This window comes from Triticum aestivum, chromosome 1A (genome assembly GCF_018294505.1).
Source record: "Triticum aestivum cultivar Chinese Spring chromosome 1A, IWGSC CS RefSeq v2.1, whole genome shotgun sequence".
In the NCBI taxonomy this organism is placed as follows: Eukaryota; Viridiplantae; Streptophyta; class Magnoliopsida; order Poales; family Poaceae; genus Triticum; species Triticum aestivum.
This window is the reverse complement of record NC_057794.1, coordinates 199,778,767-199,850,855: the sequence shown is the minus strand read 5'-3', so window position 1 is coordinate 199,850,855 and position 72,089 is coordinate 199,778,767.

Below are 72,089 nucleotides of genomic sequence, written 5' to 3'. Positions count from 1 at the left end.
TTCTTGTGTTTAGCAAATCTATCCAACAACATGTCACCCATGTCCGCACCGTTTTGCAAACTCTTAGGAAAGAGCGTCTCTATGCTAATATCGAGAAATGCCTTTTTGGTGTTGATAAGCTCGTTTTCTTAGGATTTGTTGTCTCTTCTAAGGGTGTTCATATAGATGAGTCCAAGATCAATGCTATTAAGACTTGGCCGCAACCAACCAACTTGTATCAAGTGTGTAGTTTCCTTGGCCTTGCAGGTTTCTATCGTCGCTTTGTAAAGGATTTTAGCACCATTGCTTCGCCTTTGCATGCTTTGAGCAAGAAGAATGCGCCTTTTGTTTGGGGACCATCCCAAGATACCGCATTCAATGACCTTAAGAATTTTCTTACTCATGCTCCCGTGCTTGCTTTACCCAACTTCGACAAACCTTTTGAAATTCATTGCGATGCTAGTGGTAATGGCATAGGAGGTGTGTTAACGCAAGAGAAGCGCCCCATAGCTTACTTTAGTGAGAAACTTTCCAGAGCGCAACTCAACTACCCCATCTATGACAAAGAGCTATATGTTTTAGTCCATGTTTTGCATGAATGGGAACACTACCTTCGTACCCATGAGTTTATTATTCATACAGATCATGAGACTCTCAAGTATCTTAAGTGACAAACTAAGTTGAACAAGCGTCATGCTAAATGGAGTGAATTTATTGAGTCTTTTCCATATGTCATCAAGTACATCAAAGGTAAAGAAAACATAGTAGCGGATGCTCTTTCCCGCATTTGCATGCTTGTCACGCAACTTGAGTTAGATGTCATTGGCTTCGAGCATATCAAAGACTTATATGAGCATGATACAACTTTTGCCATTCCTTATGCCAAGTGTTTGTCGAATACATCTTGGGAACGCTATTACATCAAAGACGGCTACCTTATGAGAGCTAACAAACTTTGCATTCCCGAGTCCTTGCTTCGTTTGTTGCTTTTGCAGGAATCTCATGGAGGAGGCTTAATGGGAAACTTCGGACGCGACAAGACGTTCGCCACGCTCTCGAAGAGCTACTTTTGGCCAAAGATGTTTCGGGACGTCAATCGCTTCACCAACCGGTGTTCTACATGTCGCAAAGCTAAGTCCAAAGCTCAATCTCATGGTCTCTATATGCCTTTACCGATTCCATACCAACCTTTGGAAGACATTAGCATGGACTGTGTACTTGGTTTGCCTAGGACTCGCAATGGGAAAGATTCCATATTTGTCATTGTGGACCGTTTCTCAAAAATGGCACACTTTATTCCTTGTAACAAGATAGACGATGCTTCACATGTGGCTAATCTCTTTTGTAGGGAAATATTGCGTCTACATGGTGTGCCAAAGACTATCGTCTCGGACCGCGACGTCAAGTTCCTTAGCTACTTTTGGAAGACCCTATGCGCCAAGCTCGGAATCAAGCTACTCTTCTCCACGGCGTACCATCCTCAAACCGACGGCCAAACGGAGGTGACAAACCGCACACTCTCCGCTCTACTTCGAGTACTCATCAAGAAGAACATCAAGGAGTGGGAGGAGTGTCTACCCATCGCCGAGTTCGCCTACAACCGAGCAAGACACTCAACAACCGGCAAGTCCCCTTTCGAGGTCGTCTACGGATTCAACCCTTTGTCACCATTGGATATTCTACCTCTACCACTCCAAGAGCGAATCAATTTGGACGCAAGTGCACGAGCGACCCATATCAAGAAGGTGCATGAAGATACAAGAAACACCATCGAGCGCCAAGTACAACGCCTTGCGACCAAGCTCAACGTCAACAAGCAACCTATGGTCTTCAACATTGGTGATCTCGTGTGGCTACACCTTCGCAAGGAGCGCTTTCCACAAGAACGCAAGTCTAAGATTCGACCTCGAGCCGATGGACCCTTCAAGGTGCTCGCACGCTACAATGACAACGCTTACAAGATCGACCTCCCACGGGACAAATACAACATGAGCGACATCTTCAACATCAAAGATCTCTCTCCCTTCCATGGTGATGAAGAACTCGATCCGAGGATGGATCTTCCCCAAGGGAGGGGAGATGATGCGGAGCATCCCACGACCATCCACATGGACGCCACCTCAACTATCGAAGCTCCAAGTGGACCAATGACAAGGGCTAGGGCACGTGCTATTCAATCCGAGGTGACATCACTCCTACTTGAGTTTCCCCCTCTTCAAGTGAGACATGGCTACTGCCTAAGTCCGAGATACTATGTGTCATCAGGTACAACGCTCAAGACTCGGAGCTGAGGACTGTAGAAGAAGAGACAGGCGTCAACACTCTGGACAGCCCGGAACTTCCGGCCCCCGGACCTTCCGGCCGAGCCGGACCTTCCGGCCACCGATGACTTCGACCAGCCCAGGCGTGCCAACTCTCGGGTTAGCCCGGACCCCATCTCGGACCTTCTGGCGCCCGGAACCTCCGGCCTGCCCGGACCTTCCGGCCCCCGGATGCCAGCACATCTCCACCGTGCCAACTCTCTGGTTAGGCCGGACCCTCCCCGGAACCTCCGGCGCCCGGAACTTCCGGCCCTGCCTGCGCGCAGCCACTTGGGCCGAGGCCCGTGTACCCTTTCGTCACCTAGACTATATATACTCTATCCCATACAACTTTCTAGTGTTAGCATTGGTTTAGCTCATTGAGAGATAGAGCATTGCTCATCCATATCGGATCTACTCCATGAGAGAGACCGCGGCCCCTCTACGGAGAAGATCCACCTTGGATTCAAGACCCCTTTACGGGAAGATCCCCTTGTGGATTCAAGACCTCCTCACGGAGAAGAACCGGCTACCCTTTTTGTATCGTCCTTAGTTGTCCGTGGATTCGTGTATCGTTCTATGTACCCGAGGATCTAGCACATGTGTGACTTGTTCTTGTTAGTTTGAGTGTTCTGCTTGTGTTTCCCCTTGTGTTTTCCCCCGTTTTTCCTTGTTCCCCACTTCGTGTTCATCGTGTTCTTTGCGGGATCCGCTCCTTCCGTGAAAGATCGGGCCACTAGGGTTCTAACCTACATCATGAAAGTACCTGATAATTCAATTGGCATGCGCGAGCTCTAGTAATTGGTCCAGGATGTACAGCAGCAGGTGCTGTGGGTCTAACAATGGTATTGATGTCCTCATCATCCTCCCGTTCTTGAAATGAAGTCGTCCTCGACCAAAGTTCATCGTCCTCACCCAAATAAGGCTTCAAATCGGCAATGTTAAAAGTGGGACTAACCCCAAAATCTGCAGGCATCTCAAGTTTATATGCATTATCATTTATTTTCTCTAACACCTTAAAAGGACCATCAGCACGTGGCATTAGCTTTGATTTGCGCAAATTAGGAAATCTATCCTTACGCAAATGTAACCAAACAACATCTCCAGGTGCAAACACAACATGTTTTCTACCCTTATCTCCAGCAAGTTTATATTTAGCATCCATATGCTCAATGTTTTCCTTAGTTAACTCATGCATTTTTAAAATCAATTCAGCACGTTCTATAGCATCAAAATTAACCTTCTCCGAAGATGGAAGAGGCAACAAATCAATAGGTGCACGAGGTAGGAAACCATACACAATTTCAAAAGGGCACATCTTAGTAGTAGAATGCAATGAACGATTATAAGAAAATTCAATATGAGGCAAGTATTCTTCCCACATTTTCTTGTTATTCTTCAAAACAGCGCTAAGCATAGTAGACAATGTTCTATTGACTACTTCAGTTTGTCCATCAGTTTGGGGGTGACAAGTAGTACTAAAAAGCACTTTAGTCCCCAACTTAGGCCATAAACATCTCCAAAAGTGGCTAATAAATTTAGTATCACGATCTGAAACGATAGTATTTGGCACAGCATGGTATAAAGTGTGCCATTTTCGAGAACCTATCCACGACAACAAATATGCTATCCCTCCCCTTCTTTGTTCGAGGTAAACCTAAAACAAAGTCCATAGATATATCCTCCCAAGGAACACTAGGTACAGGCAAAGGCATATATAAACAATGAGGATTGAGTAGTGACTTAGCTTTTTGACATGTAGTGCAGCGAGCAACAAAACGCTCAACATCCCGTCTCATCTTTGGCCAAAAGAAATGTGTAGCAAGTATATCCTTCATCTTCTTGACGCCAAAGTGTCCCATTAATCCTCCTCCATGCGCCTCCTGCAACAACAAAAGACGAACAGAGCTAGCTGGTATGCATAGCTTGTTAGCATGAAACACAAATCCATCGTTAAGAACGAACTTGTTCCAGGTTCTCCCTTCCTTACAATTTTGCAATACGTCTTTAAATTCAGCATCATGCACATATTGATCTTTGATGGTTTCCAAACCAAATATTTTAAAGTCAAGTTGTGAAAGCATAGTATAACGACGAGACAATGCATCAGCAATAACATTTTCTTTACCCTTCTTGTGTTTAATGATATAAGGGAAAGTCTCAATGAATTCAACCCATTTAGCATGTCTATGGTTCAGTTTTTCTTGACTTTTAATATGTTTCAAAGATTCATGATTAGAATGTATAACAAATTCCTTGGGCCATAAATAATGTTGCCATGTTTCTAAGGTTCGAACAAGAGCAGATAATTCTTTGTCATAAGTAGAATAGTTCAGACTGGGCCCACTCAATTTTTCAGAAAAGTATGCAACGGTTTTTCCATCTTGTAATAACACACCTCCTAATCCAATTCCACTAGCATCACATTCAAGCTCAAAAGTCTTATTAAAATCAGGATGTTGGAGTAAAGGAGCATGTGTCAACTTATCTTTCAATACCATGAAGGCTTCTTCCTGTGCGGTACCCCAAACAAAAGGCACATCCTTCTTTGTAAGCTCGTTGAGAGGTGCAGCAATGATGCTGAAATCTCTCACAAAACGCCTATAGAAACCAGCGAGGCCAAGGAAACTCGTCACTTGTGTGACCGTTTTGGGCTGCGGCCAACTCTCAATAGCTTCAATCTTGGCTTTGTCAACTTCAATTCCCTGTGAAGTAACAACATAGCCAAGAAAAGATACTCGACCGGTGCAAAAGGTGCACTTTCCAAGGTTACCAAACAAACGTGCATCACGTAGAGCAATAAAAACAACACGTAAACGTTTCAAATGTTCCTCCAAAGATTTTCTATAAATCAATATGTCCCGAAAGTAAACTACCACAAATCGTCCGATGAAAACATGTAAAACTTCGATCATTAACCTCATGAAAGTACTAGGTGCATTAGTTAACCCAAAACACATGACTAACCACTCATATAATCCAAACTTAGTTTTAAATGTTGTTTTCCATTCATCTCACAATTTCATGCGAAATTTGATGGTATCCACTACGCAAATCAACTTTGGAGAATATTATAGAGCCACTCAATTCATGAAGCATATCATCTAGCCTAGGAATAGGATGACGATAACGAATAGTAATATTATTAATGTCTCTACAATCAACGCACACACATAACATACCATCCTTTTTCGGCACTAAAATGATAGGAACAACACAAGGACTAAGGGATTCGCGTATATAACCTTTGTCGAGCAGTTCTTGTACTTGACGCATAATCTCCTTCATCTCCTCTGGATTGGTACGGTATGGTGCACGGTTGGGTAATGATGCACCGGGAATTAAGTCAATTTGATGCTCAATCCCACGAATAGGTGGTAATCCCGGTGGCACGTCTTCGGGAAAGACGTCAGCGAACTCCTGCAAAATGTTAGTGACAGCAGGAGGCAAAGAGGAAGGCACGTCCTCGAATGAAAATAATGCCTCTTTGCACACAAAAGCATAGCAAATAGATTTGCTGAAATCTAGATCATCAATATCAGATTTTGTGGCAAGTAAACATGCACTTCTTAATTTAATTTCAGAAGCAACACTAGATGGTTTATTATTAGGTTTCATTTGTTGCTCAAATTCTTTTGCCACAATCTGATTTTCACTCTTTATTTTTCTCCTGTTTTGCTTTATTAGCTCTATTAATATCATCTTTCAAAATGGATTCAGGAGTCATAGGAAGCAAAGTAATATTTTTATCCTTATGAACAAGACTATACTTGATAGAGGCAAAGGTTTCCCGATGTTTCAATGAGATGGTGGCTATCGTTTTTTGTGGTAGTCGACCTTGATGATCCGACTACGAACGTGCGAGACGTCGCGCCTTAGCAATCGCTAAACCAACTTCCGAGGGTTATTGACCATGCCGGAGCACGATCAACCTGACCACGAGGGTCTGTTTCCTGCGAGCAAACAAAGAACAAGCAAAGAAACTGAGATTAGAATCTGGATATTGCGAATATAAGATGAAAACTTTATTGATCAAGGTGGGGTTCTGTGACGTCTTGGTCTGGTCGTTGGACACAAACGAAGTACGCGAAGTTGCAGCTATGGCGAACTTTTAATCTAAACAAAACCCAAAGCCTAAACGATGCCCTAAGGGCTGTATATATGGAGGAGAGAGGGGGAATTTCGTGGCCCTTGGTGGAGGGGTCCGAAACCAACCCTAACTCTTCTTTCCCCACACATACGGACTCTAAAAACAGCCTATACTTAAGTACTTCGAAAATTCATGGACCTGGCCCAATAATAAGGTGACGCAGCACCTAAGATAGCCTCTGGACGAAATTTATGAAGTGGCATCTTGTATATCTCGTCCCATGCTTCATGCACTCATTATGGTGGCTTCAGGGTCCTGGAATCATCACTTGTAACTCCGTTCTTGTTCCCCTTGCGCATGCCATCATCTCCATGCTTGAACTTGCTCCAAGGTTCATCTTTCTTGTCCAACTAGGCCCTTCATTTGTAAGCAAAACAAATGTATCCAATTTAGGCAGCATCATATTCTCATGAACATTAGAATCATTACCAAGAAACAAAGTACCTGATAATTCAATTGGCGTGCGCGAGCTCTAGTAATTGGTCCAGTATGTATAGCAGCAGGGGCTGTGGGTGTAACAATGGTATTGATGTCCTCATCATCCTCCCCTTCTTGAAATGAAGTCGTCCTCGACGAAAGTTCATCGTCCTCACCCAAATAAGGCTTCAAATCTGCAATGTTAAAAGTGGGACTAACCCCAAAATCTGCAGGCAGCTCAAGTTTATATGCATTATCATTTATTTTCTCTAACACCTTAAAAGGACCATCAGCACGTGGCATTAGCTTTGATTTGCGCAAATTAGGAAATCTATCCTTACGCAAATGTAACCAAACAAGATCTCCAGGTGCAAACACAACATGTTTTCTACCCTTATCTCCAGCAAGTTTATATTTAGCATTCATACGCTCAATGTTTTCCTTAGTTAACTCATGCATTTTTAAAATCAATTCAGCACGTTCTTTAGCATCAAAATTAACCTTCTCCGAAGATGGAAGAGGCAACAAATCAATAGGTGCACGAGGTAGGAAACCATACACAATTTCAAAAGGGCACATCTTAGTAGTAGAATGCAATGAACGATTATAAGCAAATTCAATATGAGGCAAGCATTCTTCCCACATTTTCTTGTTATTCTTCAAAACAGCCCTAAGCATAGTAGACAATGTTCTATTGACTACTTCAGTTTGTCCATCAGTTTGGGGTGACAAGTAGTACTAAAAAGCAGCTTAGTCCCCAACTTAGCCCATAAACATCTCCAAAAGTGGCTAAGAAATTTAGTATCACGATCTGAAACAATAGTATTTGGCACACCATGCAAGCGAATAATTTCACGAAAGAACAAATCAGCAACATTAACAGCATCATCGCTTTTATGACATGGTATAAAGTGTGCCATTTTCGAGAACCTATCCACGACAACAAATATGCTATCCCTCCCCTTCTTTGTTCGAGGTAAACCTAAAACAAAGTCCATAGATATATCCTCCCAAGGAACACTAGGTACAGGCAAAGGCATATATAAACCATGAGGATTGAGTCGTGACTTAGCTCTTTGACATGTAGTGCAGCGAGCAACAAAACGCTCAACATCCCGTCTCATCTTTGGCCAAAAGAAATGTGTAGCAAGTATATCCTCCGTCTTCTTGACGCCAAAGTGTCCCATTAATCCTCCTCCATGCGCCTCCTGCAACAACAAAAGACGAACGGAGCTAGCTGGAATGCATAGCTTGTTAGCACGAAACACAAATCCATCGTTAAGAACGAACTTGTTCCAAGTTCTCCCTTCCTTACAATTCTGCAATACATCTTTAAATTCAGCATCATGAACATATTGATCTTTGATGGTCTCCAAACCAAATATTTTAAAGTCAAGTTGTGAAAGCATAGTATAACGACGAGACAATGCATCAGCAATAACATTTTCTTTACCCTTCTTGTGTTTAATGACATAAGGGAAAGTCTCAATGAATTCAACCCATTTAGCATGTCTACGGTTCAGTTTTGCTTGACTTTTAATGTGTTTCAAAGATTCATGATCAGAATGTATAACAAATTCCTTGGGCCATAAATAATGTTGCCATGTTTCTAAGGTCCGAACAAGAGCATATAATTCTTTATCATAAGTAGAATAGTTCAGACTAGGCCCACTCAATTTTTCAGAAAAGTATGCAACAGGTTTGCCATCTTGTAATAACACACCTCCTAATCCAATTCCACTAGCATCACATTCAAGCTCAAAAGTCTTATTGAAATTAGGAAGTTGGAGTAAAGGAGCATGTGTCAACTTATCTTTCAATACCGTGAAGGCTTCTTCCTGTGCGGTACCCCAAACAAAAGGCACATCCTTCTTTGTAAGCTCGTTGAGAGGTGCAGCAATGGTGCTGAAATCTCTCACAAAACGCCTATAGAAACCAGCGAGGCCAAGGAAACTCCTCACTTGTGTGACCGTTTTGGGCTGCGGCCAACTCTCAATAGCTTCAATCTTGGCTTTATCAACTTCAATTCCCTGTGGAGTAACAACATAGCCAAGAAAAGATACTCGGTCGGTGCAAAAGGTGCACTTTCCAAGGTTACCAAACAAACGTGCATCACGTAGAGCAATAAAAACAGCACGTAAATGTTCCAAATGTTCCTCCAAAGATTTGCTATAAATCAATATGTCATCAAAGTAAACTACCACAAATCGTCCAATGAAAGCACGTAAAACTTCGTTCATTAACCTCATGAAAGTACTAGGTGCATTAGTTAACCCAAAAGGCATGACTAACCACTCATATAATCCAAACATAGTTTTAAATGCTGTTTTCCATTCATCTCCCAATTTCATACGAATTTGATGGTATCCACTACGCAAATCAACTTTGGCGAAAATTGTAGAGCCACTCAATTCATCAAGCATATCATCTAGCCTAGGAATAGGATGACGATAACGAATAGTAATATTATTAATGCCTCTACAATCAACGCACATACGCGACGTACCATCCTTTTTCGGCACTAAAATGATAGGAACAACACAAGGACTAAGGGATTCGCGTATATAACCTTTGTCGAGCAGTTCTTGTACTTGACGCATAATCTCCTTCGTCTCCTCTGGATTGATACGGTATGGTGCACGGTTGGGTAATGATGCACCGAGAATTAAGTCAATTTGATGCTCAATCCCTCAAATAGGTGGTAATCCCGGTGGCACGTCTTGTGGAAAGACGTCAGCGAACTCCTGCAAAATGTTAGTGATAGCAGGAGGCAAAGAGGGAGGCACGTCCTCGAATGAAAATAATGCCTCTTTGCACACAAAAGCATAGCAAACAGATTTGCTAAAATCTAGATCATCAATATTAGATTTGGTGGCAAGTAAACATGCACTTTTCAATTTAATTTCAGAAGCAACACTAGATTGTTTATTATTATTATTAGGCTGCATTTGTTGCTCAAATTCTTTTGACACAATCTGATTTTCAATCTTATTTTTCTCCTGTTTTGCTTTATTAGCTCTATTAATATCATCTTTCAAAATGGAATCAGGAGTCATAGGAAGCAAAGTAATATTTTTATCCTTATGAAAAAGAGTATACTGATTGTTTCTACCATGGTGTACATAATTTTTATCAAATTGCCATGGTCTACCAAGTAATAAGGAACATGCTTGCATAGGTACCACATCACAATCAACATAATCAGCATATGTAGAGATACTAAAATGCACACGAACACTACGTGTTACCTTAACCTTGCCGCTGTTGTTGAACCATTGGATGTGGTAAGAATGTGGTTGTGGTCTTGTGGTGAGTGATAGCTTCTCCACCATCTCCATGCTAGCCAAGTTATTGCAGCTCCCTCCATCTATGATGACGCGAACATAACGTTCCTTCACAACTCCCTTGGTATGGAACAAATTATGCCTCTGATTTTGCTCAGCTTGTGTGACATGCACACTTAAAACTCGTTGAGAAACTATACATTCATACCTGTCAGCATCTTTAGGAGCCATGTATTGTGTCTCATGATCAAAATCATTTCCACCGTGTTCTTCAAGTGTAATAAGAGCCAAAGTCTCCTCGTCATAGTCACTAGCAGACTCATACCCACCATCCTCAGTAGCAATCATCACAAGCTGAGATTTTCATTCTCTCGCAAAATGTCCTCTTCCCTTACAACGACCACAAATAATATCACTTGTGTGCCCTGTTGATGCCATGGAAGAAGAAGAAGTCTTTGCAGGCCCGGGAGGTGTGCTCTTGGCAGATAGTGGTGGTTGTGCCTGCTTTCTTGTATCACGGCTGGAGGTGGCACCTGATGGAGGTGCTGGTGTAGTGGAAGTAGAGGATGCATGTGGTATCCATGATGAAGATCGACCCGCAGAAAAGTTAGTTCGCACCAATGCCTGTCGATCCTACACTTCACGTTCAGCTTTACAAGCAAGATGGAATAAATGAGTAATATTAGTATACTCCTTATACTCTAGAATGGTCTGAATCTCTCTATTTAATCCACCCATAAAACGTGCAAACATAGCTTCATTCTCCTCAACAATACCACATCTAATCATGCCAATTGGTAATTCCTGAAAATATTCTTCTACAGAATTTTTTCCTTGTCTTAAACGCTGCAATTTTTGAAGTATTTCACGTTGATAATATGGTGGAACCCAACGAGTACGCATAGCAGTTTTCAAAGCAGCCCAAGTAGCTGGAATAGGATATAATCTACAATGTTCAGACCACCAAACACATGCAAAGCTAGTGAAAGCACAAACAACAGCAGGAACACGTCTCTCCTCAGGATATTGTAAACATGTAAATCGTTGTTCAGTTTCTAACTCCCAAGTGAGATATATATCAGGAACATATCTACCCTCAAATGCTGGAATATTCAATTTTAGTTTAGGGAGATGGTCATGATCTCGTACCTGAGGGTGAGCCCTACCATTGCCATTATTTGCATGTGGACGACCTGGTGGTTGCGGTGCTGGTGGTGGCACGTAGTTCTGATTTTGATCAACCTCATCCTCGTAATCTCTCGCAAAATCATCTTCCTCCGCATCAACAGCAGGAGCCATAGAAGTATCAACAACAGCACCAATAGTTTGGCCAGGTGCAAGAGGGAGACGGCTCGCGATGTGGAGGTAGTCGTTATTGTTGTTGTTGTAGAGGTGCGTTAGGTGCAGCTAGTGGTGGTGGTGGAAGACGCACGAGCAAGTCATTAAACCTGTTATCGAGCTTTGTTTCGAACATCTTCTTCATGCCATCTATCTTCTCCATGGCCTCTTCAAATCTGTTTAGCACATCTTGCACCTGTCCACTCATCATTTGCTAAAATTTATCATGCAACTCCTTATTCGTCATGATCTCCCAGTCAGTCTCGTCGGCTTGTGATCCTGCCATGGTTAGGAACAATAGAAACACACAAGAATATGATCCTACACAAGAGGTGGTGGTGGTGTCATAAATCCGTCAAGCAAATCTCAAATTCTTACCAGTTCCTACCCAGTAGCAGGCGGTGATTGGCAACCGTCGTAGTCAAAACTGTCAAAGCTTGGATAGAGAGATTACCAGGGAGTGTCAAACGCACGACGTAGATGTATGTGGAGCTGGGAAGGCTTATAATATGGTAGCAAAAAGGGTCAGCAATGATCAATTCAGAGATGCAAAGTTGAATAAACGCTCAACGACGATACTGTGCTGGTCCTAGGCTAGACCGTGCTAGAGACGCGAGCCTAGAACACTAACAAAATCATGGCGCTGCACGTAAACAAGGGAGGAGCACGCTCTAATTTTTTTTCTTTTTTTCACTTTTTTTGCACTTTTTTCCTCTTTTTTTTGCTCCGCAACAAATTTTTTTGAAAAAGTGTACAAATGGTCTAAAAACTGCCTAGCCAGAATTTTCCAGACTTTTCTTTTTTTTGCTCAATGACTTTTTTTTGAGTTTGGAACTATTTTTCTTCTACGGATGGCTCGAAAGTTGGGGAGTCCTAGTCTGTCATGACTGGGAGTATCGCGTGATCTGGAACTCGAAAACAAAGCAACAAATATTGACTGGACTCGGACTGGTGGCGGAGATGAATCTGGTGGAATCTCGGATTGGTAGCGGCGATGAATCTGGTGGAAATCGGACTGGCGTGATGGCGGCGGATATGTGGTGGCGTATATGGACTCGGATTGGTGGTGAATATGGCAGCGACGATGAAGTTGGTGTGGTGGTGGTATATGGCAGCAGCGATGATGATGATGATGCGGTGGTGATATATGGCAGCGACGACGTGACAACCTGTGAACAGAACTCAAAACTCTAAAGGACTAGACGCTAAGAACAGCAACTTGACACGACGATGCAACCACGAATTCAATAAAGCAAATACGGAAAGATTATGCAAAGGCTCAGATTGGCTCGGATAGGATGAACTAACCCTAATTTTTTTTGGGCTTTTCGTGGACTATAGGTACGAAGAATAGACACGATCTAAACTACGAAAAACTGTAAAATCTCAAAGAGCAACCTGGAAATCTGATACCACTTGATAGAGGCAAAGGTGTCCCGATGTTTCGATGAGATGGTGGCTATCTTTTCTGTGGGAGTCGACCTTGACGATCCGACTACGAACGTGCGAGACGTCGCGCCTTAGCAATCGCTAAACCAACTTCCGAGGGGTTATTGACCACGCCGGAGCACGATCAACCTGACCACGAGGGTCTGTTTCCTGCGAGCAAACAAAGAACAAGCAAGAAACTGAGATTACAATCTGGATATTGCGAATATAAGATGAAAGCTTTATTGATCAAGGTGGGGTTCTGTGACGTCTTGGTCTGGTCGTTGGACACAAACGAAGTACGCGAAGTTGCAGCTATGGCGAACTTTTAATCTAAACAAAACCCAAAGTCTAAACGACGCCCTAAGGGCTGTATATATGGAGGAAGAGTGGGGAATTTCGTGGCCCTTGGAGGAGGGGTCCGAAACCAACCCTAACTCTTGTTTCCCCACACATACAGACTCTGAAATAGCCTATACTTAAGTATTTCGAAAATACATGGGCCTGGCCCAATAATAAGGTAACGCAGCACCTAGAATAGCCTCTGGACGAAATTTATGAAGTGGCATCTTGTATATTTCGTCCCATGCTTCATGCACTCATTATGGTGGCTTCAGAGTCCTGGAATCATCACTTGTAACTCCGTTCTTGTTCCCCTTGCGCATGCCATCATCTCCATGCTTGAACTTGCTCCAAGGTTCATCTTTCTTGTCCAAGCTAGGCCCTTCATTTGTAAGCAAAACAAATGTATCCAACTTAGGAAGCATCATATTCACATGAACATTAGAATCGTTACCAAGAAACGAAAGTACCTGATAATTCAATTGGCATGCGTGAGCTCTAGTAATTGGTCCAGTATGTACAGCAGCAGGAGCTGTGGGTGTTACAATGGTATTGATGTCCTCATCATCTTGGGTACCATGCATTGCAACTTTCTCGCCTAGAGATGTGGTGCATCCACACCCCGTGATATGATACTCTCTATCACACATAAGCCTCCTTATATATTTCTCAAAACAGCTAGCATACCAACCTATTATGGCATTTCCATAGCCATTTTGATATATATTTCCATGCAACTTCCACCGTTCCGTTTTTATGACACACATCATCATTGCCATATTGCTTTGCATTGATCATATAGCCATAGTATTGTTGCTCAGCCACCATTCATCATTCTTATGCATGTTATGTTGGATCATTGGACATACTAGTACACTGCGAGAGCCATTCCTATAGAGTCATATTTTTTTCTAGTATCAAAATTGTAATTTTTTGAGTTGTAAGTAAATAGAAGTGTGATGATCATCATTATTCATTTTAAGAGCATGTCCCAAGTGAGGAAAGCATGATGGAGACTATGATTGCCCACAACTCAGGATGAGAACACCGGATGAAAAAAGAAATAAAGATGCCAAAAACAGCCCCAAGAAAAAAGAGAAAAAAGAGAAAAGGAAAAAAGGAAAAAAGAGTAACAAAAGAAGAAAAAAGAAAATGAGAGAAAAAGAGAGAAGGGGCAATGTTACTATCCTTTCCACACTTGTGCTGCAAGTAGCACCATGTTTTCATATAGATAGTCTCCTATGCTTTCATTTTCATATAACTAGTGGGATTTTTCATTATAGAACTTGACTTGTATATCCGGATGATGGCCTTCCTCAAATACCGAGGTCTACACGAGCAAGCAAGTTGGAAGCACACCCACTTAGTTTTCTTTTGCTACCATATTATAAGCCTTCCTAGCTCCACATATAACGAAGCTATTGAGAGTTGGCCGCAGCCCAAAACGGTCACACAAGTGAGGAGTTTCCTTGGCCTCGCTGGTTTCTATAGGCATTTTGTGAAAGATTTCAGCACCATTGCTACACCTCTCAACGAGCTTACAAAAGAAGGATGTGCCTTTTGTTTGGGGTACCGCACAGGAAGAAGCCTACACGGTATTGAAAGATAAGTTGACACATGCTCCTTTACTCCAACTTCTTGATTTTAATAAGACTTTTGAACTTGAATGTGATGCTAGTGGAATTGGATTAGGAGGTGTGTTATTACAAGATGGCAAACCTGTTGCATACTTTTCTGAAAAATTGTGTGGGCCTAGTCCGAACTATTCTACTTATGATAAAGAATTATATGCTCTTGTTCGGACCTTAGAAACATGGCAACATTATTTATGGCCCAAGGAATTTATTATACATTCCGATCATGAATCTTTGAAACACATTAGAAGTCAAGCAAAACTAAACCGTTGACATGCTAAATGGTTTGAATTCATTGAGACTTTCCCTTATGTCATTAAACACAAGAAGGGTAAAGAAAATGTTATTGCTGATGCATTGTCTCGTCGTTATACTATGCTTTCACAAGTTGACTTTAAAATATTTGGTTCGGAGACCATCAAAGATCAATATGTTCATGGTGCTGAATTTAAATATGTATTGCAGAATTGTAAGGAAGGGAGAACTTGGAACAAGTTCGTTCTTAACGATGGATTTGTGTTTCGTGCTAACAAGCTATCCATTCCAGCTAGCTTTCGTCTTTTCTTGTGAGGACGCATGAAGGAGGATTAATGGGACACTTTAGCGTCAAGAAGACGGAGGATATACTTGCAATACATTTCTTTTGGCCAAAGATGAGACGGGATGTTGAGCATTTTGTTGCTTGCTGCACTACATGTCGAAATGCTAAGTCACGACTCAATCCGGTTTATATATGCCTTTCCAACAGAGAGCCACCCATACAAAGGGAGTTGTGAAGGAACGTTCTATTCGCGTCATCATAGATGGAGGGAGCTGCAATAACTTGGCTAGCATGGAGATGGTGGAGAAGCTATCTCTCACCACAAGACCACATCCACATCCTTACTACATCCAATGGTTCAACAACAGTGGCAAGGTTAAGGTAACACGTACAGTTCGTGTGCATTTTAGTATCTCTACATATGCTGATTATGTTGATTGTGATGTGGTACCTATGCAAGCATGTTCCTTATTAGTTGGTAGACCATGGCAATTTGATAAAAATTCTGTACACCATGGTAGAAACAATCAGTATACTCTTGTTCATAAGGATAAAAATATTACTTTGCTTCCTATGATTCCTGAATCCATTTTGAAAGATGATATTAATAGAGCTAATGATGGGGAGCATCCCAAGGTCATCCCCATGGACCTACCATCGTCTCATCAAGTGCCTACTGGACCCATGACTCGATCACGTGCAAGAGCCCTTGAAACCGAGGTGACATCTCTCGTCTCACAATTCCACTTTGATGCGCATGAAGCATGGCTACTACCTCATATGGATACTTTGTGCATACTCAGGTACAATGGAGAAGCTAAGGAGCAAGGACAAGAAGAAGAGGAAGATGGACGAGAAGACAGAGAAGAAGAAGGGATGCATGAAAAGTCCCAGCCATGGACGACCGGCCGGGACCGGACGTCCGGCGCCTGAAGCCTCAGCCGAACCCCAGCGAGCGGATGTCCGGCCCAGACCGGACGACCGGTGCCCCTGCACCCGAAGTGAACGAGCAGACGTCCGGTCCAGACCGGACAACCGGCGCACCAGCACCCGAGCCAACATCAGCGGAAGTCCGGAGCCTCCGGACGTCCGACACCCCCATCACAAAGCAGAACCAGCGGACGACCAGAGGACACCGGACGTCCGGCAGCGCCTGTGACACCGGACGACCGGTCCCCAGCGGATGTCTGGTACCTGGCTGCATCCAGATTCGGGCCCGAGGCCCATGTACCCTTTCACTTCGCCCCCCCTTTTGCACTTAGACTATAAATAGACCCCCCATTCATCCTAGCTAGGGTTAGCGTTGGTTTAGCTCATATTTCGAGATAGAGTATCGCTCATCCATACCGATCTCCTCCTCGAGAGAGACTGCGGCCCCTCTTCGGAGAAGATCAACTTGGATTCAAGACCCCCTCTTGGGTGGCCCCATCAAGACCTCCTTCTAGGAGAAGAACCGATTACTTGTATCGTCCTTTGTTGACATTGGATCATCATGTACCTCTTTGTGTTTCGAGGATCTAGAACATGTGTAATCGAATCTTGTTGGTTTGAGTGATTCTCTCGTGTTTTCCCATGTGAATCCCCTCGTGTTCTTCGTGTTTCTCTTTGGGATCCGCTCCTTTCGTGAAAGATCGGCCATCTAGGGTTTCACCCTACATCATCTTGGATCAGAGCCAGCTTGTCTCTTGATACCATCATCTTGGAATCAGGAGCAAGGTTGATCCCGATTTCGGAGCCCCCCTCTTCGTTTTCTAGCTTGATTTTGTTGTTTTTCGTCCTAATCCGAAAATCCCCACCAAAAATAGCCCCAGAAGTTTTTCTTGTGTTTTGTGAGTTTTGATGATGTTTTGTTGCTTTTGATCCGTGAATTTGTTGCGTTGCAAGTAGATCTAGCCTTCCCCCACCATCTCCACCTCGAAATCCTTCCCAAATTCCCCATATTCCCCCCAAAATCACCTCCCAGATCTAAAATCTCGCATTGACCCCGACCACCGGACGACCGTCACATCACCGGACGTCCGGCGACCCAGGAAGCACCGGACGTCTGATGTTATCGGACGACCGGCGACCAGACATCCGTCCATGCCCGGACGACCGCTACTTCCACAACATCATCCTCTACACCACCTCCAACTTCCGCAAAACCATTCCAATATCCCTACCCACACCACCACCTAACCGCCACCTACTCCGACGATTTTGGTCGCCTTTTGTTTTGAGAATTTGAGTTGCGGTACCGTATCCTTTTGTGTTTCGGCTATCTAGGTACGGTTCGACATCTGACATCACCGCCGCTCATTTTCGCCACGGACGCGTCATCAACACCGGTCATCAACAACGACCACCTCGACTACGACTTGGTATTCGTGCCACCATTTTGACACCATACTGGAAGTAAGACCGGTAACCTCATCTTGGTATTGGACATATCACTCTTGCCATTACATTGATAGCCATCATCGCCTTACTCCTTTGCGTTGCTTACCCATCGAGACTAGCCATTGAGTATTGTCGGCAACGAGACTTGTGCACATTAGTGATCATACTTCCCATAGCATACATACATACATCATTGTTGCCTATATTGGTATCATCTCTTGTGTCACAAAGTTGTCATCGCATACTCACTTGCTATCTTGCTTCATCACGCATCGCATAAGAAAAGAGCTCAAACATCAAAGAGCCAACCAAGCTTTTAAGCAAAGAGGAAAGATAAGCAAAGAGCTTTTAAGCAAGAACCATAGCATCATACAACATTAAGATTGTCATACTCGATCATCTTGGATCATATCATAGCAACACCTTGCATAAAACATATTTGGGATAGAAGTCGTTGCATTTTTGCTAAGTAGGTTGTGCACAAGTTCTTGTATCCGCCTATCGTGCAATCGTGCTAGCGTCTCTCTAGTGTTGTGCAACAAGAGCATTTTTGTGGATTCCACATTTTGGCTCACCCTTGGTTGCTCAACCCCACTTATCTTTTTGCGTGTGTTTTCGTGTACCGTATATGCTTGGTCTACTTGTTACATTGCATCTTGCGAATCTTCTCCAACATTATTGAATCTTGCTTACATTCACATTAAAAATTGTGCCACCATCCTAACCAAGCTCCACCATAAGCTTTTACTTGTGTAGGTGTGAGAAACCGACAAGAATCAGTACCAATTGTGCTATTTCTTTGTTACACATTGGAGTCATCTTTGATCCATTATCAACATCGGTCAAGGTACATTTGATATTGGTTCTTCCCTTTCTTCCACTCGCACTTCTCTTGGAATGATGGATAGGCCAAGTACTTCTACCAACCCGCTCTTCATGGAGCAAGACAACGACATGAACTCCTTCGTCACCAAGAGTCACCTCTTTGGTGCACAATGTGCTTTGCATCAAGAGCGACAAGCTATGAGTGAACGCATTGACAACCTTGCCGCCGACTTGCGACTTTCCGAGCAACGACAAGGGACTACTTTGACAACAAGCTCGACAATCACAAGCAAGAGAATGACGCAAGGATGGATGAGATTCGTGCTTTGTTGCTCAACCGCTCTTCTTCCACTTCAAGAAGGAGCTGTTCAAGTCGACACTCCGACGACACCATCTCTGGTTCAAGTACACCGACATCGAACACTCTTCGACGAGTCGCGCGCAACGAGCGTCAAGCAAACCTCAATCCACTTCGAGAGACCGACTCGCAAGAACATCGACGACGTCAAGCCAAACAAGCCTTTGTGCTAGCTCGGGAATGACAACGCCAATGTCAACACGAACAAGAGGAGCGAGCACGACAACATCAAGATGCACAAGACGCCGAGGCAGAACACCAAGAACAACAACTACGTGAAGCTCAAGCACTTGAAGCGCAACGTGCCCTTCATGAATCAAGTTGTGCCGTAGCCGACCGAGGCCGACAAGCTCGACTACATCAAGAAGCACTTCGCAATGAAGCTCAAGAAAGAATTTTCCAAAGACGTGTGGGTCAACAAGCTCCTCGTCAAGATAGACAAGCGCCTCGTCAAGATAGACAAGTTCCCCCTCAAGCGAGACAAGAACATCAAGTTCATCAAGAGAATGATGATAATGGGAATCCTCCACGACAAGAGCGACACGAGGTTGACAACCCTCCGCGTCAAGATAATCACGAGTTGAACAATCATCTACAACACGGGCGTCATTTTCCCCGACCCCAACACAATGAAGAGAAACGCTACGGCAAGCTCAAGTTCACCATGACCAAGTTCAACGGAAGCAACGATCTTGAAGAATACCTTTCATGGGAATTTAAAGTGGACAAGATCTTCCATTTGCACAATTATGAAGAAGAGAAGAAGATCGCGATGGCATCCCTTGAGTTCCAAGACTATGTCCTCATTTGGTGGGAACAAGTCATTGAGCGCCGCGAGGCAAGAGGTGAACCACCCATCACTACTTGGGCACAAATGAAGGATGTCATGAGAGCACGATTCGTGCCAAACTACTACAACCGCGACCTCTTCAAGAAACTTCAACAACACAAGCAATGCACCAAGAGCGTTGAAGAGTACTACAAGGAAATGTAGATTGCCATGATACGAGCCAATGTCAAAGAAGATGATGAGCAAACTATGGCAAGGTTCTTGAATGGACTCAATCATCCTATCAAGAAGATCGCCGACTTCCAACCATACTCGAACCTCATCGAGCTCGTGCACCAAGCTACCAAAGCGGAACGCCAAGTGCAAGATGACTTCAAGTACGCCAAGTTCTTATCCAAGTCCTACGGCTTCTCCAATAACCAAGCTTCAACGACTCCAACACCTTCTACATCAACAAGCCTTCTACAAGCAATGGCGACAAGTCAAGTTACAAGAAAGCTTCGACAAGCTCAAGTCGTCCTCCTACTACAAGCAACTTCAAGAAAGCTCCATCATCATCTACTCCACCCGATGAGACCATCAAGACAAGTTCTATCAAATGCTTCACATGCGGCGGCCAAGGCCACAAGTCCTTCAAGTGCACAAACAAGCGCACCATGATCCTCAACGACGACGGAACCTATGACTCCATGAGTGAAGGAGAAATGGATGCTCTTGAGCAAGTGGCCATGCACCGACAAGTGAACAATGAAGATGAAGATGACCAAGTCTTTTGCGATGAAGATTCAAGCCCGCTCTTGTTCTCCAAGGTCTGACTCTTCAACATCAACAAGACGAAGATCAAAGATGCCATATCTTTCACACCAAGGCCGGCATCAATGGACGATCCATCAAGGTCATCATCGATGGAGGGAGTTGCCACAACTTAGCAAGTGAAGAACTATGCTCCAAGCTCCAATTGGTCAAGATGAAGCACCCTCACCCCTACAAGGTTCAATGGCTAAGCGGCACCGGCACCATACAAGTCGAGCATAGAGTACAAGTCTCTTTCAAGATCGGCGCCTATGAAGACACATTGGAATGTGATGTCCTTCCGATGACCGTTTGCCACCTCCTCCTTGGACGGCCATGGCAATTTGACCAAGGTGTCATTCACAATGGGTGTACAAATCACTATAGCTTCAAGATGAAAGGGAAAGAGTTCGTGCTACGTCCTATGTCTCCAAGCCAAGTGCTCGCCGACAAGCAAGCCACCCATCATGGAGAAAATAGTGAGAGAGCGATCCACCAAAAAGAGAGTGAGCGCCACAAGCCCAAATTGAGTGACTCCACGATGAGCGACAAGAAAAACTTAGTTCTCTTTGGCACAAACGTGAGATGAGAGAAGTGTGTGAGAACCCATCAAGTGTCCTACACTATGTCCTATTGTGCAAGGACGAGGTCACACAAACTAACAACTCTCACGATCTACCTTTGGTGTTATCTTCTCTATTGCAGGAATTCCAAGATGTTTTCCCCGATGAGCTACCTCCGGGTCTACCTCCACTACGAGGCATTGAGCACCGAATTGATCTCATCCCCGGAGCGCCGCTTCCCAACAAAGCTCCATACCGCGTCAACCCCGAAGAAACCAAAGAAATACAAAGGCAAGTAAAGCATCTCATAGAACATGGTCATGTGCGTGAAAGTTTGAGTCCTTGTGTCGTACCGGTCATTCTTGTGCCAAAACGTGACGGTAGCTTTCGCATGTGCTCCGATTGTAGACCTATCAATGCTATCATCGTTAGATATAGGTACCCCATTCCACGCCTTGATGATATGCTTGATGAACTTAGCGGTGCCACTATATTTTCCAAAATTGATCTTAAGAGTGGTTACTATCAAATCCGCATACAAGAGGGTGATGAATGGAAAACCGCCTTCAAAACCATGTTTGTTTTGTATGAGTGGTTAGTCATGCCTATGGGTCTCTCGGAAGCACCAGGCACTTTTATGCGCCTTATGAATCATGTCTTTCGCCCTTACATTGGTATATTTGTTGTGGTTTACTTCGATGACATTCTTGTGTTTAGCAAATCTATCCAAGAACATGTCACCCATGTCCGCGCCGTTTTGCAAACTCTTAGAAAAGAGCGTCTCTTTGCTAATATGGAGAAATGCCTTTTTGGTGTTGATAAGCTCGTTTTCTTAGGATTTGTTGTCTCTTCTAAGGGTGTTCATGTAGATGAGTCCAAGATCAATGCTATTAAAACTTGGCCCCAACCAACCAATTTGCAACAAGTGCGTAGTTTTCTTGGTTTAGCCGGTTTCTACTAGATTTGTGAAGGATTTTAGCACCATTGCTTCACCTTTGCATGCTTTGAGCAAGAAGAACGCGCCTTTTGTTTGGGGACCATCCCAAGATATCACATTCAATGAGCTTAAGAATTTGCTTACTCATGCTCCCATGCTTGCTTTACCCAACTTCGACAAGCCTTTTGAGATTGATTGCGATGCTAGCGGTAATGGCATAGGAGGTGTGTTAACGCAAGAGAAGCGCCCCATAGCTTACTTTAGTGAGAAACTTTCCGGAGTGCAACTCAACTATCCCATCTATGACAAAGAGCTATATGCTTTAGTCCGCGTTTTACATGAATGGCAACATTACCTTCGTCCCCATGAGTTTATCATTCATACCGATCATGAGACCCTCAAGTATCTCAAGGGTCAAACTAAGTTGAACAAGCGTCATGCTAAATGGAGTGAATTCATTGAGTCTTTTCCCTATGTCATCAAGTACATCAAGGGTAAAGAAAACATCGTCGCGGATGCTCTTTCCCGCATATGCATGCTAGTCATGCAACTTGAGTTAGATGTCATTAGCTTCGAGCATATCAAAGAATTGTATGCGCATGATGAAACTTTTGCCACCCCTTATGCCAAGTGTTTGTCGAATACATCGTGGGAGCGCTATTACATCAAAGACGGCTACCTTATGCGAGCTAACAAACTTTGCATCCCCAAGTCGTCCCTTCGTTTATTGCTTTTGCAGGAATCGCGTAGAGGAGGATTAATGGGACACTTTGGACGCGATAAGACGTTCGCCACGCTCTCGAAGAACTACTTTTGGCCAAAGATGTTTTGGGACGTCAATCGCTGCACCAACTGATGTTCGACATGCCACAAAGCTAATTCCAAATCTCAATCTCATGGACTCTTTATGCCTCTACCGATTCCATACCAACCATAGGAAGATATTAGCATGGACTTTGTGCTTGGTTTGCCTAGAACTCGAAATGGCAAGGATTCCGTTTTTGTTGTCGTGGACCGTTCTCCAAAATGGCTCATTTCATTCCTTGCAACAAGATAGACGATGCTTCACATATTGCAAATTTGTTTTGTAGGGAAATCTTGCGCCTTCATGGAGTGCCAAAGACTATCGTCTCGGACCGCGACGTCAAGTTCCTTAGCTACTTTTGGAAGACCCAATGCGCCAAACTCGGAATCAAGCTACTCTTCTCCACGGCATACCATCCTCAAACCGACGGCCAAACGGAGGTGACAAACCGCACACTCTCCGCTCTACTTCGAGTACTCATCAAGAAGAACATCAAGGAGTGGGAGGAGTGTCTACCCATCGTCGAGTTCGCATACAACCGAGCAAGACACTCAACAACCGGCAAGTCCCCTTTCGAGGTCGTCTACGGATTCAACCCTTTGTCACCATTGGATATTCTTCCTCTACCACCCCAAGAGCGCATCAATTTGGACGCAAGTGCGCGTGTGACACATCTCAAGAAGATGCATGAAGATACAAGAAACACCATCGAGCGCCAAGTTCAATGCCTTGCGATCAAGCTCAACTTCAAAAAGCAACCTATGGTCTTCAACATTGGTGATCAAGTGTGGCTACACCTTCGCAAGGACCGCTTCCCACAAGAACGCAAATCCAAACTTCGTCCACGAGCGGATGGACCCTTCAAGGTGCTTGCACGCTACAATGACAACGCTTACAAGATCGACCTTCCAGGCGACAAGTACAACGTGAGCGACATATTCAACGTCAAAGATCTCTCTCCTTTCCATGGTGATGAAGATTTTGATCCGAGGACGGATCTTCCCTAAGGGAGGGGAGATGATGCGAAGCATCCCAAGGTCATTGCCATGGACCTACCATTGTCTCATCAAGTGCCTACCGGACCCATGACTCGATCACGTGCAAGAGCCCTTGAAACCGAGGTGACATCTCTCCTCTCACAATTCCACTTCGATGTGCATGAAGCATGGCTACTACCTCATATGGATACTTTGTGCATACTCAGGTACAATGGAGAAGCTAAGGAGCAATGACAAGAAGAAGAGGAAGATGGACGAGAAGACGGAGAAGAAGAAGGGATGCAGGGAAAGTCCCAGCCACCGGACGACCGGCCGGGACCGGATGTCCGGCGCCTGAAGCGTCAGCCGAGCCCCAGCCAGCGGACGTCCGGCCCAGACCGGAGGACCGGTGCCCCTGCACCCGAAGCGAACGAGCTGACGTCCGGTCCGGACCGGACGACCGGCACGCCAGCACCCGAGCCAACATCAGCGGAAGTCCGGAGCCTTCGGACGTCCGGCACCCCCATCACAGAGTAGAACCAGCGGACGACCGGAGGACACCGGATGACCGGTCCCCAGCGGACGTCCGGTACCTGGCTGCGTCCAGATTCGGGCCCGAGGCCCATGTACCCTTTCACTTCGCCCCCCTTTTGCACTTAGACTATAAATAGACCCCCATTCATCCTAGCTAGGGTTATCGTTGGTTTAGCTCATATTTCGAGATAGAGCTTCGCTCATCCATACCGATATCCTCCTCGAGAGAGACTGCGGCCCCTCTTCAGAGAAGATCAACTTGGATTCAAGACCCCCTCTTGGGCGGCCCCATCAAGACCTCCTTCTAGGAGAAGAACCGGTTACTTGTATCGTCCTTTGTTGACCTTGGATCATCGTGTATCTCTTTGTGTTTTGAGGATCTAGCACATGTGTAATCGAATCTTGTTGGTTTGAGTGATTCTCTCGCATTTTCCCTCGTGAACCCCCTCGTGTTCTTCGTGTTTCTCTTTGGGATCCGCTCCTTTCGTGATAGATCGGCCATCTAGGGTTCCACTCTACATCATACCTCATGCACCTATTGATTTGTTGCCTCTTCCATCTTCGGAGAAGGTTAATTTTGATGCTAAAGAACGTGCTAAATTGATTTAAAAAATGCATGAGTTAACTAAGGAAAACATTGAGCATATGAATGCTAAATATAAAATTGTTGGAGATAAGGGTAGAAAACATGTTGTGTTTGCACCTGGAGATCTTGTTTGGTTACATTTGTGTAAGGATAGATTTCCTAAATTGCAAAAATCAAAGCTAATGCCACGTGTTGATGGTCCTTTTAAGGTGTTAGAGAAAATAAATGATAATGCATATAAACTTGAGCTGCCTGTAGATTTTGGGGTTAGTCCCACTTTTAACATTCCAGATTTGACGCCTTATTTGGGTGAGGACGATGAACTTTCATCGAGGACGACCTCATTTCAAGAAGGGGAGGATGATGAGGACCTCAATACCATTGTTACACCCACAGCCCCTGCTGCTATACATACTGGACCAATTACTAGAGCTCGTGCACGCCAATTGAATTATCAGGTACTTTCGTTTCTTGGTAACTATTCTAATGTTCATGAGAATATGATGCTGCCTAAATTGGATACATTTGTTTTGCTTACAAATGAAGGGCCTAGCGTGGACAAGAAAGATGAACCTTGTAGCAAGTTCAAGCATGGAGATGATGGCATGCGCAAGGGGAAAAGAACGGAGTTACAAGTGATGAATCCAGGACTCTGAAGCCACCATAATGAGTGCATGAAGCATGGGACGAAATATACAAGATGCCACTTCATAAATTTCATCCAGAGGCTATTCTAGGTGCTGCGTCACCTTATTATTGGGCCAGGCCCATGTATTTTCGAAGTACTTAAGTATAGGTTGTTTTTAGAGTCCGTATGTGTGGGGAAACAAGAGTTAGGGCTGGTTTCGAACCCCTCCACCTAGGGCCACGAAATTCCCCCTCTGATGTAGGGTGGAACCCTAGATGGCCGATCTTTCATGAAAGGAGCGGATCCCTACGAGGAACACGAAGAACACGAGGGGAAAACAAGGGGAAACACAAGAGAAACACTCAACCAACAAGAAATAGATCACACATGTGCTAGATCCTCGAAACACAAAGAAAGATACAAGATCCAAAGTCAATAACGGACGATAGACGGTAACCAGTTCTTCTCCGTGAGGAGGTCTTGATGGGGCCACCCAAGAGGGGGTCTTGAATCCAAGGGGATCTTCTCCGTAGAGGGGCCGCGGTCTCTCTCGTGTAGTAGATCCGTAATGGATGAGCGTAGCTCTATCTCTCAAATGAGCTATCACAACGCTACCCTAGAAAGGAGGGAGAGGTCTATTTATAGTCTTAGTGCAAATGGGGGGAAAGTGAAGGGGTACATGGACCTCAGCCCGCAACTGGACACAGCCAGGTACCGGACGTCCGCTGGGGACCGGTCGTCCGGTGGCTCGTGGGCGGCCGGACGTCCGGTAGGGGCCGTTCGTCCGCTCGATCTGGCTCGGATGCTGGTGTAGTGGATTTCCGGCCTGGACAGGCCGTCCGGTCGCCGATCATCCGGTGGCGTCGGACGTCCGCTCGTTTGGCTCGGGTGCAGGGACACCGGTCGTCTGGTGGATCTTCAGGCGCCGGACGTCCAGACCCGACCGGTCGTCCGGTGGCTGGAGCTTCTTTGACAGCTCTTCTTCTTGCGTCTTCTCTTCCAGGCTTCCCTCGCGGATGGTGTAGGTGATCCTTGGCGCTTGCACTCCTCCTCGTCATCCGTGAAGCTCCGAGAATACCTATGCATGCACGATGGAGGGTCAAGTAGTATACCATCCTCGAAGGGGTCAAGTGAGCACGTGTAAATGAGAGGATTCACCTTTATGTATGTGAAGTAGATGTCGCACGTGTCACTTGCCGAATGAACTCTTGACATGGTGATGTCCATAGGATGCTCCGCATCATCCCCTCCCCCTTGGGAAAGATCTGACCTCGGATCGAAATCCAAATCACCATGGGAAAGAGATGGCATCACCGTGTAGTAGTGGTCGATCACCAAGTTCTCGTCATTGTGAAGCTTGAAATGGGCACTCTTCAATGTCGCACCATCTCGTGTGTCCTTCAAAAGGAGCAAGGAGAACAAACACTTGGAAAAACGAATGTGGTTAGCATTAGTGCAAAACCAAGCATTCAAGAGGTGATTCACCCAACAAGTGTTGTCATCAAGCATAGCATATGGTGTGACAAAGGATTGTGACATGGCATGTAAGCACATAAATTGAGCAGAAAGAAGGACATCATGGAAACAAGCATGTGAATGTGAGGTAGTGATGCAAATATGTGTGACAAGATAAGAAGCATCTACCTCAAGTTCATAGCAAGCATTCACAAATTGCTCAATGTAAGGTCGATGGTAGGCACATGAATCATTCACAACACCAAGTAAAATGAAGTGTCTAAACACATGGGTCAAGTGCAAGACAATGGGGTGTAGTGAATATCGTGTGGCACTCAACACAATGGAAAGAGCAATTGTTCATCATGTGTGAGGCAATCAAGGCAAGCATGTAGCAGTCAATGGGACATGGCATATGTGAAGTGATGACATTGTTGCAACCAAACATGTGATATGAGCAAGTAATCCAAGAATTGGATGGAACACACAAGGCATATATATCATGATGCATGGAATTGTGAAAATGACATGTGGAAGCAAGATCTCTAATATGTGCGCATGAAAGGGGTCCAAGATGACAAATAAGTCACATGGTGCATGCAACACAAGTAGTATGATCCACAATATGCATGCTCATGGTTTGGGGGTTCTCAAAAGAGAAGGATATCACCTTGAAAGCATGTTCTTGTGCGTCCTTCACAATGCCGAAGTACAAGCAAGTGCGATGTAGAATCGTCGTGGTAGAAGGTGGTTCGCTCTCAAGAGCTTGGAATGTCAACTCACGTGACGTGGAAGTTGACACGAAGTCCAAGTATCCTACACATGCACACAACAAAATAAAGAATGTATGTGCATGGTAGATAAACACATCATCCATCATGATGGTTCTCTTCTCTTGCACATAACCATTAGAAGCACAAGTGTGTGAAGAATATGATGCAAAAATGGCAATATTCATGGCACTAGGTATATGGTGCAAAGAGGTAAGACAAGCATGCTTCATAAGGAATATGTCAAAATCTCCAAATATATGTGAGAATGCTATGGGGGCAAGCTCATTATCAAGACTAAATGCATAATTGCACTCAATACATGGCAAATCATCTAGCATGAGAGAGGCAACATATGGAGAGATATGACAAGAAGCAATAACAATCATGTGGTGCAAACGAGTGGAGCGAAGGTGCAACACACTAGAGGAAATCATGGCAATGATGTCATGTGAGTAAATAATAGGCATAGGCAATGCACATGACATATCGCAAGCACGAACACAAAGCAAGATCATAGTATAATCATAGGCATGGGGCACAAAGCAAACATGGCAATAATAAGTGATATCTCCACCAAGCTTGCAAATACATATAGAAGTTCTAGAATCAATCATCATGTGTAATGCAAAGCATGGGTCACAAATGCATGGCAAAAGGCATAGGAATGAGCATATCATGCAAAGTGAACATGGCAAGATGGGCATATAATATGTAATGGACAATAACCCATAGCCAAGTGAGGGCCAAGTAGAAGAAATGTGCGAAGTATTTGCGCGAAGAGAGCGGTGGGAAAGGAAATCCATGGGATTCCAAGTCATCATTGCTCTCTAGAGCTCATTTTGTGAACTCGTGGGATTGCGAGGTTGACAAGTATTCAAGGGTACCTACACAAAAGAAACACAAACGAAAGAAATTGTGCATGTGGTAAATGTACACATTATCCATCATGATGTGTATGTGCACATGAGAGTTAGTAAAAGATAAGCATCGCTCAAAGAAATTTGATGCATGGTAAAATAACATGTCATCCATCATGAAAGAATAGTTATTGTGTATAACATGATGGGGATGCAAATTGAGCATACAAGTATATGGCACATCAATAGCATGTTTATTCATGGGAAGCATATTGTGCACATAAGTATTGGGATGATGTAATGGATGTGAGTGATCAAAATCTCCAAACATGTATGAGGAAACTATGGGGGTCTCCTCATGAGCAATGTTGGGAACATCATATGGAGAAAATGGACAACATCCAAAACAATGCATATCCGAAGGTAGGTGGTCATGGCATGGCATATGAGATAAATGATGCAAAGGGAGCATATCAATATCATCACAAGAGAAACAAATGCCAATAACCATGGGCTTGTCATCTATGCCATAAGTGCAAATTGGGTTAATCTTAATGGCATATGCATATTCACTATGAGGAGATTGCAAATATGACATGTGGTCGATCTCATGCATAGCATATGACAAGTCAAGTGGATTGGCAAACATGATGTGACCGAGAGAATTAGCACAAGAAATCCTATGTAACATGGCATCACAACTAATAGACTCCACATGGCAATCATCATACTCATCACAAATGGGTAAATCATCGTATGGGGAAGTCATACTAGCATGAAGCATGGAAATAGGTTGATCAACATCATGCAAGCAATCAATGTCATGATAGTCCACTAGTGGGACAAGAGCATCACCTTCACCTATGTTACCTTTGTCATTCCACTCATGTGGTGTAGGTGAGGTGGGTAAGACCGAATGGTGGTCAAGATCATCATTGTGATGGAACCATGTCGGGGGTGCATCATATTCCACCATGGCCATCGTCTTGTCCAAAGGTAGGACGAAGTCGTCGAGAATCGGCACGTCATCATATAAGGGACCTAGCACCAAATGAGAAGACACAAATGAGAATCCGCTCGATCTGGCTCGGATGCTGGTGTAGCGGATTTCCGGTATGGACCGGTCGTCCGGTCGCCGGTCGTCCGGTGGCGTCGGACGTCCGCTCGTTTGGCTCGGGTGCATGGACACCGGTCGTCCGGTCTGGACCGGTCGTCCGATGGATCTTCAGGCGCCAGACGTCCGGATCCGACCGGTCGTCCGGTGGCTGGAGCTTCTTCGACAGCTCTTCTTCTTGCGTCTTCTCTTCCAGGCTTCCCTCGCGGATGGTGTAGGTGATCCTTGGCACTTGCACTCCTCCTCATCATCTGTGAAGCTCCATACCTATGCATGCACGATGGAGCGTCAAGTAGTATACCATCCTCGAAGGGGTCAAGTGAGCACGTGTAAATGAGAGGATTCACCTTTATGTATGTGAAGTAGATGTCGCACGTGTCACTTGCAGAATGAACTCTTGACATGGTGATGTCCATAGGATGCTCCGCATCACCCTCTCTCCTCCATATATACAGCCCTTAGGACATCGTTTAGAATTTGGGTTTTGTTTAGACTAAAAGTTCGCCATAGCTGCAACTTCGCGTACTTCGTTTGTGTCCAACGACCAGACCAAGACGTCACAGAACCCCACCTTGATCAATAAAGCTTTCATCTTATATTCGCAATATCCAGATTGCAATCTTAGTTTCTTGCTTGTTCTTCGTTTGCTCACAGAAAAAAGACCCTCGTGGTTAGGTTGATCGTGCTCCGGCGTGGCCAATAACTCCTGGAAGTTGGTTTAGCGATTGCTAAGGGGCGACGTCTCGCACGTTCGTAGTCGGATCGTCAAGGTCGACTCCCACAAAAATGATAGCCACCATCTCATCGAAACATCAGGACACCTTTGCCTCTATCACCTCACCTCTATCAATTTTATTCGAGGACGTGCCTTCCTCTTTGCCTACTGTTGTCACTAACATTTTGCAGGAGTTCGCTGACGTCTTTCCACAAGACATGCCACCAGGATTACCATCTATTAGAGGGATTGAGCATCAAATTGACTTAATTCCCGGTGCATCATTACGAAACCGTGCACCATACCGTACCAATCCAGAGGAGACGAAGGAGATTATGCATCAAGTACAAGAACTACTTGACATAGGTTATATACGCGAATCCCTTAGTCCTTGTGCTGTTCCTGTCATTTTAGTGCCGAAAAAGGATGGTACGTCGTGTATATGCTTTGATTGTAGAGGCATTAATAATATTACTATTCGTTATCGTCATCCTATTCCTAGGCTAGATGGTATGCTTGATGAATTTAGTGGCTCTACAATATTCTCAAAAGTTGATTTGCGTAATGGATACCATCTAATTCGTATGAAATTGGGAGATGAATAGAAAACAGCATTTAAATCTAAGTTTGGATTATATGAGTGGTTAGTCATGCCTTCTGGGTTAACTAATGCACCTAGTACTTTCATGAGATTAATGAACAAAGTTTTACGTGCTTTCATTGGACGATTTGTGGTAATTTACTTTGATGACATATTGATTTATAGCAAATCTTTGGAGGAACATTTGGAACATTCACGTGATGTTTTTATTGCTACGTGATGCACGTTTGTTTGGTAACCTTGGAAAGTGCACCTTTTCCACCGACCGAGTATCTTTTCTTGGCTATGTTGTTACTCCACAGGGAATTGAAGTTGATATAGCCAAGATTGAAGCTATTGAGAGTTGGCCGCAGCACAAAACGGTCACACAAGTGAGGAGTTTCCTTGGCCTCTATGGATTCTATAGGCATTTTGGGAGAGATTTCAGCACCATTGCTGCACCTCTCAACGAGCTTATAAAGAAGGATGTGCCTTTTGTTTAGGGTACCGCACAGGAAGAAGCCTTCACGGTATTGAAAGATAAGTTGACACATGCTCCTTTACTCCATCTTCCTGATTTTAATAAGACTTTTGAGCTTGAATGTGATGCTAGTGTAATTGGATTAGGAGGTGTGTTATTACAAGATGGCAAACTTGTTGCATACTTTTTTGAAAAATTGAGTGGGCCTAGTCTGAACTATTCTACTTATGATAAAGAATTATATGCTCTTGTTCGGACCTTAGAAACATGGCAACATTATTTATGGCCCATGTAATTTGTTATACATTCTGATCATGAATCTTCGAAACACATTAGAAGTCAAGTAAAACTGAACCATAGAGATGCTAAATGGGTTGAATTCATTGAGACTTTCCCTTACGTCATTAAACACAAGAAGGGTAAAGAAAATGTTATTGCTAATGCATTGTCTCGTCGTTATACTATTTTTTCACAACTTGACTTTAAAATATTTGGTTTGGAGACCATCAAAGATCAATATGTGCATGATGCTGAATTTAAAGATGTATTGCAGAATTGTAAGGAAGGGAGAACTTGGAACAAGTTCGTTCTTAACGATGGATTTGTGTTTCGTGCTAACAAGCTATGCATTCCAGCTAGCACCGTTCGTCTTTTGTTGTTGCAGGAGGCGCATGGAGGAGGATTAATGGGACACTTTGGCGTCAAGAAGACAGAGGATATACTTGCTACACATTTCTTTTGGCCAAAGATGAGACGGGATGTTGAGCATTTTGTTGCTCGCTACACTACATGTTGAAAAGCTTAGTCACGACTCAATCCTCATGGTTTATATATGCCTTTGCCTGTACCTAGTGTTCCTTGGGAGGATATATCTATGGACTTTGTTTTAGGTTTACCTCGAACAAATAAGGGGTGGGATAGCATATTTGTTGTCGTGGATAGGTTCTCGAAAATGGCACATTTTATACCATGTCATAAAAGCGACGATGCTGTTAATGTTGCTGATTTGTTCTTTCATGAAATTATTCGCTTGCATGGTGTGCCAAATACTATTGTTTCAGATCGTGATACTAAATTTCTTAGCCACTGTTGGAGATGTTTATGGGCTAAGTTGGGGACTAAACTGCTTTTTAGTACTACTTGTCACCCCCAAACTGATGGACAAACTGAAGTAGTCAATAGAACATTGTCTACTATGCTTAGGGCTGTTTTGAAGAATAATAAGAAAATGTGGGAAGAATGCTTGCCTCATATTGAATTTGCTTATAATCGTTCATTGCAGTCTACTATTAAGATGTGCCCTTTTGAAATTGTGTATGGTTTCCTACCTCGTGCACCTATTGATTTGTTGCCTCTTCCATCTTCGGAGAGGTTAATTTTGATGCTAAAGAATGTGTTGAATTGATTTTCAAAATGCATGAGTTAACTAAGGAAAACATTGAGCGTATGAATGCTAAATATAAAATTGCTAGAGATAAGGGTAGAAAATATGTTGTGTTTGCACCTGGAGATCTTGTTTGGTTACATTTGCGTAAGGATAGATGTCCTAATTTGCGCAAATCAAGGCTAATGCCACGTGTTGATGGTCCTTTTAAGGTGTTAGAGAAAATAAATGATAATGCATATAAACTTGAGCTGCCTGCAGATTTTGGGGTTAGTCCCACTTTTAACATTGCAGATTTGAAGCCTTATTTGGGTGAGGACGATGAACTTTCGTCGAGGGCGACTTCATTTCAAGAAGGGGAGGATGATGAGGACATCAATACCATTGTTACACCCACAACCCCTATTGTTATACATACTGGACCAATTACTAGAGCTCACGCACGCCAATTGAATTATCAAGTACTTTCGTTTCTTGGTAACTATTCTAATGTTCATGAGAATATGATGCTGCCTAAATTGGATACATTTGTTTTGCTTACAAATGAAGGGCCTAGTGTGGACAAGAAAGATGAACCTTGGAGCAAGTTCAAGCATGGAGACGATGGCATGCGCAAGGGGAACAAGAACAGAGTTACAAGTGATGATTCCAGGACTCTAAAGCCACAATAATGAGTGCATGAAGCATGGGACGAAATATACAAGATGCCACTTAATAAATTTCGTCCAGAGGCTATTCTAGGTGTTGCGTCACCTTATTATTGGGCCAGGCCCATGTATTTTTGAAGTACTTAAGTATAGGCTATTTTTAGAGTCCGTATGTGTGGGGAAACAAGAGTTAGGGTTGGTTTCGGACCCCTCCACCTAGGGCCATAAAATTCCCGTCCTCTCCTCCATATATATAGCCCTTAGGGCATCGTTTAGACTTTGGGTTTTGTTTATATTAAAAGTTTGCCATAGCTGCAACTTCGCGTACTTCGTTTGTGTCCAACGACCAGACCAAGACGTCACAGAACCCCACCTTGATCAATAAAGCTTTCATCTTATATTCGCAATATCTAGATTGCAATCTCAGTTTCTTGCTTGTTCTTCGTTTGCTCGCAGGAAATAGACCCTCGTGGTCAGGTTGATCGTGCTCCGGTGTGGTCAATAACCCCTCGGAAGTTGGTTTAGCGATTGCTAAGGCACGACGTCTCGCACGTTCGTAGTCGGATCGTCAAGGTCGACTCCCACAGAAACGATAGCCACCATCTCATCGAAACATCGGGACACCTTTGCCTCTATCACCTCGCCTCTATCATTTTCATTCGAGGACGTGCCTTCCTCTTTGCCTCCTATTGTCACTAACATTTTGCAGGAGTTCGCTGACGTCTTTCCACAAGACGTGCCACCGGGATTACCATCTATTAGAGGGATTGAGCATCAAATTTACTTAATTCCCGGTGCATCATTACCCAACCGTGCACCATACTGTACCAATCTAGAGGAGATGAAGAAGATTATGCGTCAAGTACAAGAACTTCTCGACAAAGGTTATATACGCGAATCCCTTAGTCCTTGTGATGTTCCTATCATTTTAGTGCCAAAAAAGGATGGTGCGTCGCGTATGTGCGTTGATTGTAGAGGCATTAATAATATTACTATTTGTTATCATCATCCTATTCCTAGTCTAGATGATGTGCTTGATGAATTGAGTGGCTCTACAATATTCTCCAAAGTTGATTTGCGTAGTGGATACCATCAAATTCGTATGAAATTGGGAGATGAATGGAAAACAGTATTTAAAACTAAGTTTGGATTATATGAGTGGTTAGTCATGCCTTTTGGGTTAACTAATGCACCTAGTACTTTCATGAGGTTAATGAACGAAGTTTTACGTGCTTTCATTGGACGATTTGTGGTAGTTTACTTTGATGACATATCGATTTATAGCAAATCTTTGGAAGAACAATTGGAACATTTACGTGCTGTTTTTATTGCTCTACGTGATGCACGTTTGTTTGGTAACCTTGGAATGATCAATCTTGAAGTGAGAAAAGAAGGATTGACTCTTCCTCAATACATAAACTATCAACCTCCAAAAAACTTTAATTAATTTAATTACTAGAATTAGAATTCTAGTAGTAATATATTTTTTCAGTACCAAAAACAATTAACTATAATAACTAAATAAACTATTCCAATGAAAAGATTGAAAGTTTTTGGTAGTTATAGAATTCTCGTACTTCTTCAACTCGAATACCAAAAGGAAGAAAAAATATGACTAAGTGATTTTATAGTAGGGCATATCCTGAATGTGCTTGATAGATCCCATTTTTCACCTTTTGCACCGACCGAGTATCTTTTCTTGGCTATGTTGTTACTCCACAGGGAATTGTAGTTGATAAAGCCAAGATTGAAGCTATTGAGAGTTGGCCGCAGCCCAAAACGGTCACACAAGTGAGGAGTTTCCTAGGCCTCTCTGGATTCTATAGGCATTTTGTGAGAGATTTCAGCACCATTGCTGCACCTCTCAACGAGCTTATAAAGAAGGATGTGCCTTTTGTTTGGGGTACTGCAGAGGAAGAAGATTTCACGGTATTGAAAGATAAGTTGACACATGCTCCTTTACTCAAACTTCCTGGATGGTACGTCGCGTATATGCGTTGATTGTAGAGGCATTAATAATATTACTATTTGTTATCGTCACCCTTTTGCACCGGCCATGATAGAGGCGAGGGTCTCGATCTTTCGATGACATGATAACTATCGATTTGGTGGAGTTGACTTTGACGATCCGACTACAAACGTGTAAGACGTTGCACCTTAGCAATCGCTAAACCAAGCTCCTGAGGTTACTGACGATGCCGGAAGCACGGTCAGCCTGACCACGAAGGTCTATTCCTGCAAGCAATCGAAGAACAAGCAAGAATATGATAAAGCAATCTGAATATTGTGAACACATATATGAAGTATTGATAATGGTGAGATCCGTAAGCGGTCTTGGTCTGGTCGTTGGACACAAACGAAGTACACGAAGTTACAATGCCTAACTTTTAACTAAACAAATCCCCAGCAAAAAGCTACTAGATGGATCTACTTATATAGGAGCAAGGGGTGGAGGCAAAGGAGGTGGGAGGATGTCCCAAGGCAGCCTAAAACTAACCCTAGGTCATACAAGACTCATGGGCCCAAGTGGAGGTGATCCAACACCTTTGGGCTTGTAGTTTGACTCGGATTTTGCTGTAATGCCAGATTGTTTCGTCCATAACTCAACGCTCCGGACGAATTTGAAGGTGAATCCAATTGGGTTGGAAAGAGCACGAAATCTAGTTTCCAACAAAAAAAAGAATCACCCAATTCGGAGTCGGATTCTGCTGTAACGGCAGATTGTTTCGTCTATAACTCAACGCTCCGGACGAATTTGAAGGTGAATCCAATTGGGTTGGAAAGAGCACGAAATCTAGTTTCCAACAAATAAAGAATCACCCAATTCGGAGTCCATATGAAAAAGTTGTCGGCGTTTTGAGTCAGGTATGTCTGTGCAATCCGAATCTGAATCCAGAACGTGAGAGACTTGGACTCTATCTTCTCTTGGCCCAAAAGTGACGTGAGAGGACTTTTTGAACAGAACCTAAACTTCTCCTTTTCCCTTATCTTCATATGTGGATTGTACAAATGTCCCATACACCTGCAATTACACAAAACACAGAAGTGTGTGAAGTATTTTTGTTCTGGATAACATAAATAGATTATTGAATAGTTTGCATTAGAAATCACCTGACAAATATGCATGTATGCAATATTTTTGGTCGTATCCAAGGTAGTCATGTCCTCATCATCCTCTCCTTTTTGAAAACAAAGCCGTCCTCGGCGTTTTTTAATCTGAAATGTGGCTAACAAAAGAGACAAGGTGTACATGTTGTATATGTATATGTCATCCATTTTAATTTCCCTTGATTTTTGCACATATGACACATGTATACATGAGTAACTTTCATAGTTCATAAAATCTAAAGACAAAAAATTATCACAAGAAGTAGAAAGCTCTTATTCATTTCAAAAGATTGACAATGTTCATCATTAAACCATCCCAACTTTGGTGAATAAACCTTACTTGCATCAAATTTACATGCTACAACATGCTTAAATAAGCAAACATGCAATAACTCATTGGACACAGAATCATCACCAAAATTGGAGGTCATATCAAAATGATTAAACATTGGTTCTTTTGAATCAATAGTTAATTCAATGGGTGCACTCAAAATTATTGATGTTTCAGTTGTTTGATCACATGACACATTCATGACAGTAACAAGATTCTCTAAAATAGGTGATGTTCTCAAATCAACAGGTAACTCAATACATGACGCATTCAAGTTAACTAGGCATGCATCATTCTCATGTGAAGTTATATCATCAATACCTTTACTGTTACCTTGTCGCAAAGATGTAGATGATGTAGGTATGGACGTTGACAATGTACCATACCCTTGAGATGATGCCGCGCTCATAATCCGAGGTGCAACGGTGGAGGAACCAACCGGCGATGGTGAGCATGAACTGGAATAGTAGTTGTTGTAGTCACCTAATGCATCCTCCTGTATCTGTCTCTCAAAGGTACAAGCACGGACATACATACCAGTAATGCAACAAGGAATATACTGAAATCTTGCCTGAATATCATGGTTCAAACCACCAAAGAATCTATTCATTGTATCATTCTCAGATTCTTCTATGTCACAATGATGCATATAAGATTTGAACTCTTGGTAGTAAGCATCAACAATGTTGTTGCCTTGTTTAAATTGTTCAAATTTGCGAAGCAATTCACGTTGATAGTGAGGAGGGAAAAATTGTTGTCTCATTATAGCTTTCAAAACTTTCCAAGTTGTGGGTTGGTTTTCAATGTTTTTCTTACAATGTACACTCAACCAAACAGAAGCAAAACCAGTAAATGCTCTAGTGGCTGCTCGCACTCGCTCAAGTTTAGAAAAGTCATGGCGACTAAAAACTTGTTCTACTTCAAGCTCCCAAGCTAGATAAGTAGTAGGATTAAATCTACCCTCGAATGACGGTAAAAAGATAACCTGACCATGTGCTTGTGTGTGTTGTCCCAACTCTCGTGATGGTGAAGATGTGTTCGTCGTCCAAGAAGTTTTATCTTTGGAACCTGTCATGACTAGTAGAAACAAGAAACAAAATTCAAGAATAATGTTCCCATGAACTACTAGGGTGTGGTGGTAAAGCGCTCATAGTAAAGCAAATATCAATACCTTACAAGTTCTTACCAAGCAGCAGGTGGTGACAGGCAACCAGCGGTGTCAAGTAACTCTAAAGATTGTGTAAAGCGATTGCCAGGGGAACGTACGTATACACGGTGTAGAAATATGTGGAGCTGGGTTGGCTATATATGGTAGCAAAAGATTAGCAATAATCAATTCAAAGATGCAATGTTGAATAAATGTTCAATGACGGTACTGTGCTGGTCATAGGCTAGACCGGACTAGAGACGCGAGCCTAGAACATTAATGAGGTCACGACGTAGCACAAATAGCATCAATGAAGGATACTAAGTAGCTCTGGATAGCAAGATATAAGTGAAGATCACAACGACAGTAAAGATAATGATGAAAAACAACTGCCAAGCAGGATATACAACAACTCTCTCTCTCTCTCCAACTTTCCTCTAGAAAAGTTTTAGCCAATTTTCTGATTACTTTTTTTCAAGAATGGTATTGAATCATGCTTTCAAACACAAAAGGAATCACTCAATTCTGAGTTGATATGAGGAGTCAAAAAATTCTAAAACTGGCGTGAAAAACTGGAATAAGCTGTGTTCGTGAACTTCGGAGGGCAAAAAGACCTATTTAGAAGCTAATTTTCAGGTGCCAAATATTGAACTAGCTTCTGCAACTATTTAGATGTGGCTCGTCGCTAGCTTTTATTTGAGTCGCAGAGCCAAATCGGACTTCGTATGAGGAAGTTATGCATGTTTTACTGAACAGTGCACAAAACAGAATTCAACTACAAGATTGAGTCTAGATAGATCCTAATTTTGTTTTTTTCTTCTCTTTTTTTCCTCATAAATTTTTTTATTTTTCTTTCTCTCTTTTTTTTTGCTGACTTTTTTTTCTTTTTCTCTCTCTCTTTTTTCTCTGTCTTTTTTTTCTCTCCCTCTTTCCAAGAAAAACTAGATAAGATGCAGATTGGATCAAGCGAAGATGTGAATGACCTCAACTATGATTGTGACAATGAACTATGGGTAGCACGTGGTGCAAATTGCTGGATGGTGTGGTGGACAGCGGAAGGGATAACGATGCAGCGGCGGCGTGACTAATGTGAACAGAACTTGAAACTCTAAACGAACTAGACACTAAGACCAGCAACTCGACACGGTGATGCAACCGATGCTTCAATAATGCAAACAATGAAAAGAAAATTGCAAAGGATCATACTTTCTTGGACAAAAGGAAGAATAGTTCTAACTTTCTGTGGCTTTTTCTTGGACAATAGGTAAGAAAATAAATCTAATCTAGGGGAAACTGGAAATTCTCACCGAGCAATCTGAAAACTGATACCACTTGATAGAGGCGAAGGTGTCCTGATCTTTCGATGAGATGATAACTATCGATTTGGTGGAGATGACTTTGACGATCCGACTACAAACGTGCACGATGTTGCGCCTTAGCAATCGCTAAACCAATCTCCCGAGGTTACTGACTATGCTGGAAGTATGATCAGCCTGACCACGAAGGTCTATTCCTACACGCAATCGAAGAACAAGCAAGAATTTGATAATGCAATCTGAATATTGCGAATATAGATGAAGTATTGATAAAGGTGGGGATCCGTAAGCGTCTTGGTCTGGTCGTTGGACACAAACGAAATACACAAAGTTGCAATGACTAACTTTTAACTAAACAAATCCCCAGCAAAAAGCTACTAGATGGACCTACTTATATAGGAGCAAGGGGTGGCGGCCAGGGAGGTGAGACGATGTCCCAAGGCAGCCTAAAACTAACCCTAGGTCGTACAAGACTCATGGGCCCAAGTGGAGGTGATGCAACACCTTTAGGCTTGTAGTTTGACTCGGATTCTGCTGCAACGTCAGATTGTTTCATCTATGACTCAACGCTCCGGAAGAATTTGAAGGTGAACCCAATTGGGTTGGAAAGAGCACGAAATCTAGTTTCCAACAAAAAAAGAATCACCCAATTCGGAGTTCGTATGAAAAAGTTGTTGGCGTTTTAAGTCAGGTATGTCTGTGCAGTCCGAATCTGAATCCAGAACGTGAGAGACTTGGACTCTATCTTCTCTTGGCCCAAAAGTGACGTGAGAGGACTTTTTGAACAGAACCTAAACTTCTCCTTTTCCCTTATCTTCATATGTGGATTGTACAAATGTCCCATACACCTGCAATTACACAAAACACAAAAGTGTGTGAAGTATTTTTGTTCTGGATAACATAAATAGATTATTAAATAGTTTGCATTAGAAATCACCTGACAAATATGCATGTATGCAATATTTTTGGTCGTATCCAAGGTAGTCATGTCCTCATCAAAACATGTAAATCATTGTTTAGTTTCTAACTCCCAAGTAAGATATATATCCGGAACATATCTACCCTCAAATGGTGGAATATTCAATTTTAGTTTAGGAAGATGGTCATGTACCTCAGGTGGTGGTGCAGCCCTACCGTTGCGATGATATGCATGAGGACGACCTGGTGGTGGTGGTGCTGGTGGTTGCACGTAGTTCTGATTTTGATCAACCACATCCTCGTAATGGTCCTTTACCTCTGCAGTAGCAGCAGGAGTGGTAGAAGCATCAACAGCGGCACCAGAATTTTGCCCAGGGTCAATGGGAACGCGCTGTGCTCGTCCCACTTGATTTGCAAAGCAACGTTGTTGTTGTTGTTGTTGTTGTTGTTGTTGTTGTTGTTGTTGTTGTTGTTGTTGTTGTTGTTGTTGTTGTTGTATAGGTGCGTTAGGGGCAGCCGGTGGTGGTGGTGGAAGACGCGCGAGCAATTCATTAAACTTGTTATCGAGCTTTGGTTCGAACGTCTTCTCCATGCCATCTATCTTCTCCATGGCCTCTTCAAATATGTTTAGCACATCTTGCACCTGTCCACTCATCATTTGCTGAAATTTATCATGCAACTCCTTATTCGTCATGTTCTCCCAGTCAGTCTCGTCGGCTTGTGATCCTGCCATGGTTAGCAGAAATAGAAACACACAAGAATACGATCCTACAGACTACTAACTAGAGGTGGTGGTGGATGTCACAAATCCGTCAAGAAAATCTCAAATTCTTACCAGTTCTTACCCAGCAACAGGCGGTGATCGGCAACCGTCGTAGTCAAAACTCTCAAAGCTTGGATAGAGCGATTACCAGGGAGAGTCAAACGCACCACGTAGATACATGTGGAGCTAGGAAGGCATATAATATTGTAGCAAAAAGGGTCAGCAATAATCAATTCCAAGATGCAAAGTTGAATAAACGCTCAACGACGATACTGTGCTTGTCCTAGGCTAGACCATACTAGAGACGCGAGCCTAGAACACGAATGAAATCACGGCACGACACGTAAACAAGGGAGGAGCACTCCCTGAATATATTTTTTTTCCTTTTTTCACTTTTTTTCCTCTTCTTTTTGCTCCACAACAATTTTTTTTCGGAAAAGTCTACAAATGGTCTAAAAACTGCCTAGCCAGAATTTTCTAGACATTGTTTTTTTGAGTTTGGAACTATTTTTCTTCTGCGGGTAGCACGAAAGTTCGGGAGTCCTACTCTGTCACGACTCGGAGTATCGCGTGATCTGGAAATCCAAAACAGAGTAACAAAATACTGGACTCGGGCTAGGACTGGTGGCGGAGATGAATTTGGTGGAACTCGGACTGATGGCGGCGATGAATCTGGTGGAACTCGGACTGGTGGCGTATATATGTTGCAGGTGAACTCGGATTGGCGTGATGGCGGTGGATATGTAGTATATGGCAACGGCGATGATGATGGGTATATAGCAGCAGTGATGATGATGATGCGGCGGTGGCGTGACTACTTGTGAACAGAACTCGAAACTCTAAAGGACTAGACACTAAGACCAGCAACTAGACACGATTATGCAACCGCAAACTCAACAATGCAAAACCCTAAAAAGATTATGCAAAGGCTCAGATTGGTTTGGATATGATGAACTAACCATAATTTTTTTTGGCTTTTTCGTGGACTGTAGGTATGAAGAATAGACTCGATCTAAAATACGAAAAACTGTAAAATCTCATTGAGGAACCTGAAAATCTGTTACCACATGATAGAGGCGAGGGTCCCGATCTTTTGATGAGATGATAACCATCGATTTGGTGGAGTTGACTTTGACGATCCAACTACAAACGTGTAAGACGTTGCACCTTAGCAATCGCTAAACCAATCTCCTGATGTTACTGACAATGCCGGAAGCACAGTCAACCTGACCACAAAGGTCTATCCCTGCAAGCAATCGAAGAACGAGCAAGAATATGATAAAGCAATCTGAATATCGCGAATATATATATGAAGTATTGATAATGGTGGGGATCCGTAAGCGGTCTTGGTCTGGTCGTTGGACACAAACGAAGTACACGAAGGTGCAATGGCCAACTTTTAACTAAACAAATCCCAAAGTCTAAACGACGCCCTAAGGGCTGTATATATGGAGGAAGAGGGGGGGATTTCGTGGCCCTTGGAGGAGGGGTCCGAAACCAACCCTAACTCTTGTTTCCCCACACATACGGACTCTAAAAACAGCCTATACTTAAGTACTTCGAAAATACATGGGCCTGGCCCAATAATAAGGTGACGCAGCACCTAAAATAGTCTCTGGACGAAATTTATGAAGTGTCATCTTGTATTTTTCGTCCAAGGCTTCATGCACTCCTTATGGTGGCTTCAAAGTCCTGAAATCATCACTTGTAACTCCGTTCTGGATCCCCTTGCGCATGCCATCATCTCCGCGCTTGAACTTGTTCCAAGGTTCATCTTTCTTGTCCAAGATAGGCCCTTCATTTATAAGCAAAACAAATGTATCCAATTTAGGCAGCATCATATTCTCATGAACATTAGAATCGTTACCAAGAAACGGAAGTACTTGATAATTCAATTGGCGTGCGCGAGCTCTAGTAATTGGTCCAGTATGTATAGCAGCAGGGGTTGTGGGTGTAACAATGGTATTGGTGTCCTCATTAGACTGAGTATCTTTTCTTGGCTATGTTGTTACTCCATAGGGAATTGAAGTTGATAAAGCCAAGATTGAAGCTATTGAGAGTTGGCCGCAGCCCAAAATGGTCACACAAGTGAGGAGTTTCCTTGGCCTCTCTGGATTCTATAGGCGTTTTGTGAGAGATTTCAGCACCATTGCTGCACCTCTCAACGAGCTTATAAAGAAGGATGTGCCTTTTGTTTGGGGTACCGCACAGGAAGAAGCCTTCACGGTATTGAAAGATAAGTTGACACATGCTCCTTTACTCCATCTTCCTGATTTTAATAAGACTTTTGAGCTTGAATGTGATGCTAGTGGAATTGGATTAGGATGTGTGTTATTACAAGATGGCAAACCTGTTGCATACTTTTCTGAAAATTGAGTGGGCCTAGTCTGAACTATTCTACTTATGATAAAGAATTATATGCTCTTGTTCGGACCTTAGAAACATGGCAACATTATTTATGGGCCAAGTAATTTGTTATACATTCTGATCATGAATCTTTGAAACACATTAAAGGTCAAGTAAAACTGAACCGTAGACATGCTAAATGGGTTGAATTCATCGAGACTTTCCCTTACATCATTAAACACAACAAGGGTAAATAAAATGTTATTGCTGATGCATTGTCTCATCGTTATACTATTTTTTCACAACTTGACTTTAAAATATTTGGTTTGGAGACCATGAAAGATCAATATGTGCATGATGCTGAATTTAAAGATGTATTGCAGAATTGTAAGGAAGTGAGAACATGGAACAAGTTCGTTCTTAACGATGGATTTGTGTTTCGTGCTAACAAGCTATGCATTCCAGCTAGCTCCGTTCATCTTTTGTTGTTGCAGGAGGCGCATGGAGGAGGATTAATGGGACACGTTGGTGTCAAGAAGACGAAGGCTATACTTGCTATACATTTCTTTTGGCCAAAGATGAGACGGGATGTTGAGCGCTTTGTTGCTCGCTGCACTACATGTCAAAAAGCGAAGTCAAGACTCAATCCTCATAGCTTATATATGCCTTTGCCTGTACCTAGTGTTCCTTGGGAGGATATATCTATGGACTTTGTTTTAGGTTTACCTCGAACAAAGAAGGGGTGGGATAGCATATTTGTTGTCATGGATAGGTTCTCGAAAATGGCACACTTTATACCATGTCATAAAAGCGATGATGTTGTTAATGTTGCTGATTTGTTCTTTCCTGAATTTATTCGCTTGCATGGTGTGCCAAATATTATTGTTTCAGATCATGATACTATATATCTTAGCCACTTTTGGAGATGTTTATGGGCTAAGTTGGGGACTAAACTGCTTTTTAGTACTACATGTCACGCCCAAACTAATGGACAAACTGAAGTAGTCAATAGAACATTGTCTACTATGCATAGGGCTGTTTTGAAGAATAACAAGAAAGTGTGGGAAGAATGCTTGCCTCATATTGAATTTGCTTATAATCGTTCATTGCGGTCTACTACTAAGATGTGCCCTTTTGAAATTGTGTATTGTTTCCTACCTCATGCACCTATTGATTTGTTGCCTCTTCCATCTTCGGAGAAGGTTAATTTTGATGCTAAAGAACGTGCTGAATTGATTATAAAAATGCATGAGTTAACTAAGGATAACATTGAGCGTATGAATGCTAAATATAAACTTGCTGGAGATAAGGGTAGAAAACATGTTGTGTTTGCACCTGGAGATCCTGTTTGGTTACATTTGCGTCAGGATAGATTTCCTAATTTGCGCAAATCAAAGCTAATGCCACGTGTTGATGGTCCTTTTAAGGTGTTAGCGAAAATAAATGACAATGCATATAAACTTGAGCTGCCTGCAGATTTTGGGGTTAGTCCCACTTTTAACATTGTAGATTTGAAGCCTTATTTGGGTGAGGACGTTGAACTTTCGTCGAGGATGACTTCATTTCAAGAAGGGGAGGATGATGAGGACATCAATACCATTGTTACACCCATAGCCCCTGCTGCTATACATACTGGACCAATTACTAGAGCTCGCACATGCCAATTGAATTATCAGGTACTTTCGTTCTTTGGTAACGATTCTAATGTTCATGAGAATACGATGCTGCCTAAATTGGATACATTTGTCTTGCTTACAAATGAAGGGACTAGCTTGGACAAGAAAGATGAACCTTGGAACAACTTCAAGAGTGGAGATGATGGCATGCGCAAGGGGATCCAGAACGGAGTTACAAGTGATGATTTCAAGACATTGAAGTCACCATAAGGAGTGCATGAAGCATTGGACGAAATATACAAGATGCCACTTCATAAATTTCATCCAGAGGCTATTTTAGGTGCTGCGTCACCTTATTATTGGGCCATGCCCATGTATTTTCGAAATACTTAAGTATAGGCTGTTTTTAGAGTCCGTATGTGTGAGGAAACAAGAGTTAGGGTTGGTTTCGGACCCCTCCTCCAAGGGCCACGTAATTCCCCCCTCTTCCTACATATATACAGCCCTTAGGGTGTCGTTTAGACTTTGGGTTTTGTTTAGATTAAAAATTCGCCATTGCTGCAACTTCGCGTACTTCGTTTGTGTCCAATGACCAGACCAAGACGTCACGGAACCCCACCTTGATCAATAAAGCTTTCATCTTATATTCGCAATATCCAGATTGCAATCTCAGTTTCTTACTTGTTCTTCGTTTGCTCGCAGGAAACATACCCTCGTGGTCAGGTTGATCGTACTCCGGCGTGGTCAATAACCCTCGGAAGTTGGTTTAGCGATTGCTAAGGCGCGATGTCTCGCACGTTCGTAGTCGGATCGTCAAGGTCGACTCCCACAGAAAACGATAGCCACCATCTCATTGAACCATCGGGACACATTTGCCTCTATCACAATGACTATGCGCATCTCTCTCACTTGGCTCTCACACGGCTATGGGCTATATACCGCTTGTCGCTTCATGCTCATTTTACCGTGTTCACTTTGCATGCTATGCTTGCTTCTATGAATTTGCCATGCAATTGTGACCCTTGCTTGCATCTACCCATGATTCACCATTATGCTACTCCTATGTGTATTTGCATGCTTGGTGGAGATCCTTGTTGCTATTGCCATGTTTATCATGTGCCTCATGCTATTGATCCTATTTTGCTCATATCCTCCTTTCATGCTTGTGCTATGTCATGTGATTTATTCATACACACTATTTGCACACATGACATACTTGACATGATTCCTTCTAGTACGTTGCATCTTTGCACTACTAGCTTGCTTTCCTTGATTCATATGATTGCTTGCTTTGTCGCATCACCCATGTTACACTCTTACTTGCTTTCTTGGGTTGATGACATATATGTTCATACCTCTCACATGATAGATCTTGTTCATTGTCGCTTGCCTCCAATTGTTGCATCTATGCTTATTGATCTCGGAGACATGGACATATTACTTGTGATGCATGATTGTTTACTTGAGCCTATTGTATTTGGTTGTTCTCGTGTCATATGCCGCCATACTATGAAATGCTCCCTTTTCCTTTCTTATGATGAGCATCATGCATACACTTCTTGGGTATTTTACCACACAAATGATAGGTTTTGCATCTCCACTAACCTCATTTGTTTTTCCGAGTGTTTGTCATGTTCTTTCATATTGAAGGATTCACAAGGCGATACCTCCATGACACAATTTGGTCATGTGAAGGCATATAAGATGTGCAACACCAACATTTGCGACAATCTCCTAAAGGTGAACTCTTTCCCTTCGAGCCATCCTAAAATATGCATATTGGATGGGTCACTCTTTCATTGTTGTCTCCTTCTTCTTGTTTACATGATACATCTCGCGAACGGAGGAGCGACATGGGAGATTGGCTCTATGGACCTTCACATTGAGGAGTGCTCGGACTTCTTGGATGCACCTTCGAACCTCCACTCATGCCACGACATCGAGAATTGGTACACCAACACCTCCATATTTGTTGATTGTGCTCTCACATGTCATGCTCGGTGGACATATCATACACATGACAAATTTGCATCTTATGCATGGATTGACTCATATTATGATTGCCTTGTTGCATCTTGTATTCCCATGTCATCCATGATATATGAGCTTGTGCATTTCCTTAGCAAATTTATTGTGATATTTCTTGATAGCATATTCATACATCATGATCTTAGTGCCTACTATCAATTGCATGATCACATCACATTGAGCATCCATTGCCATATTCATGCTATTGATAAACCGTCTCACTATGACATCATTTTTCACCCTGGTTGCATTGATCATATTCTTGCTTTTGCTCCCATGAATATTGTGCATACATTTCCATATCTTTTTGATAAGCTTCATGAAACTTTTCATGATCAATATTGTCACACGGACACATTTTTACTTGATGGACACTTTGTGTGCGCTAACCATTGTATTTCCAAGTGTACTTCGTGTTTGCTCATTTTGCATGTACCACATACCAGAGACACCTTGGAGTACTTGGATTGCACCATGCCTTCAACTCCGTCCAACTACAAGGCCGTCCACGACAGCCGTTTCCATGGTGATGAGGATCACGATCTGAGGTTGGATCTTCCCCAGGGGGGGGGTGGAGATGATGCGGAGCATCCCACGTTCATCCCCATGTACACTCTGACCACTCTCCAAGCCCCAAGAGGACATATGACGAGACCTCGAACATACGCCATTGGACACAAGGTGAACTCGCTCCTCTCCTAACTTTCACTTTCTACATGTGAGACATGGCTACTACCTCCAACGTGTGTGCTACGCATGATCAGGTACTTAGAGGAAAGCCATGGAGCCACCACATCCAACGGACGAGCTAGCGTGGACGCCAAGTACAAGGACCAAGAGAAGAAGCTGCCAGAAATCTACAGCCACCGGACGACCGGCCTAGACCGGACGTCCAACGCCTGGAGTCTTCACCAGCCAGCCCAAGTCCAAGCCAGCGAGACCTACAGCGGTCGGACGACCGACGCTGACCGGATGTCCGACAGCCTCCAGCGCCCGGACGACCAACCCCGTCCGGAAATCCGACGATGGCTTTCCCGAGCCAAAACACCGGATGTCCGACAAGTACTGGACGACCAGACCCTCGCGAGCCACTGGACGTCCGGTACCTGTCGGACGTCCGAGGCCTGTCTGTGCAGAGTGTATCGGGCCGAGCACATGTATCCCTTCGCCCTCACTTACCCTTTCGTGGCCCTATACTATATATACTCCTCCACCTCCACCATTTGAGAGTTAGCATTGGTTTAGCTCACATTTAGAGATAGAGCATTGCTCATCCACATAGGATCTACTCCACGAGAGAGACCGCGGCCTCTATGGAGAAGATCCCTTTGGATTCAAGACCTCCTTGTGGAGAAGAACTTTAAGACCTCCTCAAGGAGAAGACCAGTTACCTCTTGTATCCTCCGTTGTTGACTTTGGATCTTGTATCTCTCTTTGTGTTTCGAGGATCTAGCACATGTGTTATCGTTCTTGTTGGTTTGAGTGATTCTCTCGCGTTTCTCCTCATGTTCCCCTCGTGTTTCCCCTCGTGTTCTTCGTGTTCTTCGCGTGATCCACTCCTTTCGTGAAATATCAGCCCATATGGTTCCTACCCTACATTAGAGAAGCTCCGGTTTGTGAGAAGCATATACCCAAACCTGCCCCATATGGGACAAAATTTGTACCAAGGCATGTTGATGCCGCTCCATGATAGCATGCCAGGTTTCATGGATTTCAGACGAGTTTTGGATTTACTAGAATTTAAAAACCATGCATCTCAATGTTTTCCCTGCAATCAACGGTGCCCTAGTGTTTGAAATTCATGCCCATTCCTTGCATGGGACCTAAGCATGCACCCAAGGACACCAATTTGATTTTTCAACCAATTTATATGCACTTGAGCATGTGCATGTAGTTCAAATTTGAATTATGCACATAAAATGCATTAAAAACTCAGTTAATGCATAAAAATGTCCAAACGGACCCCGAAAATCAAAAAATTTCACACAACACTCCTGTTGTTCTATGTTGACACGAGAACAAAATTTGAAAGAAATAAGAGGCAATGGATATCGTTTCGTCCCCAAAGGTGGGACGTTCCCTACCGAAAACCATCATGTTTGTTGTGAGAAGCTCCGGTTTGTGAGAAGCATATACCCAAACCTGCCCCATATGGGACAATATTTGTACCACGACATGTTGATGCCGCTCCATGATAGCATGCCAAGTTTCATGAATTTCAGACGAGTTTTGGATTTACTAGAATTTAAAAACCATGCATCTCAATGTTTTGTCGGCAATCAACGGTGACCCGGTGTTTGAAATTCATGCCCATTTCTTGCATGGGACCTAAGCATGCACCCATGGACACAGATTTGGTTTTTCAACCAATTTATATGCAATGGACTGCATGTAGTTCAAATTTGAATTATGCACATAAAATGCATTGAAAACTCAGATAATGCATAAAAATGTCCAAACGAACCCCGAAAAATCACAAAAATTCACACAACACTCCTGTTGTTCTATGTGGACACGAGAAAAAAAATAGAAAGCAGTAAGAGGCAATGGATATCGTTTCGTCCCCAAAGGTGGGACGTTCCCTACCGAAAACTATGATGCTTGTTGTGAGAAGCTCTGGTTTGTGAGAAGCATATACCCAAACCTGACCGATGTGGGATAAAATTTGTACCACGGCATGTTGATGCCGCTCCATGATAGCATGCCAAGTTTCATGAATTTCAGACCAGTTTTGGATTTACTAGAATTTAAAAACCATGCATCTCAGTGTTTTGTGATGTACGGTAGAACCCTAGTGGCCCGATCTTTCACGAAAAGAGCGGATCCCGCGAAGAACACGAGGAACACGAGGGGGGAAATGAGGGAAATCACGAGGGGAAACACGAGAGAATCACTCAACCAATAAGAAATAGTCACAGAAGTGCTAGATCCTCGAAACACAAAGAGATACACGATCCAAATCCAACAAAGGACGATACATAGGGTAACCGGTTCTTCTCCGTGAGGAGGTCTTGAATCCACAAGGGGATCTTCCCGTAAAGGGGTCTTGAAACCAAGGTGGATCTTCTCCGAAGAGGGGTCGCGGTCTCTCTCAAGGAGTAGATCCGATATGGATGAGTGAAGCTCTATCTCTCAAATGAGCTATCACAACGCTAACCCTAGAAAGTCGTACGAGATAGAGTATATATAGTCTGGGTGAAGAAAGGGTACACGGGCCTCGGCCCAAGTGGCTGTGCGCTAGCAGGGCCAGAAGTTCCGGGCTAGGCCGGAAGTTCCGGGCGCCGAATGTTCCAGGGAGGGTCCGGCCTAACCAGAGAGTTGGCACGGTGGAGATGTGCTGCCATCCGGGGGCCGGAAGGTCCGGGAAGGCCGGAGGTTCCGAGCGCCGGAAGGTCCGGGACGGGGTCCGGGCTAACCAGAGAGTTGGCACGCCTGGGCTGGTCGAAGTCATCGGCGGCCGGAAGATCCGGGTCGACCGGAAGGTCCGGGGGCCAGAAGTTCCAGGCACTGGCCGGAAGTTCCGGGCTGTCCAGAGTGTTGACGCCTGTCTCTTCTTCTACAGTCCTCGGCTCCAATTCTAGAGCGCTGTACCTGATGACACATAGTATCTCGGACTTAGCCAGTAGCCATGTCTCACTTGAAGAGGGGGAAAACTCAAGTAGGAGTGATGTCACCTCAGATTGAATAGCATGTGCCCTAGCCGTTGTCATTGGTCCACTTGGAGCTTGGATAGTTGAGGTGGCATCCATGGGGATGGTCATGGGATGTTCCACATCATCTCCCCTCCCTTGGGGAAGATCCATCCTCATATCGAGTTCTTCATCACCATGGAAGGGAGAGAGATCTTTGATGTTGAAGATGTCCCTCACATTGTACTTGTCGCGCGGGAGGTCGATCTTGTAAGCGTTGTCGTTTTAGCGTGCGAGCACCTTGAAGGGTCCATCTGCTCGTGGTCGAAGCTTAGACTTGCGTTCTTGTGGAAAGCGCTCCTTGCGAAGGTGTAGCCACACGAGATCACCAATGTTGAAGACCATAGGTTGCCTGTTGACGTTGAGATTTGTTGCAAGGCGTTGTACTTGGTGCTCGATGGTGTTTCTTGTATCTTAATGCACCTTCTTGAGATGGGTCACTCGTGCACTTGCGTCCAAATTGATTCGCTCTTGGAGTGGAAGTGGTAGAATATCCAATGGTGACAAAGGGTTGAATCCGTAGACGACCTCGAAAGGGGACTTGCCGGTTGTTGAGTGTCTTGCTCGGTTGTAGGCGAACTCGGCGATGGGTAGACACTCCTCCCACTCCTTGATGTTCTTCTTGATGAGTACTCGAAGTAGAGCGAAGAGTGTGCGGTTTGTCACCTCCGTTTGGCCGTGGGTATGAGGATGGTACACCGTGGAAAAGAGTAGCTTGATTCCGAGCTTGGCGCATAGGGTCTTCCAAAAGTAGCTAAGGAACTTGACGTCGCGGTCCGAGACAATTGTCTTTGGCACACCATGGAGACGCAATATTTCCCTACAAAAGAGATTAGCAACATGTGAAGCATCGTCTATCTTGTGACAAGGAATAAAATGTGCCATTTTGGAGAAACGGTCCACGACGACAAATATGGAAACTTTCCCATTGCGAGTCCTAGGCAAACCAAGTACAAAGTCCATGCTATTGTCTTCCCAAGGCTGGTATGGAATTGGTAAAGGCATATAGAGACCATGAGATTGAGCTTTGGACTTAGCTTTGTGACATGTAGAACACCGGTTGGTGAAACGATTGACATCCCGAAACATCTTAGGCCAAAAGTAGCTTTTCGAGAGCGTGGCGAACGTCTTGTCGGTTCCGAAACGTCCCATTAAGCCTCCTCCATGAGATTCCTGCAAAAGCAACAAACGAAGAGAGGACTCTGGAATACAAAGTTTGTTAGCTCTCATAAGGTAGCCATCTTTGATGTAATAGTGTTCCCAAGATGTATTCGACAAACACTTGGCATAAGGAATGGCAAATGTTGCATCATGCTCATATAAGTCTTTGATATGCTCGAAGCCAATGACATCTAACTCAAGTTGCGTGACAAGCATGCAAATGCGGGAAAGAGCATCTGCTACTACGTTTTCTTTACCCTTGATGTACTTGATGACATAGGGAAAAGACTCAATAAATTCACTCCATTTAGCATGATGCTTGTTCAACTTAGTTTGTCCCTTAAGATACTTGAGAGTCTCATGATCGGTATGAATGATAAACTCATGGGGACGAAGGTAGTGTTCCCATTCATGCAAAACGCAGACTAAGTCATATAGCTCTTTGTCATAGATGGGATAATTGAGTTGCACTCTAGAAAGTTTCTCACTAAAGTAAGCTACAGGGCGCTTCTCTTGCGGTAACACACCTCCTATGCCATTACCACTAGCATCGCAATGAGTTTCAAAAGGCTTGTCGAAGTTGGGTAAAGCAAGCACGGGAGCACGAGTAAGCAAATTCTTAAGCTCATTGAATGCGGTATCTTGGGATGGTCCCCAAACAAAAGGCACATTCTTCTTGCTCAAAGCATGCAAAGGCGAAGCAATGGTGCTAAAATCCTTTACAAAGCGACGATAGAAACCCGCAAGGCCAAGAAAACTACGCACTTGATGCAAGTTGGTTGGTTGCAGCCAAGTGTTAATAGCATTATTCTTGGACTCATCAACATGAACACCCTTAGAAGAAAGAACAAAACCCAAGAAAACTAGCTTACCAACACCAAAAAGGCATTTCTCCATATTAGCATAGAGTCGCTCTTTTCTAAGAGTTTCCAAAACGGTGCGGACATGGGTGACATGCTCCATAATAGATTTGCTAAACACAAGAATGCCATCGAAGTAAACCACAACAATATACCAATGTAAGGGCGAAAGACATGATTCATAAGGCGCATAAAAGTGCTGGGCGCTTCCGAAACCAAACTTGGTTTTTAAGGCGGTTTTCCATTCATCACCCTCTTGTATGCAGATTTGATAGTAACCCCTTTTAAGATCAATTTTAGAAAATATAGTGGAACCACTAAGCTCATCAAGCATATCATCTAGGCGTGGAATGGGATACCTATTGCGAACGGTGATAGCATTGATAGGTCTACAATCGGAGCACATGCGAAAACTACCATCACGTTTTGGCACAAGAATGACCGGAACGGCACAAGGGCTCAAACTTTCACGCACATGTCCATGGTGATGTAGGGTGAAACCCTAGATGGTTGATCTTTCACGAAAGGAGCGGATCCCAAAGAGAAACACGAAGAACACGAGGGGATTCACGAGGGAAAACATGAGGGAATCACTCAAACCAACAAGATTCAATTACACATGTGCTAGATCCTCGAAACACAAAGACATACACGATGATCCAAGGTCAACAAAGGACGATACAAGTAACCTGTTCTTCTCCTAGAAGGAGGTCTTTATGGGGCCGCTCAAGAGGTGGTCTTGAATCCAAGTTGATCTTCTCCGAAGAGGGGCCGCAGTCTCTCTCGAGGAGGAGATCGGTATGGATGAGCGAAGCTCTATCTCGAAGTATGAGCTAAACCAACGCTAACCCTAGGTAGGATGAATGGGGGGTCTATTTATAGTCTAAGTGCAAAAGGGGGCGAAGTGAAGGGGTACATGGGCCTCGGGCCCGAATATGGACGCAGCCAGGTACCGGACGTCCGCTGGGGACCGGTCGTCCGGTGTCTCAGGAGCTCCCGGACGTCCGGTGTCCTACGGTCGTTCGCTGGTTCTGCTCTGTGATGGGGTGCCGGATGTCCGGAGGCTCCGATCTTCCGCTGATGTTGGCTCGGGTGCTGGTGCGACGGTCGTCCGGTCTGGACCGACGTCCGCTCGTTCGCTTCGGGTGTAGGGGCATCGGTGGTCCGGTCTGGGCCGGACGTCCGCTGGCTGGGGCTCGGCTGAGGCTTCAGGCACCGGACGTCCGGTCCCGGCCAGTCGTCCGGTGGCTGGGACTTTCCCTGCATCCCTTCTTCTTCTCCGTCTTATCGTCCATCTTCCTCTTCTTCTTGTCCTTGCTCCTTAGCTTCTCCATTGTACCTGAGTATGCACAAAGTATCCATATGAGGTAGTAGCCATGCTTCATGCGCATTGAAGTGGAATTGTGAGAGGAGAGATGTCACCTCGGTTTCAAGGGCTCTTGCACGTGATCGAGTCATGGGTCCGGTAGGCACTTGATGAGACGATGATAGGTCCATGGGGATAACCTTGGGATGCTCCGCATCATCTCCCCTCCCTTGGGGAAGATCCGTCCTCGGATCAAAATCTTCATCACCATGGAAAGGAGAGAGATCTTTGACGTTGAAGATGTCGCTCACGTTGTACTTGTCGCGTGGAAGGTCGGACTTGTAAGCGTTGTCGTTGTAGCGTGCAAGCACCTTGAAGGGTCCATCCGCTCGTGGACGAAGCTTGGATTTGCGTTCTTGTGGCAAGCGGTCCTTGCGAAGGTGTAGCCACACTTGATCACCAATGTTGAAGACCATAAGTTGCTTGTTGAAGTTGAGCTTGGTCGCAAGGCGTTGAACTTGGCGCTCGATGGTGTTTCTTGTATCTTCATGCATCTTCTTGAGATGTGTCACACGCGCACTTGCGTCCAAATTGATGCGCTCTTGGAGTGGTAGAGGAAGAATATCCAATGGTGACAAAGGGTTGAATCCGTAGACGACCTCGAAAGGGGACTTGCCGGTTGTTGAGTGTCTTGCTCGGTTCTATGCGAACTCGGCGATGGGTAGACACTCCTCCCACTCCTTGATGTTCTTCTTGATAAGTACTCGTAGTAGAGCGGAGAGTGTGCGGTTTTTCACCTCCGTTTGGCCGTCGGTTTGAGGATGGTACGCCGTGGAGAAGAGTAGCTTGATTCCGAGCTTGGCGCATAGAGTCTTCCAAAAGTAGCTAAGGAATTTCATGTCGCGGTCCGAGACGATAGTCTTTGGCACTCCATGAAGGCGCAAGATTTCCCTACAAAACAAATTTGCAATATGTGAAGCATCATCTATCTTGTTGCAAGGAATGAAATGAGCCATTTTGGAGAAACGGTCCACGACAACAAAAACAGAATCCTTGCCATTTCGAGTAGGCAAACCAAGCACAAAGTCCATGCTAATATCTTCCCATGGTTGGTATGGAATCAGTAGAGGCATATAGAGGCCATGAGATTGAGCTTTGGACTTAGCTTTGCGGCATGTCGAACATCAGTTGGTGAAACGATTGACGTCCCGAAACATCTTTGGCCAAAAGTAGCTCTTCGAGAGCGTGGCGAACGTCTTATCGCATCCAAAGTGTCCCATTAATCCTCCTCTATGCGATTCCTGCAAAAGCAATAAACGAAGGGACGACTTGGGGATGCAAAGTTTGTTAGCTCTCATAAGGTAGCCGTCTTTGATGTAATAACGTTCCCATGATGTATGCGACAAAAACTTGGCATAAGGAGTGGAAAAGTCTCATCATGCGCATACAAATCTTTGATATGCTCGAAGCCAATGAAATCTAACTCGAGTTGCGTGACTAGCATGCATATGCGGGAAAGAGCATCCGTGACGATGTTTTCTTTACCCTTGATGTACTTGATGACATAGGGAAAAGACTCAATGAATTCACTCCATTTAGCATGACGCTTGTTCAACTTAGTTTGACCCTTGAGATACTTGAGGGTCTCATGATCGGTATGAATGATAAACTCGTGGGGACAAAGGTAATGTTCCCATTCATGTAAAACACGGACTAAAGCATATAGCTCGTTGTCATAGATGGGATAGTTGAGTTGCGCTCCGGAAAGTTTCTCACTAAAGTAAGCTATGGGGCGCTTCTCTTGCGTAAACACTCCTCCTATGCCATTACCGCTAGCATCGCAATGAATCTCAAAAGGCTTGTCGAAGTTGGGTAAAGCAAGCACGGGAGCATGAGTAAGCAAATTCTTAAGCTCATTGAATGTGATATATCGGGATGGTCCCCAAACAAAAGGCACATTCTTCTTTCTCAAATCATGTAAAGGCGAAGCAATGGTGCTAAAATCCTTTACAAAGCAACGATAGCAGCCCGCAAGACCAAGGAAACTACGCACTTGATGCAAGTTTGTTGGTTGCGGCCAAGTCTTAATAGCATTGATCTTGGACTCATCTACATGAACACCCTTAGAAGAGACAACAAATCCTAAGAAAATGAGCTTATCAACACCAAAAAGGCATTTCTCCATATTAGCATAGAGACGCTCTTTCCTAAGAGTTTGCAAAACGGTGCAGACATGGGTGACATGCTCTTGGATAGATTTGCTAAACACAAGAATGTCATCAAAGTAAACCACAACAAATATACCAATGTAAGGGCGAAAGACATGATTCATAAGGCGCATAAAAGTGCCCGGTGCTTCCGAGAGACCCATAGGCATGACTAACCACTCATACAAACCAAACTTGGTTTTGAATGCGGTTTTCCATTCATCACCCTCTTGTATGCGGATTTGATAGTAACCACTCTTAAGATCGATTTTGGAAAATATAGTGGCACCACTAAGCTCATCTACTATATCATCTAGGCCTGGAATGGGGTACCTATATCTAACGGTGATAGCATTGATAGGTCTACAATCGGAGCACATGCGAAAGCTACCGTCACGTTTTGGCACAAGAATGACCGGTACGGCATAAGGACTCAAACTTTCACGCACATGTCCATGGTCTATGAGATGCTTTACTTGCCTTTGTATTTCTTTGGTTTCTTCGGGGTTGATGCGGTATGGAGCTTTGTTGGGAAGCGGCGCTCCGGGGACGAGATCAATTCGGTGCTCAATGCCTCGTAGTGGAGGTAGACCCGGAGGTAGCTCATCGGGGAAAACATCTTGGAATTCCTGCAATAGAGAAGATAACACCAAAGGTAGATCGTGAGAGTTGTTAGTTTGTGTGACCTCGTCCTTGCACAATAGGACATAGTGTAGGACACTTGATGGGTTCTCACACACTTCTCTCATCTCACGTTTGGTGGCAAAGAGAACTAAGTTTTTCTTGTCGCTCATCGTGGAGTCACTCAATTTGGGCTTGTGGCGCTCACTCTCTTTTTAGTGGATCGCTCTCTCACTATTTTCTCCATGATGGGTGGCTTGCTTGTCGGCGAGCACTTGGCTTGGAGACATAGGACGTAGCACGAACTCTTTCCCTTTCATCTTGAAGCTATAGTGATTTGTACGCCCATTGTGAATGACACCTCGGTCAAATTGCCATGGCCGTCCAAGGAGGAGGTGGCAAACGGTCATCGGAAGGACATCACATTCCAATGTGTCTTCATAGGCGCCGATCTTGAAAGAGACTTGTACTCTATGCTCGACTTGTATGGTGCCGGTGTCGCTTAGCCATTGAACCTTGTAGGGGTGAGGGTGCTTCATCTTGACCAATTGGAGCTTGGAGCATAGTTCTTCACTTGCTAAGTTGTGGCAACTCCCTCCATCGATGATGACCTTGACGGATCGTCCATTGATGCCGGCCTTGGTGTGAAAGATATGGCATCTTTGATCTTCGTCTTGTTGATGTTGAAGAGTCAAGACCTTGGAGACAACAAGAGCGGGGCTTGAATCTTCATCGCAAAAGACTTGGTCATCTTCATCTTCATTGTTCACTTGTCGGTGCATGGCCACTTGCTCAAGAGCTTCCATTTCTCCTTCACTCATGGAGTCATAGGTTCCGTCGTCGTTGAGGATCATGGTGCGCTTGTTTGTGCACTCGAAGGACTTGTGGCCTCGGCCGCCGCATGTGAAGCATTTGATAGAACTTGTCTTGATGGTCTCATCGGGTGGAGTAGATGATGATGGAGCTTTCTTGAAGTTGCTTGTAGTAGGAGGACGACTTGAGCTTGTCGAAGCTTTCTTGTAACTTGACTTGTCGCCGTTGCTTGTAGAAGGCTTGGTTGAGGTAGAAGGTGTTGGAGTCGTCGAAGCTTGATTGTTGGAGAGGCCATAGGACTTGGATGAGAACTTGGCATACTTGAAGTCGTCTTGTACTTGCCGTTCCGCTTTGGTAGCTTGATGCACTAGCTCGATGAGGTTCGAGTATGGTTGGAAGTCGGCGATCTTCTTGATAGGATGATTGAGTCCATTCAAGAACCTTGCCATAGTTTGCTCATCATCTTCTTTGACATTGGCTCGTATCATGGCAATCTCCATTTCCTTGTAGTACTCTTCAACGCTCTTGGTTCCTTGCTTGAGTTGTTGAAGTTTCTTGAAGAGGTCGCGGTTGTTGTAGTTTGGCACGAATCATGCTCTCATGACATCCTTCATTTGTGCCCAAGTAGTGATGGGTGGTTCACCTCTTGCCTCGCGGTGCTCAATGACTTGTTCCCACCAAATGAGGACATAGTCTTGGAACTCAAGGGATGCCATTGCGATCTTCTTCTCTTCTTCATAATTGTGCAAACGGAAGATCTTGTCAACTTTCAATGCCCATGAAAGGTATTCTTCGGGATCGTTGCTTCCGTTGAACTTGGGCATGGTGAACTTGAGCTTGCCGTAGCGTTGCTCTTTATTGTGTTAGGGTCGGGGATGATGACTCCCATGTTGTAGATGATTGTCCAACTCGTGGTTCTCTTGACGCGGAGGGTTGTCAACCTCGTGTTGCTCTTGTCATGGAGGATTCCCATTATCGTCATGCTCTTGATGAACTTGATATTCTCGTCTCGCTTGAGGGGGAGCTTGCCTATCTTGACGAGGCGCTTGTCTATCTGGACGAGGAGCTTGTTGACGCACACGTCTTTGATAAATTCTTTCTTGAGCTTCATCGCGAAGTGCTTCTTGATGTAGTCGAGCTTGTCGGCCTTGGTCGGCTACGGCATGACTTGATTCATGAAGGGCACGTTGCGCTTCAAGTGCTTGAGCTTCACGTAGTTGTTGTTCTTGGCGTTCCGCCTCGGCGTCTTGTGCATCTTGATGTTGTCGCGCTCGCTCCTCTTGTTCGTGTTGATGTTGGCGTTGCCGTTCCCGAGCTAGCGCAAAGGCTTCTTCGGCTTGACGTCGTCGATGTTCTTGCGAGTCGGTGTCGCGAAGTGTATTGAGGTTTGTTTGATGCTCGTTGCGCGCGGCTCGACGGAGAGTGTTCGACGACGGTGTACTTGAACCGGAGATGGTGTCGTCGGAGTGTCGACTTGAACGGCTCCTTCTTGAAGTGGAAGAAGAGCGGTGAGCAACAAAGCGCGAATCTCGTCCATCCTTGCGTCATTCTCTTGCTTGTGATCGTCGAGCTTGTTGTCAAAGTAGTCCCTTGTACGTTGCTCGGAAAGTCGTAAGTCGGCGGCAAGGTTGTCGATGCGTTCACTCATAGCTTGTTGCTCTTGATGCAAAGCACGTTGTGCACCAAAGAGGTGACTCTTGGTGATGAAGGAGCTCATGCCGTCGTCTTGCTCCATGAAGAGCGGGTTGGTAGAAGTACTTGGCCTATCCATCATTCCGAGACAAGTGTGAGTGGAAGAAAGGGAAGAACCAATAGCAAATGTACCTTGACCGATGTTGACAATGGATCAAAGATGACTCCAATGTGTAACAAGGAAATAGCACAATTGGTACCAATTCTTGTCGGTTTCTCACACCTACATAAGTAAAAGCTTTTGGTGGAGCTTGGTTAGGATGGTGGCACAATTTTTAATGTGAATGTAAGCAAGATTCAATAATGTTGGAAAAGATTCGCAAGATGCAATGTAACAAGTAGACCAAGCATATACGGTACACGGAAACACACACGCAAAAAGATAAGTGGGGTTGTGCAACCAAGGGTGAGCCAAAATGTGGAATCCACAAAAATGCTCTTGTTGCACAACACTAGAGAGACGCTAGCACGATTGCACGATAGGCGGATACAAGAACTTGTGCACAACCTACTTAGCAAAAATGCAACGACTTCTATCCCAAATATGTTTTATGCAAGGTGTTGCTATGATATGATCCAAGATGATCGAGTATGACAATCTTAATGTTGTATGATGCTATGGTTCTTGCTTAAAAGCTCTTTGCTTATCTTTCCTCTTTGCTTAAAAGCTTGGTTGGCTCTTTGATGTTTGAGCTCTTTTCTTATGCGATGCTTGACGAACCAAGATAGCAAGTGAGTATGTGATGACAACTTTGTGACACAAGAGATGATACCAATATAGGAAACAATGATGTATGTATGTATGCTATGGGAAGTATGATCACTAATGTGCACAAGTCTCATTGCCGGCAATACTCAATGGCTAGTCTTGATGGGTAAGCAACGCAAAGGAGTAAGGCGATGATGGCTAACAATGTGATGGCAAGAGTGATATGTCCAATACCAAGATGAGGTTACCGGTCTTGGTTCCGGTATGGTGTCAAAATGGTGGCACGAATACCAAGTCGTAGGCGAGGTGGTCGTTGTTGATGACCGGTGTTGATGACGCGTCCGTGGCGAAAATGAGCGGCGGTGATGTCGATGTCGAACCGTACCTAGATAGCCGAAACACAAAAGGATACGGTACCGCAACTCAAATTCTCAAAACCAAAGGCGACCAAAATCGTCGGAGTAGGTAGCGGGTAGGTGGTGGTGTGGGTAGGGACATTGGAACGGTTTTGCGGAAGTTGGAGGTGGTGTAGCGGATGATGTTGTGGAAGTAGCGGTCGTCCGGGCGTGGACGTATGTCCGGTCGCTGGTCGTCCGGTAACGTCGGACGTCCGGTGCTTCCTGGGTCGCCGGACGTCCGGTGATGTGACGGTCGTCCGGTGGTCGGGGTCAACGCGAGATTTTAGATCCGGGAGGTGATTTTGGGGGGGATATGGGGAATTTGGGAGGGATTTCGAGGTGGAGATGGTGGGGGAAGGCTAGATCTACTTGCAACGCAACAAATTCACGGATCAAAACCAACAAAACATCATCACAACTCACAAAACACAAGAAAAACTTTGGGGCTATTTTTGGTGGGGTTTTTTGGATTAGGACAAAAAACAACAAAATCAAGCTAGAAAAACGAAGAGGGGGCTCCGAAATCGTGATCAACCTTGCTCATGATACCAAGATGATGTAGGGTGAAACCCTAGATGGCCGATCTTTCATGAAAGGAGCGGATCCCAAAGAGAAACACGAAGAACACGAGGGGATTCACGAGGGAAAACACGAGAGAATCACTCAAACCAACAAGATTCGATTACACATGTGCTAGATCCTCGAAACACAAAGAGGTACATGATGATCCAAGGTCAACAAAGGACGATACAAGTAACCGGTTCTTCTCCTAGATGAGGTCTTGATGGGGCCGCCCAAGAGGGGGTCTTGAATCCAAGTTGATCTTCTCCGAAGAGGGGCCGCAGTCTCTCTCGAGGAGGAGATCGGTATGGATGAGCGAAGCTCTATCTCGAAGTATGAGCTAAACCAACGCTAACCCTAGCTAGGATGAATGGGGGTCTATTTATAGTCTAAGTGCAAAAGGGGGCGAAGTGAAGGGGTACATGGGCCTCGGGCCCGAATCTGGACGCAGCCAGGTACCGGACGTCCGCTGGGGACCGGTCGTCCGGTGTCTCAGGAGCTGCCGGACGTCCGGTGTCTCAGGCTGTCGGTCCGTGTCCCGTCGTCCGCTGGTTCTGCTCTGTGATGGGGGTGCCGGACGTCCGGAGGCTCCGGACTTCCGCTGATGTTGGCTCGGGTGCTGGTGCGCCGGTCGTCCGGTCCGGACCGGACGTCCGCTTGTTCGCTTCGGGTGCAGGGGCACCGGTCGTCCGGTCTGGGCCGGACGTCCGCTGGCTGGGGCTCGGCTGAGGCTTCAGGCGCCGGACGTCCGGTCCCGGCCGGTCGTCCGGTGGCTGGGACTTTTCCTGCATCCCTTCTTCTTCTCCTTATTCTCGTCCATCTTCCTCTTCTTCTTGTCCTTGCTCCTTAGCTTCTCCATTGTACCTGAGTATGCACAAAGTATCCATATGAGGTAGTAGCCATGCTTCATGCGCATCGAAGTGGAATTGTGAGAGGAGAGATGTCACCTCGGTTTCAAGGGCTCTTGCACGTGATCGAGTGATGGGTCCGGTAGGAACATGATGAGACGATGGTAGGTCCATGGGGATGACCTTGGGATGCTCCGCATCACATGGTCTATGAGATGCTTTACTTGGCTTTGTATTTCTTTTGTTTCGTCGGGGTTGATGCGGTAGGGATCTTTGTTTGGAAGTGGCGCTCCGGGGATGAGGTCGATGAGGTGCTCAATGCCTCGAAGTGGAGGTAGTCCGGGAGGTAGCTCATCGGGGAAAACATCTTGAAATTCCTACAAAAGACAAGACAGCACTAGAGGAAGAGTGTGAGAGGTGTTAGTTCATGGTGCAGTGTCCTTGCACACGAGGACGTAGTGTAGGACACTAGATGGGTTCTCACACACTTCTCTCATCTCACGTTTGGTGGCAGTTAGAACTAGGTTCTTGTTTTCGCTCATCGTGGAGGCACTCGATTTTGGCTTGTGGCGCTCACTCTTGTTTTGGTTGCTCGCTCTCTCACTATGATCTCCACGATGGTTGGCTTGCTTGTCGGCGATCACTTGACTTGGCGACATTGGACGGAGGTGGAACCCTAATCGCCCGATCTTTCACGAAAGGAGCGGATCCCGTGAAGAACGCGAAGAACACGAGGAGGGAAATGAGGGAAGACACAAGGGAAAACACAAGAGGAACATTCAAACTAACAAGAACAAGTCACACATGTGCTAGATCCTCGGGTACATAGAACGATACACGACTCCACAGACAACTAAGGATGATACAAATGGGTAGCCAGTTCTTCTCCGTGAGGAGGTCTTGAATCCACGGGGGGATCTTCTCCACGAGGAGGTCTTGAATCCAGGTGGATCTTCTCCGAAGAGGGGCCGCGGTCTCTCTCATGGAGTAGATCCGGATGGATGAGCGAAGCTCTATCTCTGAGTATGAGCTAAACCAACGCTAACCCTAGAAAGTCATACGGGATAGAGTATATATAGTCTAGGTGACAAAAGGGTACACGGGCCCCGGCCCAAGTGGCTGCGCGCAGGCAGGGCCGGAAGTTCCGGGCGCCGGAGGTTCTAGGGAGGGTCCGGCCTAACCAGAGAGTTGGCATGGTGGAGATGTGCTGGCATCCGGGGGCCGGAAGGTCCGGGCAGGCCGGAGGTTCCGGGCGCCGGAAGGTCCGGGACGGGGTCCGGGCTGACCCGAGAGTTGGCACGTCTGGGCTGGTCGAATTCATCGGCGGCCGGAAGCTCCGGGTCGGCCGGAAGGTCCAGGGGCCGAAAGTTCCGGGCTTTGGCCGGAAGTTCCGGGCTGTCCAGAGTGTTGACCCGTGTCTCTTCTTCTACAGTCCTCGACTCCGAGTCTTGAGCGTTGTACCTGATGACACATAGTATCTCGGACTTAGGCAGCAGCCATGTCTCACTTGAAGAGGGAGAAAACTCAAGTAGGAGTGATGTCACCTCGGATTGAATAGCACGTGCTGTAGCCCTTGTCATTGGTCCACCTGGAGCTTGGATAGTTGAGGTGGCGTCCATGGGGATGGTCGAGGGATGCTCCGCATCATCTCCCCTCCCTTGGGGAAGATCTGTCCTCGGATCGAGTTCTTCATCACCATGGAAAGGAGAGAGATCTTTGATGTTGAAGATGTCGCTCACATTGTATTTGTCGCGCGGGAGGTCGATCTTGTAAGCGTTGTCATTGTATCGTGCGAGCACCTTGAAGGGTCCATCTACTCGAGGTTGAAGCTTAGACTTGCGTTCTTGTGGAAAGCGCTCCTTGTGAAGGTGTAGCCACACGAGATCACCAATGTTGAAGACCATAGGTTGCTTGTTGACGTTGAGCTTGGTCACAAGGCGTTGTACTTGGCGCTCGATGGTGTTTCTTGTATCTTCATGCACATACTTGATATGGGTCGCTCTTGCACTTGCGTCCAAATTGATTCGCTCTTGGAGTGGTAGAGGTAGAATATCGAATGGTTACAAAGGGTTGAATCCGTAGACGACCTCGAAAGGGGACGTGCCCGTTGTTGAGTGTCTTGCTCGGTTGTAGGCGAACTCGACGATGGGTAGACACTCCTCCCACTCCTTGATGTTCTTCTTGATGAGTACTCGAAGTAGAGCAGAGACTGTGTGGTTTGTCACCTCTGTTTGGCCGTCGGTTTGTGGATTGTAAGCCGTGGAGAAGAGTAGCTTGATTCCGAGCTTGGCGCATAGGGTCTTCCAAAAGTAGCTAAGGAACTTGACGTCACGGTCCGAGACGATGGTTTTAGCTGTGGAGAAGAGTAGCTTGATTCCGAGCTTGGCGCATAGGGTCTTCCAAAAGTAGCTAAGGAACTTGACGTCACGGTCCGAGACGATGGTTTTTGGCACACCATGGAGACGCAAAATTTCCCTTCAAAAGAGATTAGCAACATGTGAAGCATCGTCTATCTTGAGGCAAGGAATAAAATGTGCCATTTTTGAGAAACGGTCGACAACGACGAATATAGAATCTTTCCCATTTTGAGTTCTAGGCAAACCAAGGACAAAGTCCATGCTAATGTCTTCCCAAGGTTGGTATGGAATAGGTAAAGGCATATAGAGACCATGAGATTGAGCTTTTGACTTAGCTTTGTGACATGTAGAATACCGGTTGGTGAAACGATTGACATCCTGAAACATCTTAGGCCAAAAGTAGCTCTTCGAGAGCGTGGAGAACGTCTTGTCGCGTCCGAAGTGTCCCATTAAGCCTCCTCCATGAGATTCCTACAAAAGAAACAAACGAAGCGAGGACTCGGGAATGCAAAGTTTGTTAGCTCTCATAAGGTAGCCATCTTTGATGTAATAGCGTTCCCAAGATGTACTCGACAAACACTTAGCATAAGGAATGGCAAAGGTGGTATCTTGCTCATATAAGTCTTTGATATGCTCGAAGCCAATGACATCTAACTCAAGTTGCATGACAAGAATGCAAATGCGGGAAAGAGAATACGCTACTATGTTTTCTTTACCCTTGATGTACTTTATGACATAGGGAAAAGACTCAATAAATTCACTCCATTTAGCATGACGCTTGTTCAACTTAGTTTGTCCCTTAAGATACTTGAGAGTCTCATGATCGGTATGAATGATAAACTCATGGGGACGAAGGTAGTGTTCCCATTCATGCAAAACGCGGACTAAAGCATATAACTCTTTGTCATAGATGGGATAATTGAGTTGCGCTCCAGAAAGTTTCTCACTAAAGTAAGCTATGGGGCGCTTCTCTTGCGTTAACACACCTCCTATGCCATTACCACTAGCATCGCAATGAATTTCAAAAGGTTTGTCGAAGTTGGGTAAAGCAAGCACGGGGGCATGAGTAAGCAAATTCTTAAGCTCATTGAATGCGGTATCTTGGGATGGTCCCTAAACAAAAGGCGCATTCTTCTTGCTCAAAGCATGCAAAGGCGAAGAAATGGTGCTAAAATCCTTCACAAAGCGATGATAGAAGGGACAATTGCATTTTTACCCCTAGTTGGTTCCTACCCACGGGTTTTGCCCTTACTTTTCGAGCTTGCTCAGTTTTGCCCTTACTTTTTCCGTCGAGATCCCTCGAATGCCCTTTGACCGTTTGACCAAAACTTTGAAAATTCATAACTAATTCCTATGAACTCAGAAAAATGCAAATAAGATATCAAAATGTTCAGATAAACATTACCTTTATGGGCATATCATTTGCATTCAGGACAAAAGCATCGTTTAAACTACCCGAGGTAATTAATGTTATTAACATTATTAAAAATAAATAGGTATAAACAATATTTTTTTCGTGAATAAAAATTATATGCAAATGTAGGTGATGTTTTCTAAACATCCTAATACCTTATTTGCATTTTCCTGAGTTCGTATCAACTTGTTATGAAGTTTCCAAGTAATGGTCAAAGTCATTAGAACATTCATAACAAGTTGATACAAACTCAAAAAAATGCAAATAAGTTATCAGGATGTTCAGAAAACATCACCTACATTTGCATGTAATTTTTATTCATGAAAAAATATTGTTTGTACCTATTTATTTTTAATAATGTTAATAACATTAATTACCTCGGGTAGTTTAAATGATGATTTTGTCCTGAATGCAAATGATATGCCCATAAAGGTAATGTTTATCTGAACATTTTGATATCTTATTTGCATTTTTCTGAGTTCATATGAATTAGTTATGAATTTTCAAAGTTTTGGTCAAACGGTCAAAGGGCATTCGAGGGACCTTGATGGAAAAAGTAAGGGCAAAACTGAGCAAGCTCGAAAAGTAAGGGCAAAACCCGTGGGTAGGAACCAACTAGGGGTAAAAATGCAATTGTCCCATGATAGAAACCCACAAGACCAAGAAAACTACGAACTTGATGCAAGTTGGTTGGTTGCGGCTAAGTCTTAATAGCATTGATCTTGGACTCATCGACATGAACACCCTTAGAAGAGACCACAAAACCCAAGAAAACGAGATTATCAACACCAAAAAGGCATTTCTCCATGTTAGCATAGAGACGCTGTCGGTGTCAAAACCGGCGGATCTCGAGTAGGGGGTCCCAAACTATGCGTCTAGGCGGATGGTAACAGGAGGCAGGGGACATGATGTTTTACCCAGGTTCGGGCCCTCTTGATGGAGGTAAAACCCTACGTCCTGCTTGATTAATATTGATGATATGGCTAGTACAAGAGTAGATCTACCACGAGATCGGAGAGGCTAAACCCTAGAAGCTAGCCTATGGTATGATTGTTGTTCGTCCTATGGACTAAAACCCTCCGGTTTATATAGACACCAGAGAGGGCTAGGGTTACATAGAGTCGGTTACAATGGTAGGAGATCTACATATTCGTATCGCCAAGCTTGCCTTCCATGCCAAGGAAAGTCCCTTCCGTACACGGGACGAAGTCTTCAATCTTGTATCTTCATAGTCCAGGAGTCCGGCCGAAGGTATAGCCCGGCTATCCGGACACCCCCTAATCCAAGACTCCCTCAGTAGCCCCCGAACCAGGCTTCAATGACGACGAGTCTGGCGTGCAAATTGTCTTCGGCATTGCAAGGCGGGTTCTCCTCCAAATTCCATGTACCTGTTGAATAATGTCCGGTTTCTTGTAAATGTAGCGCTCCTTGGCTTCTACGCCCAATAATGGCCGTCTTCCACGTGTTAAATGAATACGAAAAGTCAGGGTGTTTTTATATTTACACCCCTAGCCATGTGAATGAGCCGCCTATTTAAGGGGACGAGGATTTAGATCCAAACCACACCTTCTCCCCTCCACGAGTATTCATCAGAGCGTATCCGACAGAGGTCCATTCTATCATGGCCGGCCGCCACAGCTCCTCCTCTCGCCCTTCCAGACCTCAGCCTGGAGATTGGAAGAGATGCTCCATCCTGCACAGCGAGCTAGTGACGCTCCAGACCAAGGGATTTCTCCCCCCGGCATGGTCCCGGTTCGAGCCGGACTTGCCAGCTATAATGGTGGAGAGCAAGCGCAGAGCGCCCCCAATCCCTCCAAAGGAGACCGGGTATGCCTTGTCCCTTACTTAATAAGAGGGCTCGGATTTCCAATTCACCCGTTTCTCCGGGGGCTCCTAGAGTTCTATGGCCTTCAGCTGCACAACCTCACGCCTGCCTCCATATTGCATATCGCGGGCTTCATAGCCCTTTGCGAGCTGTTTTTGGGCTACGAGGCTCATTTCGCGTTGTGGAAAAGGCTATTCTGCCTTGTGCCCCATTCTCAGAAGGGGTCAATATATCAAGTGGGCGGAGCCGAGGTGTGGCGCATTGCCGGGACCGGATATCTATCTGGAACCCCAAAGAAGGCGTCCGAGGACTGGCCTTCGGAATGGTTTTGTATAGAGGACGTCCCGCTGCCGAATCCTGTTCGGATCGGCCTCCCTGGGTTCGACAGTGCTCCCCTAAAGAAGCGCCTAAGCTGGCATCCACGGAGCCCTCAGAGGGAAAGCGACAAGGACGTTCTTTACCTGATGGGCCGGATAAGATTGTTAGCTCATTCCGGACTGACCATGATCGGGGTCATGGCCGCATGCATCATGCGAGGGGTGCAGCCGCTCCAGTATAGAGGCCACCCCATGTGGGACTTCAACAGGGAGGACGACGCCACCCGCCACGGCCGTAAGGGGCCGGATTCGGCTGCTGCTCTAATAAAGACCCTGTCCGCTTTGTACAAGGGAGAAAAGGAGGAATTTCTCCGCGTCAACCCACAGGGTGGATTTTCCATGTACAATCCCCCAAGTTGGGTAAGTGGACACTTTTACTTGCCCATCCGCTTTATATTCCCGTCGTTAAATATTCAGTCTAACGACTTTAACGCAGGAATTGCGCCAGGCTGTTAAAGAAATAAACAGCCCTTCTCCACAACCGGTGGATCCGGGACGGTCCCTCGACCCAGCCTCTCAAGAGGATCCGGACTTATCTGTGGAGCTGATTGATGGGGTGTTTCATCAATTGATCAAGGATAATGCCTTGGTGACCATTACGGCCGATTACCCAGGGCTACTCCCAGCCTCACAGGTAACTGAGACCGAAGTCCCAACACTTTTGAAAAGGGATTTATCCTCGCGTGTTTTCGATTGCCGTATGACAACCGTGTTTTGCAGGGGAGGTCCTTGAGACGGGAGGCCGAGACTGCGGCGACTAGCCAATGAGGGGCGGCAAGGCCCCGTGGGCTGAAAAGAAGTGCGGTCCGGACTGAGACACCGGCGCAAAGGTATAGCGTGCCATCTTATTCCCAGGTATTATTCCTTCAAGGCATATTAATGCTCGTGCTCTCTTCAGGACGAAGAGACCTCGCTGGACTATATCCGGAGAGGGTGCCAATCGCGCCTCCACCAGCCAGGCTCCAAAGCCTGGTCCGGAAGAAGAGGTGGACACAAGGCGCGCACCGGACGCTCCTCCGATAGAGGATGCGGACAGGCTGTCTGCCACCAATTCCGAGGTGGAGAGTGCCATGAACCACAAGCGTCGCCGGACAATTCTTCGCGATGCTTGTTTCTCCCAAGAGGCATTGGATGCCTTCAATTCGGGAGATGCGTACCTCCGTGCCGCTCAAAATGGTCTAGCCCGAGCCACGGAGCAATATGTAAAAGACATACGGGTAAGAAAATTTTGGTAATTATATATATACCATTAGCCCACGAGACTTGAAACAGTTAGAATAACTGATTTAATGATCATTTCTTATGCAGGTTCTTACAGAAAAGAATACCATACTGTCCCAGGACCTGGAAGAGTGCAAAGCCCAACTTGAGGCCACACTAGCCACGCTAGGGGATCCCAAGGAGACCCCCTCTGGTAATATACGCTTCGAAAGATAAGTATTTTGCGAAGTGCGGCGTGGGTGCAAATCTGACAAAGGAAATTGCAGATGGCGCCGGATTAAATCTGGAAGAGCAATGACTCCTACGCCAGCTGAAGGCTGGTGAGAGCGTGCTGACAAAGGTGAGGCGGGAGAAGAACGATCTCCAAGATGCCAACACCAAGCTGGGCGTTGAACTGAAGGATGTTCGTGCCTAGCTGTTGGACTCCGTTAAGGAGAATCAGCGGCTTCTACACGGCATATTTAGTAAGTGCTTAAACGAACTTTGAAAAAAGAGTTCGGCGAGGAAGTCGACTAAAAGAGTAATGTCTGTAGGTATGCTAACAGGTCGTCCTGCGGAGGAAATGCCCGGTTCTATGGGTAACCTTCTTCCCGAGCTCTCACAACTGCACGAGCGAGTTCGGCAGGTGATGCAAGGCGTTGCCCAGGCCTTGTGGCCATCCGTCTCCATGCCTGAAGGCCTTGGAGGGCTTGTAGATAAGATGAAGGGAGCGCGGTGGCGCTTCCGATTGTGGAAGATGTTGGCCTGCCGTCAAGGGTGACCCAAACCACATGGCCGAGGTCGGACCCGTGGGTCCCGATGGGAAGGAGATCCCTGTGAGCTTAGTATACAGCCATGTAGAATTGGCCGCAAAGTATTCCCAACAGGACTGTAAGCTAGACAGCCTGTTAGATGGTATTGAAGAGGAATATAATCAGTCAGATTGACTATGTAATTCTAATTGACATGTGTAATGCCTTCTAGCCGGATTGTAGATCGTTTGTCATGGCCGACCTTTTCGCTTGAACCTCGGGACCTGACGGTCCGGAGTGTGTCCGAATACCCTCGCGGTTATATAAGAACTGGGGTACACATGGAGACTAGGCGTAGGGGTCATTAGTGCTTGAACAGACAAGTGCCCAACTATTTATGTTATATTACATGGTAAGTAAGAAACATCTTCCAGGGATAATAGTTCCGTTAGGGGTTCCTTTCCCTGGGAGGCATGCCCTAAAGTGCATGTCCATTGTGCGAAAAGAGACGCAGGAAAAACATCTGAGGGCGTATAGATAAATAAGTGAAAAAATATCATCTTTAGTTCACGGACCGAATATTCCCTTAAGAACGCTAGCTTTCGGCTTTACCCAGTCTGAGGTACACATCCGGCTGACCCGGCAGTAACAATCGCAGAGGTGCTCCCTTTACCACCTAGCCGAACAATCGGGAACGTAGGGGTAAGCACATGAGCCAGGCAACCCAGCTTGGCCAAAACTTAAGTCATATCGATGCATATAATGGTGAATAAAAGGTACATGCGGAAGTGTCACACATGTGTTGGGAATGAAGCCCGTATAAATAAGCTTCTGTTTAAAGAAGCCCCCAGGTTTAATGAGCGCGGATAGAGTGTCACTTTATGAGCCTTTAAAGGCTATAAGAGAGAGAGAGAGAGGAGAATGAGAGAAATGTAAGACAGAATGTATATAAAAAATGGATAGAGGAAGGAGACGAACACAGAGTCTGGTGCTAGGCATAGAATCTTCGGAGACGGGCTGTGTTCCATTGGTTCGGCTCGAGTCGGTTATCCGATGCATCTCGCAGGCGGTACGCTCCACCAGTCAGGACTTGGTCAATTATGAAGGGACCTTCCCACTTGGGCTCGAGTTTGTCCTTTTTCTTGTCCGGCAGACGTAGAACTAATTCGCCAACGTTGTAAGTTTTGGCCCGTACTTCTCTGCTTTGGTATCTTCGAGCCTGCTGTTGATAGAATGCGGAGCGGGCTTTTGCCACGTCACGCTCTTCCTCCAAGGCGTCCAAACTGTCCTGCCGATCGAGCTTGGCTTCTCTTTCTTCGTACATGCGCACTCGAGGTGAGTCATGAATTATTTCGCAGGGCAAAACTGCCTCTGCGCCGTACACCATGAAGAATGGTGTGTATCCGGTGGTGCGATTCGGCGTGGTCCGCAGCCCCCAGAGTATGGAGTCGAGCTCCTCTACCCAGTGTGTATTAGATTCCTTAAGGGACCGCACTAATCTGGGTTTGATGCCACTCATGATAAGACAATTTGCACGTTCAACCTGGCCGTTAGTTTGTGGGTGATAGACGGAAGCATAATCGAGCTTGATGCCCATGTTTTTGCACCAGAGTTTTACCTCGTCGACCATAAAGTTCGTGCTGTTATTAGTGATGATGTTGTGGGGGACGCCGTAACGGTGTACAACCCCGGATATAAAGTCTATCACCGGTCCGAATTCAGCCGTCTTAACATGCTTGGCTTCTATCCATTTGGTAAACTTATCCACCATGACTAGTAAGTATTTTTTCTTGTGGGTTCCGCCTTTAAGGGGTCCAACCATGTCAAGCCCCCAGACCGCGAAGGGCCAAGTGATGGGGATAGTTTGGAGGGCGGTGGGTGGCATATGGCTTTGGTTTGCAAAAAGCTGGCAACCGACGCATCGTTGGACTAAGTCCTGGGCGTCTACCCGGGCCGTCGGCCAATAAAAGCCTGTACGGAAGGCCTTGCTTACAAGGGACCGAGCTGCAGCGTGATGACCACCGAGTCCGGCATGAATTTCAGCCAGGAGGTTCCGCCCTTCCTCTTCGGAGATGCACCTTTGAAGGACTCCGGTACGCTTTTCTTATAAAGCTCTCCCTCATGGACTTTATA